General features: G+C 50.3%; 2 protein-coding genes across 3 annotated transcripts in view; both read right to left on the bottom strand.

The window, feature by feature from the left end:
* SFT2D2 (SFT2 domain containing 2) overlaps window positions 1–11119 on the bottom strand; it is a 19110-nt gene extending 7991 nt beyond the window's left edge. Inside the window, exons 1-6 of the mRNA XM_044266900.1 lie at window positions 11028–11119; window positions 6284–6370; window positions 6020–6105; window positions 2561–2642; window positions 1220–1255; window positions 1078–1136 (exon numbers count right to left, since the gene is read on the bottom strand). Of these exons, the coding sequence (XP_044122835.1) occupies window positions 1078–1136; window positions 1220–1255; window positions 2561–2642; window positions 6020–6105; window positions 6284–6370; window positions 11028–11090 (413 nt within the window). The 5' untranslated portion in view covers window positions 11091–11119. The remainder of the gene's footprint in view (window positions 1–1077; window positions 1137–1219; window positions 1256–2560; window positions 2643–6019; window positions 6106–6283; window positions 6371–11027) is intronic.
* Window positions 11120–27655: 16536 nt separating this feature from the next.
* Window positions 27656–55324, bottom strand: TIPRL (TOR signaling pathway regulator). Of its 2 annotated transcripts, none has more exons than XM_044266898.1 (7): window positions 55123–55324; window positions 50483–50662; window positions 49719–49818; window positions 41765–41896; window positions 32644–32739; window positions 30690–30752; window positions 27656–29195 (listed from the first exon to the last, which is right to left on the bottom strand). In XM_044266898.1, the coding sequence occupies exons 1-7, from the start codon at window positions 55224–55226 to the stop codon at window positions 29052–29054; spliced, it is 819 nt and encodes a 272-aa protein (XP_044122833.1). In that variant the 5' UTR covers window positions 55227–55324; the 3' UTR covers window positions 27656–29051. The 2 variants fall into 2 exon arrangements, with proteins under 2 accessions (XP_044122833.1, XP_044122834.1); XM_044266899.1 differs by having other exon boundaries at window positions 50483–50657; window positions 55123–55209.
* Between the last annotated feature and the right edge of the window lie 3923 nt (window positions 55325–59247).

The following is a 59247-nucleotide window of genomic DNA, read 5'->3' as shown; positions in this document are numbered from 1 at the left end:
AAAAAGGCATGTACATGTGGGTACCAACCCCGTCCCCCAGAAAGAAACAGCACATGAACATAAGCCACAAACCAGGCCCTCCGGCACCTACTGCCGAAACCTGCGTCTCACTAAAATCAGGCCATCATTCTCCTTCCGATCCCCATGGAGAGAGTCACTCCCTTGTGAACACAGTGAATCCCGAAAAGCATTTGGGAAGCGTATTTTGTCACAAGTCCCAAATGACCAAAGCGGCGAGGTGCTCGGCGACAGCCTCAAGCCCCACCCTGCCACGCGGGACCACAGCCGGTCCCTTGTGGCTTTGAGACCTGCAGCCTCCTCTCCTCGGCACCAGGGAAAGCATTTTTCCCTGAAGCGGACCAGCACGTCTCTGTGGAAACCGTTCAGGCCGGCCTCACGCGCTCCTAAACTCTGGAAGGACCGGAGCGACCTCTCTGAAGCCATCGGTTCCTCCGTCAGCACCGCTCCCTGCCGGACGCTGGGCCCGTCTGGAAGGACCGAGGTCTCCGGCGCCCCCTTCACCGTGCGTGGCTCGAGCCACCATCCCCTGGTTTTGCCCACAGCCTGCCGTGCACCTGCCAGGCCTGCCGCCCACAGCCACGTGGGTTTCCGTTTCATCAGTCGCCGTCCCTCGGCTCCGGCTGACAACTCCCTCTGCGCTTCGGCTGAGTCATCCGTCCCGCCCCAAGCGCAGCTCCCCGCTTCCTACCGCTCGCCTTTCTTCGACATCCATCTGACTCACAGCCTCTCTCTACCAGCCCCCGAAATACGCCACCATCCTCGCTCCTACCCGATGGAAGTGACCGAGTCACACTGAGAACATCTCACCATCGACCCGGAGCCCCGCGGAAGACAGTGCAGCAGGCGGGCAGCCCCAGCCCCCGAGACCGCGGACACCGGCTACAGGCACTCGGCTGAGGGCACCGACTTCTGCTCTGCCGTCTGATTTCACCTGCACCCTTGAGAATTCTTAACCGGAAAGCTCCTATGTTCTTCTGTCCTCCCAGCACACCACGTGGGCTTTTATCTCCCTCGGCCGCACCGTTCAGACGGCGACATGTGAGGAGATGCACTTACCACGTCAGGGCCAAGGACTGCAAAATGCAGAAGATGAGTGCGAGCCCCTTGCTGTGCCACTGAAAGGAGAGCAGACGGTTACCGCCGAGTGTGACAAGAGGCGTAAGCCAAAAGCTTCAAGGAAATCAAAATACACGCTTACCCAAAAGGCAGAACACAGGGTAAGGGCAAAGCACAACTAGAAGAGAGGAAAAACATTAATTAATACAGTGACAACATGGAGGAAAACACTGCGAAGGCCTCACCATGCTTGGCAAACTTCCCACACTCACCGCCCCACACCGACCAGACTCTGCTGACCGCAGCGACCAAAGGCATCCTTCCTCCCAAAGCGCCGACCACGGGAGCACCCGCGTTTGGCAGAAGAGTTAAAACCCCAGTCAAGTGAAAGCAGCCCACACAAACAGATGTAAAAAGAAATGGATCCTCTTTGCCTTTCCAATTTCCCCAAACTGTCTGCCCAGAAAATAAAATCACATCTCTGGTCCCTCCCTCACCCCTCCCCCTTGTCATTCAAACTCACTAACACAGCCGAACTCACAGTCCTGTATTTGAGCCCCTCGAAAACCCCTGCGTCTGGAGCAGGAAAGGCAAGCAGGACGAAGGGCAACATGAGATTCGGGCAGCCGGTTACCGGTTTACACGTCACCGAACACCCTGACCCCTTCCTTAGAAAGTTCTTCCTGTAAGACCCGCCCGGACCACCTACATCCAGGCTGGCCAAGAACAGTAGCCTCAGGCGGCCGGTCATGCCCATCCTCTCTGTCCCTCTACGCCTTAACTGCTCAGTAATCACGCCCCAAGTACTCTCTCCGCGGCCAGCACTGGGCCGATGCTCCACAAGGACTCGCGAGCACAGCTAACGCGGACGCGGCCTCACGGAACGCACCCGTCCCGACAAGCGACGAGGACGGAGAGGAAACTAACAAAGTCACTGATCCAAATGTTGCAGGAAAGGCGACTTTGGCAGAAGGCCAGCGAATGTGGTCTAGAACGATGCTAAGGGTCACGCAGAAGGCGGCAGCCCGGAGGAGGAAGGGGCAGGAGCGAGGGACAGGAGCAACGGGACAGGGGACGGGCTGCAGGCCGTCGGAGCAGGGAGCAGAGCGGAGGGGCCCCAAGGGCGGCAGCCCCAGAGGCAAGCAGCGGCGGTCAGGTGCCGAGGAAAGAGCGTGCCTGCTCCAGGAGCCCAGACGCCCGCTCCAGCGAGCGAAGCCCGTGTTCGGGGTCACTCCCCCGGACTCTGCCGGGCGCCGCGTCCCCCGTCACCAGGACGACCCATGTCCCCAACAGTGCACTGCTCCCAGCGGCCCGCTGCAGGTGCCGCACACGGCGGGCGTCACGGCCGGAGCAGGATTCGCCCTCCGATGCGGAGCTCACAGCCGTCGGGCAGTGAGTCAAGACAAAAGGGGAAAGAAAGGAGGAGGAAGACGAAAACCTAAGAAGTCCCGTGTCACAAGCGCGGCGCCCAGGCAGGCCTTACCAGCACCATGATCGTCGCGACCAAGCGCGTCGGCTCAAACATCCTCTTCAGCTGCTTCATCGGGCCCATGAGGAAGACGGTGCTGAGAGGCAAACACACAGAGGCCATTCAGAGCAGCCCAGGCCCGGCCCGGCCCAGGCCCAGCCCACCGCCTCCCCTCCGCCCGGCCGGGAGCAGCCACGGGGATCACGGCAGTAATGGCCGGGGACAGCGGGGAAGCGCCTGACACCCGCCAACTGCCAGCCTTTCCGGCGTTTTGCGTACTGTCCCGACCCAACCCTTCGATGGTCTGCGGGGCGGATGACAGGAATCGTCCTGCTTCCTGTGCAGGCGAAGAAACGGAAGCCCGAAGGGTCTGCTAGCTGGGGCCGGGGCCCGCTCCTCGGGTGTGAGTGCACAGGGCTTGGCTCCAGAACCACACCGGGAGCCCCCAGGCCTCCGACAGGTGCACCCCTGCCTCCTCAACTCCCACCCGTGGAAACCAACTGGCCAACCAGAGACTCGGATCATTTTAAAGAGAAACCACACCTGATGGGGTTAGGTTGCTGGTATTAAAAACGAGGGCACTTCCCGTTCTTTCATTCTCCCGGAATATTTCTACTGGTCATACCCTCTGTGAGTTGGTCAGTGTTTGCTACGTGACAGACAGGACATCTCTGCCCTCATTCCATCCCTCCGCAAGCCGGTGGGGTAGGGGTCGTTACGCTTGTTTATTTCATAGATGGGACAAGGAAGCTCAGGAAGCTGTCCTTATCCACAGCCACACAGCTAAGAACTTAGCCCGCACTCGAACCCACAGCTACGGGATCCAAGGCCCTGAAAGACATCCATCGTCCACTTTCAGTGTGGACTGGAACTGGAGAGGGGGCTGCGAGCGACACTAACCCACACAGACCCGAACCCCAAACCCCAGGGCGAGGTCTGTCATGTCTCCAGATTCCTACAGAAAGGCCCCGTGTGACATCACATGGGCAGGAGCCTGTAACGGCAAGTGTTTAAACATTAGCTACCGGGTGTTTGCTAAAAGCAGAAATTTTAATAATAAGCCGACTTCTCTTCAAAGTCCTGTTAAGTTTCAACCTGAATTCACCGCCACACTCCCAGGCAGTACTGAACGAGACGCAACAGCCACGCTGGCCTGAAACATTAAATACAAACACGAAGCTGTAGCACGTTAGAGGATGCTAAGGGGCTCAGCCGTTAAGCATCTGCCTTCGGCTCAGGTCCTGATCTCCGGGTCCTGGGATCCAGCCCCACGTCAGGCTGCCGGCTCATCAGGGAACTGCTTCCCCCTCTCCCTCAGCTGCTCCCCCTGCTTGTGCTCTCTCCCTCTCCCTCTGTCTCCCTGTCAAATAAATAAATAAATAAATAACCCATTATAGGTAAAGCCATAAACTCCTAGACACACCCTGGAAATAACCATTTGTTCCCCGTGTGACTTCCACAGGCAGGGCTATGAAGACCCGGTCCTAGTAGGGTCTGCTAAATTGTTCTTCTGGACTGACCAGCACACTCCTGTGTTTATGCTCTTTTTGCAGCCTCGACATGAAACCCGCATCGTCTGCCCAAAGCAAAACCCTCCAAAAGTTAGTATTCAAGAGGGCTGTAGAGGCGAGATGAGACTTCACTATCAGAAGCATTCATAAATCAAGTTCTTAGAAGGCAGCTGGAGCCATGCACTCAATCGTTCGGTTAGTGTTTCCAGCCAAAAACAGAGCTGGGTTTGGGGACAACAGGGACAGGCAAGGCAGAGGTACAGCCTGTCAAGTGGCTTAGACACCTGTAACAAGTCAGTGTAATAAAATGCTACCTGTGCTGTCCCGTAAACATATTTGGGACACACAGAGTCCCCTAGGAAAGAAGAGGTCACTGATTCTGGGTGGGGAGAGGTGAGGAGAAGTCTCACAGGAGCGGTGACTTTTGACCCAAGTCCTGACAAAGGAGCAAGAACTCCCCTAAAATGGGGGCGGGGGGCAGGGCACAAAGAGAGAGATACAGGGCAGGGCAGCATTCTAGACAAAGACGTTAGCCCCAGAACCACCACAAGGATGTTTGGGGAAATGCAAGAGGCTGCGGAGTGGACCTGGGTCAAGCCAGCTCGCTAAGCGCCTCTCCCGTAGGCTCGCATGAGGCAGGGCCAAACAGACTGTGCTGGGGACGCCGCATAAAGTGGCCTGGAGGGGCCTGAAGGGAGACAGAGAAGCCGCCCGGACTCCTGCAGTGGTTCAGACCGGAAGTGAGATGCGCCAGACCGAAGGGCGGCTCAGGTGGCGCCTGAGCCCTCCCCGGCTCCGGCTCCGGGTTCAGATGGCAGCCGCTGCCCTGCCCAGGCCCCTCCTCCTCCCTGCCCTACTCCGTCACCCGTTGGCATCTGCCCAGCCCACCCATGAGCTCCAGGGGCAGGAACCAAACCACACAGTCTGTGCGGGCTCAGAGCCCTGCCCAGGTGCAGTCAAGGCTCAGTCATTAAGCACGTGAGTCCCTCCCAGAAACAATAACCGTGGAGACAAAAAGGAAGGGGTCGGCACCAAGTCAGGGTGACCAACCACAGGGGCCGGGGCTTGGACACCCAACTCTGAGGCCATTGACTGAGACACAAGGGAAGGGGTAGGGAAAGGGAATCACAGAGCTCAGGTTCCAGGGGGCCCTACGGCAGAAGTCAGGCCGGGAGGACGGCTGCTGTCGGCACACAGCGGGGCTGAAGCATGAGCTGGCCTGGACCTGGGCTGTGTGTGCACCTGCAGCAAATCGGGCCACCCACTGCTGGCGTCACTCCCTTAGCCCCCCGTGCTCCTGAGCCTAGGGCCAGGTCTGAGATGGTCTTCCACTGGCAGAGCAAGAACACCCCTCCCCAGGAGCCTCTGGCCCCGTGAGCCCTTCTAAAATCCCCACTCAGCCTCTGGCAGCAGTAGGCCAGAATGCAGACAGAACTGTGTTGTCAAGCCTGAAGATACCATTCAACCATTGCGTGCCACGGTTCCCTCGTGTGTAAAACCATAACAGTAACTTCATCCCAGGAGATTTCACAAATAAACTAAGATAGGGGCGCCTGGGGAGCTCAGTCAGTTAAGCATCTGCCTTCAGCTCAGGTCCTGATCTCAGGGTCCTGGCATCGAGCCCCTCTGCGCCAGGCTCCCTGCTCAGTGAGAAGACTACCTCTGCCTCTCCCGCTGCCCCTCTCCCCCCAAGCTCTATCTCTCCCTCTCTTTCGCTCTTTCAAAAAAATGAAATCTTTAAGAAAAAAAAAAGATACTAAAATATTTTGAAGTGACAGAAAATAAATGTGATGTATATTTTGTGGATTTTTTTTGGATACAATGCATTTTAACAACCTTTGGTGTGAAACCAAATCCTTGAAACTATTAAAGCATCCTCCTTCACGTCCCTGAAGTACAACCCACACCTCTTTTCCCATCTAGTGACTGGCTAAGGTTAAATTAAAAAACAAAAAGCCGTTACCTCCCAATCGATGCGATGTTACCAAAGGTATAAAACACTGCGAAGAGGTACAGGCCCTTCCTGGGCACCCAGAGCAGGAGGGTCCCCTGGAAGATCAAGCACAGGGCATTTGCACGGGGAGGACCCCCTGCCAGGCCACAGCCAAGAGTGCACAGGGACCCCCAGACCCCTCCCCTCCCTCGTCAGCATCCCCCTGCTCCCGCTCTCATCCGTGCATCTCATGAGGGGCAGAAGGGAAGGACGGGGAGGGGAGGGACATCTTACCAACAGTGAGCAGACAATTCCTGCAGCAAAACACGCAATGAAGCCCTTTATTCTGGTGCCCCAGCTCAGTGACGACGCCTCAACGACCTAGAATTTTCAAACAACAGATCACACATGGATATGCATGTTTAAGCAGCAAGAACGAGGGAAGCACGTAATGAGACTGTGTGACTTTGTCCCACGGAAGGCAGAAACAGAGACCCCGACTCCCTCGCTGCTACAAGAGCCCTCCCGAGTCATGGCGCCCAGCTCCTTCTCCATCCACGAGTCTCCTCTCCGGCAGCAGATACGAGGTTCCCCAGCCTCTACAGGAACACCCCCGAGGTGGCAAGTCTCCGCCATTTCACACACAGCACAGCAAGGCAGCAGGCCCCAGAGTAGCCCAGGCCCTGACCGCAGCCCAGGCCGGACACGGACAACTGCAAAGGCGTGAGCAGCCCCAGGCAGGGGCCCAGGGAATGGGGAGCCACGTGGCGGCCGGTGCTCGGGCCACCAGGCATGGCCTCCCGCATCGATAAGCCAAAGTTCAGCAGGAGCTACTCCTCCCAGCATCTCTGAGACCCCAGGGGATGAAGGCTGTCATCGCGTCAGGGCCCTCAGCTGGATCTGAGGTGCTTTGTGCCGGCATCAGCCAAGTCACCCACGTGTGAGACGGATCCCAGGTAATTCACGACCGCCCGGCCCCGCTACCGTAATTAATCCCTCCCGGGCGTGCGCGGTCGCCAACAACAGCTCTGCTGACAGGGGAGCCTGCACGCAGCTCCCACAGCTGCTCCTCCAGGTCAAAGAGGCCAGCCCAGAGCTTACGCCAGAGACCTTCCTGGCCACGCCATGCCGGGGACGGCCCCTGCCACTGAGACCTGCCTCCGGCCTCCTGCCCAGTGCGCCTGCAGCAGGCTCGCCGCACGTGGCCAGCACGACCGCCATCGGCAGCGGGGGAAGCTGCTGGTAACATTTCCACCCCCTGATGAAGAAGGACGTTGCCAGAAGCTGTAAGGGCCACTGGACGGGCAAGTCCTTCAGCCTGGATGCCCCCAGCTCAGGGCGGGCTCTCGGTCCTGTCCCCATGCTTCCTGCCGAACCAGAGGCCGGGAGACAAGGACCAGCGGCTCTCCCAGCCATGGCCAGCCCTTGCCACAGAACAGCCTGACTTCCATCCACGAGAGACCCAGGACGAAGGGCTGTTGTCGAAACGGGTTTTCTTCCTACCCCATAAACGCACACAAATTGAGAGAGGGAGGGAGAGGGACTCTTAACCAGGCTGCAGACACAGGGGGCCTGATGTAGGGCTCGATCTCAGGACCCTGAGATCATGAGCTAAGCTGAAATCAAGACGCGGACACTGAATGACTGAGCCCCCAGGCGCCCCTGCTCCCCCATATTTAAGGGGGGGCTCCTGACACTGCCATCCCCCAGCAGACACCGCACCTGCGGAAACATGGGACACCACATGACACCGCGCAGAAAGGTGCCATCGGGGACGGGGACACCCAGTGGGAACAGGGTGTCTGTCAGGGCCGGACCGATGGGCCCCCGGCTTCCTTGCTGAGGAAAACCCGCACCCAAACGAGTCACAGACACTCAGCGGGCCAACCGCGACAGTGGCGCCACAACCAGCTCGGCCTTCTGACTCACTCGGGCAACCTCCCATCAGGAAGAAAATAAGAGCAGAAGACGCCACTCCTCCTACTCACGCAGGAAACAGAGAACCGGCTCGGTCAGGCAGAAAGAAAGAGGAGAGCTGCACGCGGAGAGAAGGACCCGCAGCACAACGGGACGGGTTCGCGGCTGGAGCACGACTTGGCGTCCACAGGGACGTCGCCAGACGTTCGACCTTTTTTTTTTAAGAGGATAACCCGTAAGGTCACATCACATGTCCAGCGTGAGCTGGCCTTGGCATTCAGAGACCTGAATACGGTCTGCGCAGGGCGGTGAGGCCCCGGTCCCCTTACAAATCGAACTCGCGCAAGAGAAAGCAGCTCTGCTTCCTTCCTTCGAAGCGAAAGTGACACGTTGGTTCTGCAAGTCCCTCAAGCTAAAATCTCCACCCAAATGTCACCCCAGGGGGCAAATGGGGGAGGTACAGACAACTTTTCATCACTCGTGTCTCCCCACTGCGTGTAACTGCACTTGGTTGACCTGCACGGTCCCAGCAAGAGGAAAGTACTGCTTCCCTTCTAACTAGGCTCAGCCAAAACTCAGCCTTTCCTTTTGCCAATTTATAAAAACAGACTCAGTCGATATAAAACACGTCTCTAGGGGCGCCTGGGTGGCTCAGTGGGTTAAGCCGCTGCCTTCGGCTCAGGTCATGGTCTCAGGGTCCTGGGATCGAGTCCCGCGTCGGGCTCTCTGCTCAGCAGGGAGCCTGCTTCCTCCTCTCTCTCTCTGCCTGCCTCTCTGCCTGCTTGTGATCTCTGTCAAATAAATAAATAAAATCTATTAAAAAAAACACACACCCAACTTCTTAATTCATGGCTGCTGGAAGCTGTGCTGGGGCACCTTCTGGAAATTAGAGGAGCTTACATAGAACCTGGATAGAACTGTCAGCAATCTGCTCACAAGCCGTCTGACTGGCAGTTAGGAACAAAGGTCCCTTTGACTCTGGGACATGGAGAGACGAAAGGTTCTTGCCAAAACGAGGTAAAGCTAAGAACTGTCTGAGGAAACAGGGCTGGTAACCAGAAGAAGGTGAGGAACAAATGCTGCTTCCTACCCCTCACTCCTTCCTTATCCCTGGACTCCGCTATGGAAAAAATGAAACCTATACTTTAGGACAGAAGCCCACTAAAACCAAAGGTTGAAGGCGTATTTATGAAGGGGAGGTATCAATTAAAAACCTCATCATGAGGCTATTGTTGGTGACTAGGCACAGCCAAGTGGTTTTTATGCCTAGTTTCATATGTAAGAGAAACAGAACTAGTCATGCTTTTATTGTTTACGTTAAACGAATAAAAATTTGAAAAGCTCACTTATGGTGACCTCTGACAACTTCCATAATTTAATTTGAAGAACCCATAAGGCCACAAAGTCCAAGTCACCACGGAAAACAGAAACTTCAGCACAGAATCTCCAGCTCTGCCAGCTTCGAAGCCAGGGGAGACGTGAGACGGTCAAGTCAATACCCATACTTTAAAGGAGGCTCGAATTAGTAAAAATTAAAAATTAAGCCAAGAACAATCCTCAAAGTGAATTCAGCTGCAGGATGTGTCCCAGGAGTCTGGGACTCAGGAAATGACATACGACGAAGTATGAAAACAGGAATGTCACACTCAGGAGAGGAGACGGAAAGCAGGACTTCACAATGAGAGAGAGGCACCTTGTCTTTCTTAAACTGGTTTAAGATGGGGCGGAGCTTACAACCCTTTCCAGCCCTTCCCTGTGTCCAATGAGGACACGCAACACCTTGGGTAAAAGCCAACTCAGTCTTCACATCTTCAGTCTGCTCTAATCACTCACTCTTAAGGGTCTGTTTCATGATTGTTTTCTAAATACAAAGTATCTGCCTCGCCTTGCTGTCAACACTGTAGCACTGGAGTCTCCAGGATGACCAAGTGTCTCGCTCTGGAGCCCAAGTGGCTGCTCACAGCAGGATGACCGTGCACAGGGCATAATGCTTTCAGAGAATGGGCAACTGTCCACTGCCCAGGATTTACTAGGCCCTGTGGGGATTGACCTGACAGTTCCTAACAGAAGCCAGAAATCAGAAACAAAAAATGCATGAAATTACTCCTGAGCCCCCACCCACTAATAAAGGCCTAACCCTAACCCTAACCCAACTAAAAAGAACCCACAGAGTGGCTCAGTGGGTTAGGCCTCTGCCTTCAGCTCAGGTCATGATCCCAGGGTCCTGGGATCGGCATTGGGCTCTCTGCTCAGCGAGGAGCCTGCTTCCCCCTCTCTCTCTGCCTGCCTCTTTCTCTGCTTGTGATCTCTGCCTGTCAAAGAAATAAATAAAATGTTTAAAAAAAAAAAACTTAAAAAAAAAATAAATTGATTAAAATCCCGCGTCAGTGTCGAGTGCGGGTCTTCGGGGTGAAGCTCTGGGGACCGCGCTCTGGGGCTGCGCGTCCCGGAGGGAAACGCAGACAAAACCCGGCACCCGCCGAAGCGCGGGAAAGCAGCAGCGGCAGCAAACCGGAGAGCGAGGCGGGCCGCTGCGTCGCCCCGCAGCCGGGGAAACTGAGGCACACACCGGAAGGTGAAGTGTCCTGTGTGGCCCGGGGAGGAAAACAGGCGCAAACGCGACGGAAACGCAGGAACCCGGAGACGCGCGCTGTGGCTCCGCAGCCCGGGCGGGAGCGAGACCCTGACCCTGACCCCGACCCTGACCCCGACCCTGACCCCGACTCCGACCCCGACCCTGACCCGCCCGCACGCGCAGCTTCCGGGGGTCCCGGGGCCCGGCGCGCGGACGGACGGGCTCGGGGAACCGGAGCGCCCCGCGGGGCGTCGGGGACACGCGCCTCGACGCCGACAGGGGCCCGCGGGCGGGAGAGGGACCCGACCCCGAGCCCCGACGCAGGGGCGGCCGCGGGCCCGTCGCCAGGGACCGGCTCCGTCCGCAGGTCTGGGGGCCCGGCCCGTCCGCGCGGACGCTCCCGCGGTCCTGCCCCGGCGCCGCCCGTCGAGGGGGCCCTGGGGCCGCGCGGGACGCGGGGACGCACGGGCCAGCCCGGGGTCCGCCCAGCCGCGGGGTCCGCCCGCCCCCGCCCCCGCCCCCCCCCACCGCCGCGGGCGCGCTCACCTCCGCCAGGCCGCCCCGGTCCTCGCAGTCCTGGCCGCTCAGCACCTTCTTCAGCTTGTCCATCGCGCCCGCCGCCCGCGCGCCGCCCCCGCCGCCTGCTGCGCCCGCGGAGCGCGGCTCTTCCGGGTGCGCCGCCACCGCCCCGCGCCCCGCCCGGACCCGCCCCCGGGGCCGCCCGCGCACGCGCCCCGCCGCTCCCGCCCGCCCGCTGTGGGGGTGGGAGGCGGGACGGCCGGGGCGCGGGGGCTGAGGTCCGCCCCGCCCCGGCCCGCCCCCGGCCCCGCCCCGCCGCGCTGCCCACTCCGGGCGCGGGAGTCCCCAGGTCGCGCCGGAGCGGCTTCTCCGCGGGTCGCCCCGGGTCCCCCCGGTGGCCGCAGGGAAAGTCACGCGTAACTTCGGCCTCGACCAGGCTCCGGGGACCCCGAGTGCAGCTTCCGGAGCTACGACCCGGCGGACACCGCGGACGGGCAGGGCTGCGGCGAGGAGAGCAGGACCGTGCGGGGCCGCCTGGACCGGACGGCGGCGCCGAGCCCCGCTGGAGACCCGGGACCCCCGCGACCCCCAGGGCAGCGCCGGCCCCTCGGACCGCGGCCCCCAGCGTCCGCCGCGAACGTCCGGACCGGCTCGGCTCCGACCGCACGTGCCCCGGGGGCCGCGGCCAGTTCCCACCGGAGACCCCCGCCCCGCCCCGCCGCCGCCCTGCACGAGCCCTCGGAGGGCGGAAGGAGGAGGAACGAGGTCCGGGGGACGGAGTCGGGCGTTCCGGGAGCTCGTCCCCCGCGCAGACGCCGGTCCGCGAGCCGAAGGGGTTTGCGCGGGGCCCGCGGGGGTCCGCCGCGGCCGCGACCCCGTCCCGCTCGGGTCTCCGGAACAAACGCTGCTCCTCCCGCGGCGAGGACCCCCGTGTCGCGCCCGCGTCCTGCGGCACCGAGACGGGGCGGGAAGCTCGTCCGCGGCGCGGTCGGGGAGACCTGGGGCGGGGCCCGCGGAACCGTCCGTCGCCAGCTGCGAGCACCGAACAAGCCCCTGACCTGCGGGTCCTGGGTCTTCGCATCCGTCGGGTGGACCCGCGCGAGGACCCCGGGAGGCTCCCGTGCGACGTGCGGGGCCGCGCCACGGCCGGTCCGCGGGCTGCTGCGGCTCGGCCCCTCCGCGCCGTCCACCCCGACGTGGCGCTCGCGCCTCCCTCGGCTCCCGCGGCGCCGTGACCCACGCTCAGGCCCGTCCCCGCCGCGGCCGAGCCCGCCCTGCCCGGTCGCCCCCTTGCTCCGCCGGCCCAGGTGGGCACCGGGGAAACGGCGCCCAGAAGTACGGTCCAGTGGGGGCGGATCGCGGGTCTGCCTCTGCGGTTGTGCGCGTGGGGACAGACCGAGGGGCCCCGAGGGCGACCCTGAAAACGGCCCCGCGGCCCCGTCAGAGAGGGAGGCCTGTCTCTGTCCGAGCGCGACACCGGCCTGCTGCCCGTCCACGGCCCTCCCGGGCCCCCACAGTGACGGAGCAGGCCGGGATTCTACGTAACCCCTGCAGCCGCGTGGGGCTCGGACTCGCAGCCCAGAGATGGACTCGCGCTCCCCGGACGGGGCAGTCGGGCGCCGGCCTCCTCACTGCCCAAGAGCTTTGGACGCGAACGGCCTTCCCGGCCTCTCGGCGCCGCTGAGGGCAGGACGTCAGAGCCGGCGGGGCGCACAGAAAGAGCACGGGGCCCTTCTGCTCCTTGAGCTCTGGCGCCGGCACGAGGACACCCCCTCTCCCAAGGAGCACCGTTTAGACCTCAGGGCTCTGCGTCTCCATGTCCCCTGGCCCCTGTCCGTGAAACAAAAGGCATGGGGACGTGTGGGGGATGTGCCTTGTGCCACCACCAGTGCGGACGCGCTGCTTCGGAGGGTCGTGGGGTGGGAACCGCGCAGGTGCCGCGGTGCAGGACAAACCCACCGGTCACATCCCTCCACTGGGACACCCGGACTGCCGTAGACCCTTGGGTAACAACGTGCCATTTCCCGGCACCAAGTCTCCCATTTTCCTGCTTCTCTAACATAAAATTCCAGAGGGACCCCCCAAAATTAGTGCGGTAAATGCGACCGTTCTCATGGAGGCGAAGGGTTATTTCTCATCAGTAAACCATTCCGCTCGCTCTCTCGTGTGGCCAGATGTAAGTCTAGGTGTGAAAACACGAAGCATGATCCTAAGTCAAAGACACGGAACACGACTCCAAAACAGCTTTTCATGATCATATTTAACAAAATTTTATTACATTTTCAAAAAGTCAAGTAAAAATTTTAACTGCAAATACCTGAAAGTTAATATTCACATGTTCCTTATAGATTATATTTCTTTCCTTTAACTTTTGTAGATGATTTTGAATATTTTACAAAAATAGCTCTTGAGGGTGCCTGGGTGGCTCACTGGGTTAAGCTGCTGCCTTCGGCTCAGGTCATGATCTCAGGGTCCTGGGATCGAGTCCCGCATCAGGCTCTCTGCTCACCAGGGAGCCTGCTTCCTCCTCTCTCTCTCTGCCTGCCTCTCTGCCTACTTGTGATCTCTGTCAAATAAATAAATAAAATCTTTTAAAAAAAATAGCTCTTGAGGGGCACCTGGGGGCTCAGGTCATGACCCGAGGGTCCTGGGATGGAGCCCCACATCCGGCCCCTGTTAAACTGCTACTCCGTCTGCTACTCCTCCCCCTCACTCCCCTGCGACTCATTCTCTCACTCTCTCGCAAATAAATTAAAGTCTTTTAAAAAAGAAAATAGCTCTTGAAAACATAAAAAGTAACTTTTATTTTGGAATTGAATTTATATTACTATAATATATTCTAATTTTGTAATAATAATTGAATTTAGTTATTATTTTAAGAAATGTAGCCTTTTTATTTTTTTCAAATATTTAATTTATTTATTTGTCAGAGAGAGAGAGACTGAGCAAGCAGGGGACTGGCGGGCAGAGGGAGAAGCAGGTCCTCACTGAGCACGGAGCCTGATGAGTGACTCAACCCCAGGAAGGACCTGAGCCGAAAGCAGACGCTTAACCAACTAAGCCACCAAGGAGATCCAGATTTAATCAACTTTGATATTTTGCCAATATTTAGTCATATAAAAGCTGTAACTTTACACCTAATTGTCAAAGTGGGAAGATCAGATATAATTTATTAAACAAATGTTTGGCTTGATTTACAGCTTTTAATTCAACATACAAAAATACAGGGATTTTTAAGGGGTGCCTGAGTGGCTCAGTGGGTTAAACCACTGCCTTCCGCACAGATCATGATCCCAGGGTCCTGGGATCAAGTCCTGCATCAGGCTCTCTCTGCTCGGCAGGGAGCCTGCTTCCCCCTCTCTCTGCCTACTTGTGACCTCTCTGTCAAATAAATAAGTAAAATATTTTTTTAAAAAATACAGGGCTTTTCTGCAATAAAAAGGAATGGAGTAATGGCACATACTACAATATGGATGAGCCTTGAAAACTCTATGTTAAGTGAAAGCAGCCACACGTAAAAGATGGCGTATCGTATGATTTCATCTGTATGAAATGTCCACAAGGGGCAAATCCAGAGACAAAAAGTAGATGAGGTTTCCACAGGTTGGGGGCAGAGAAGCCTGGAAGTGATGGCTAATGGTAGAGGGTTTCTTTTGGGGCGATGAAATGTTCTAAAATCCATGGTGATGGTTGCTCTACTGTCAAAATACTGAAAAACATTGAATTGTATGCTTTGAATGAATGAATTTTGTGGTATATAAATTATATTGCAAAAGCTGCTTTAAAAACGCTTAGCACAATGTCGAATGCATATTTCCCAACCCATGAGTGTTATTTATTATATAATGTGACAGGAGTCCACTCTGATCTTGCCAAAGCGTGTCTAATTTTGAACCCAGAATATCAGACTCAATTTATCTACAGATACATCAGCCAAATACAAGATGACCCACTGTGACATTGTTTATGATACCAAAAGATTGGAAACAACCCCAAAGTCTACTGGCTGGGAGGAATGGTTACCCAAATGATGGTACATCCATTCACGAGAATACAAAGCAATCATTAGAAAGAGAAGAAGGAGGAAGCTCTTTGTTTATTGAGATGAAGCTATCTCCAAGACACAGTGCTAGGAGAGGAAAAAAACCAGAGCCAAACAGATAGGCAGACGACAGATATGTGAGCGACAGAACATGTGTCGACAGACCTAGACTTACTTGTAGATGCGTAAAATAGATCTGAGAGGATAGAAAGACAAAAACAAGAATAAACAAAACTAGTGAAATTGCTGTTTACCTCCGGGGAGGGAAGCTAGGTGGCCGTGGAGCAGAGAACTTTTCACTATTATCTACTGAATTCTCAGTTATAAACCTTGTGAATGTACCTGCTCTTCAAAGTAAGTATAGACACAAAAGGTTACATATTATATGATTCCTTTTATATGAAATATCTAGAATAGATAAATCCGGGGAAACAGCCGACTGATGGGTCTAGGGCAGGGGAGACTGGCGAGACCCCGGTCAAGGAGATGAAAGTATTTTTGGAATGGGACGCCTGGGTGCCTCCGTCGTTAAGACTCTGTGTTAGGCTCTGGTCACGATCCCAGGGTTCTGAGATCAAGTACTGAGTCAGGCTCCCTGCTCAGTCGGGAGTCGCCTTCTCCCTCTTCCTCTGCCCACTGCTCTGCCTGTTTGCGCTCACACACGCTCTCTCTGTGTCAAAGAAATACATAAAGTCTTTTAAAAAAGAGGAAAGTATTTTGTAACAAGGTAGAGATGGCGTAGTACAATATTGTGAATGTAATAAATGCAACTGAACTGTCCGCTGTGAAATGGCTAACTTTGTGTTATGTAAATTTCACCTCAGTAAATTATTTTTTGAAGGAAAATGAGGGTGAGGAAAAGTAAAAGAGGAAGAAGACAGGAAAGGAAGGAAAGAGAAGGAGGGGAAGGGAAGGAGCCGAGGGTCCCTCGCAGAGCGACCGTGGCTGGGAAGATGGCCTGGGGGGCTTTGAACCAACAGCTTTGTGGGCTGAAGCCTGTGCGAAGTAAGGGATCCAGGGAGGAGACCGTTGTCACGGCGATGGAGAAGGAGGGGTGAGAAGACCAGGCACTGGCTTGGGCCCCCAAGCAGATGGGCACACGCTTCCTCCAGCCCGGTCCCCTGACTCACTCACTCAAGCATCGTCATTGGCACAAAACTGCTAAACTCATAGGTGCTGATTGACCGGAAACACTGTGCTTTAAAATGAAAAATGCAGGGGCGCCTGGGTGGCTCATTAAGTGAGTGCCTCCCGCTCAGGTCATGATCCCAGGGTGTTGGGTTCAAGCCCCACGATCCCGCTGAGCTGGGAGCCTGCCGCTCCCGCTGCCCGTGTGTGCGGGCACGCGCTCTCTCTTTCTGTCAAATATATAAATAAAATCTTTTAAAGATGATTTTTTGAAAAAATAAAAATAAAATGAAAAATGTATTGTTCCTGCTAAATGCGTATGAAGTTCCAAGCCTCACGTCGCTGGCAGACTCTGAAACTCGCCTGTAGGTGATTTCCGCTTTTGAATGCAGCTAAAACATCCCACTGAGAACCCGGAATTCTGGGAGGGCCACAGCATGGGGTGTGGCTTGTCTTTCGGGCCAGGGGACGCAACGGGCCATGGCTCAGTGTCGGAGTCCTCTGTGCTCCGGAGTGCGTGCGAACCCGCGTGCTTTCTGCAGCACTGCCCGTGCCCCACTGCCCTGGCCGGTGCCACACTTCGCTCCCTCCTCCCCTCCGTCCGGAAGCGTGGGCCCCGCTGGGATTATCCGGCATTCACAGGTGAGGAGTCTGAGGCTTGGCATCCTGCCATCGGACTCCTGAGTCCCTCCTTGAACCTGCCCCCAGGTGCCACCCTGGCTAGACACAGTCCCTTGGGGGCCTTCATGAATAGCCGTCTGCCGCGTTGTTGTCTTGTTAAGATCTGCCGCAATGTGGGAAACGGAGAAGTGATGAGGGAAACCTGTACCGGAAGACAGAAGCCTACAGGGTATGAGTGGGCCCTGACCTGCCTCTGGGGTGACCTCCTAGGGTCTAGGGCGAGCCCTTGAGGCGCCAGTCTGGGGTTTATAGGACTCGCGGTGGCCAAGAGGCATGCAGGTCTCCTCGGGGATGGCGGACGGGCGGGCATCGGCTTGGTCTCTCCTCTGCAGGGAAACCCACCCTTTGTCTCTGCGCCAGCGAAACAGGGAGGAGCACCCAGGGTGGGCGAGAGCCCCTGACTGAGGGTCAGATGACCTCGTGCTATGTCTGGTGCAATTTGTTGGCAAAAAGATGACTATGCGGATGGTTAACCGTCTGGAGGTTTCCCCGGGCGATGTTCAGATAGCCTTCAGTATTTGCTAAACTAAAACTTCAAAGTTTTGCTTCGATGATAAATGGAATTGAAGTCATTGGACATCTAGGTCTTTTCCAAATAGGATAAAGTATAAGTCCTTAATTACTGGACATAGGTTTGTGCTTTTGACTTCTTCCTGCAAAGAACTAAGGATATTTAAATCTGTAGGTAAACATGTTTTGTGCTTAACCGACTCACAGTTTTGCCATCTAAAGAATTCTGGTGTAACAGTTCACAACTGCTTACTCCACAGGCTTCACTGGAGATGAAGGGTTCCAAAGAGTGTAAAATTCTGCCAACTGTAACTAAGACTGGTGGGAATAAGGAAAACAACTCAATGTGTGGAAAAGTAGGAGATGTATAAGAAAGGTAAGAAATGGGAATGCATTTTTGTTGAAGGTTTAAAAAAGGTAATTTTGTCCTAAATGAGATGGTTGTTTGGGAAAAAAATGAGTGGGGATAAAATCTGAATGCAAAGAAAAAGTTGTAGAAGGTTTATGGAGGGAAAACTTTGGAACGGAATTTTAGATGCGGTCGGGAGGGACCAAGGTTGAAATGAATGGATTTTCAAGTACATTGGTATAAGATTGGAAGTCTGCTTTCTCTCTGTTCAAAAGACAAAACTATTCTCCAATTGTTGGTCACCTCTTGATAAGAAAATACAAATAGTTGTTTTCTCTCTGCTTGCCTAGAAAAACCAGTTTCTCTGTCTTGCCTTTATCGGGTCTTTAACATCCCTAATCCTGTTTAGGGAAGTGCTTTAAAACGTTCTAAGGTTTTAACAAACTTCCCCAAGATTTAAATCATGAACAAAGTCTTGCTGACGGATGAGGCTTGCTTGTTGGGTCTGTAACCTTCTGGTTCTGGCTATTGAAGTGTATGTATCACGGAGTAACTGAGTTTCCTTGTCAGTCATGTCATAGTGAGCTCTCCTACCAGATCGTTAACTGTGTCCATTCTGAGGGGTTTTATCATTTATAATTGTTCTTACTGTCTTGCAAAATAAGTTTCATCTTCAAGGAGGTTCATGTAAAGGACCGTTAGGACAATACAGGTATTCAATATCTTTAAGATCAGAACCGAAATGAGTAAGAACTTTCAGAACTAAGTAAAAGCTGCATTCCAGCGGAACGTGAATCAGTAACATGGGACTAAAGGAGCTAAAAGATCGCAGTGTTGTGACTCTTGTTTAATCATTGCTGGTTCTCTCATGTTTGCCCTTTCAGACTAAGGGAACTTTTTCTTAAGATATCTGTGACTGGGGCACCTGGGTGGCTCAGTGGGTTAAAGCCTCTGCCTTCGGCTCAGGTCATGATCCCAGGGTCCTGGGATGGAGCCCCGCATCGGGCTCTCTGCTCAGCAGAAGCCTGCTTCCTCCTCTCTCTCTGCCTGCCTCTCTGCCTGCTTGTGATCTCTGTCTGTCAAATATATTTAAAAAAAAAAAAAAGATATCTGTGACTTACGGAAATGTAAAAATACTCATTTATAAACAAATCAAAGCATTCAACTTTTCTATGTGAACCTTCTGAAACTCAGAAGGTCTCAGTAAGTATTCTTTCTTCCATGGCAATCAGTCATTTGCGTAAGTTCAATAGGAATCTGTTCTCCTTGTAAAAGGGTTAGGGTTAGGGTTAGTAAAAACACTACTGTCTTTCCGTCCTTGTCCCCTTCTCTTCCCCCAACACACAATCACCTAACTCTTACCGCTACCGTAACATGACAATAGGTTCTGGTTGTTCATCTGCTGTTTCATCCGCTTATGCAAAGGTCCCTGCAGGGCACGACTCTGCCTTATTTCTCTTTGCATCTCCAGCACCAAGCACGGTGCCTGGGACACACAGCAGGTGCTCAATAACCTATTCCGGTCGCTGCCCAGGTGGCTTGCTGTTAGCCGTTCTCCTGACTTGCCCCTGCGCCATGCAGAAGCAAACAGGCCCTCCAGGGTGTGTGTGGCGCACCCCTGCACAGCTTTTCTGCACATCTGTCTCGCCAAGGTGGACAAGCAGGTGGCTTTGGATGAAGTTTTACACATGCCTTGTGAAATTGCATCCTTCTTCAGCGAGATCTAAAAATGGTTTACGGAGTCCAGAAGGCGTCTGTATTCGGAGAGCAAGAAACACGGAGGGCCCATGAGCATTGATGCGTGAAATCAACATAGAAATAACGGCAGCGGAGACACACATTCTTGGATTTCAAAGAAAAAGACCCTGGGAGATACCAAGATTGAACGTCTTAAGAGGGAGGGAGGGCAGGAGAGGCAAGTGCTCAGATCGGTGAGCCCTCGAGCCTAGAAAATGGACAGTCTAAGGTGCTGCTGGTGAACCCCAGATGGTTCGGGCACCAGGGTCCCACCTGAGGCGGGCACGGCCCCATCACGACTATGAGAGCCTGGGGCCATGCGAATCTAGAACTTTGTTCTGGTCTTTTGCTTCCCCAACAGCCTCCTCCGCTGTAGCCTGCCCCCGGCAAGACTAGACGTCAGGCCTCTGTGTGGTCTCAGCTTTGACCCGGGACCCGGGACCCAGTGGGGGAGGACCCCTGAGGGCTGGGCCACCCAGTGGGGATTCGTCTGGGCAGCCAGGTTTCCTCTCTCTTTCCAGTGAGTGTTCTTGCCTTGTCCTGAGCCTTCCGCGGAAGTTCATACACACAGCAGAAAGGGCCTTGATCGACCAGCCAGAGGTTCTTACTCTGTTTTGGCGTCACAGACCTTTCGAGCATGTGATTGCCACAGAGCTGCGCTCCACATGCCCACATGCGGAAAAGTTACCTAAAATCTGAAAGGGCTGATGAAGACCAGGAGTTCAGCCATTGACCGTGATCCCCTGAGAACCCCAGGCGTAAGGAAAGACAGACACCTGCTAGCTGTCCTTCTTTTTTCTTTATTTATAGGAGAGACAGCACAAGCCACGCCAGGAGCAGAGGGGGAAGCCGACTCGGCTGAGCAGGGAGCCCAGTGCAGGGCTTGACCCTAGGAGTGCAGGATTATGACCTGAGCCTCAGAGCCACCCAGGGGTCTGCCTGTCCCCCGCCCCCAGCTGTCTGCTTCTCCAAACGCTATATCGCTTTGTGTATTCACGTGGTTTTCTCAGCGCTGTGAGAGTTTAGGTCATTTTTCCAAAGGCCCTGGGGAGAAGCATGGTCACGGAAAGGTCGGAATGGCTACGGAGGAGTCATGGAATGGCTTCATGTCTAATTACCGGTCTTCGGGAATTCCGCCCACCCTGCAGGCCCTCCGTCGAGCACAGTCCGGCTCGCTGGTGAAGGGAGAGGTATGTGGACAGGAACCAAGGAAACCACCATGTTCAGGAGTGCCCAGAACTGGGGACAATAGGAACAAGACGCTCTGGTCATCGCTGCGGGGCAATACGTTTTGCGATACATAAACGTGGAGGCTGTGATGTGGGCTGTGCCCTGACGCCTACCTCACACCCCCTGACCTACCCGAGTGCGCCTGTGCCTGCTGCGGACATCCCGAGGCACCTTCCTGCGTGCGTGCACGTGTGTGTATTGGGGGTGAGAAGGGAATACACGGGACGGGGCTATACATGGCCCAGCCGCCCCTCCTCCTGCAGGAGCGTCAGAGGCAGGTGCACACCGTCCCAGGGGCCTCCGGCAACGGCAGGCCCGGGCGATCCCAGCAGGGCCGTGCACCGCACCCCACCTTTCTGCCTCTTCTCCTTTGTCTCTTCCCCACTTTCTGACTTGTTCCTCCTGAGATCACCCTCCAAACTGCCTGCCTCCTGGGGCTGGTCTCGGGCCGAGCTCGGCTTCGGGGGCCCCCAGATGCGGCCGGGGTGGGACGTGCTGTGACGGGCTCGAGCTGTGTCCGTGCCGGGTCCGGGGTCCCGCCCGCCGGAGGCCTGTCACCATAAGCAGGTCCGGCCTTCAGAGCCAGCCAGGCGCTCCCTGTGCCGGGGCCGGAATACATCACAACTAGGAAAACCCGCTCCCCCGAAGGTGCCCCCTGGAGGTGCCCCCGACAGGCAGCGGGGACGGTGCAGTTAGCAGGCGACTCCAGGGCAGAAACAAGGGCGGCGTCTCGCTCACGTGACGGTGTCACCCCAGCGGCCCCAAGTGCGTTCCCGGGAGCGAGGCAGAAGGCGCGTGTGTCCTGGGAGCCCCGCGGGAAGCTCGTGGTTACCGGGAACAGCTCTTCCCGGAGGCCCCGGGGGAACCGGCTGACCCCCGGCCCCCGGCCGCGGCGCGGGAGCTGTCCGTCTCCTTGGGGCTCCCTGACGCCCCCTGAAGCAGCCTCTGATCCCCGCACCGTCCCCGTGGCCCAGCCGCCGGCCCAGGCCTGTTCCAACGCCATGTGCTTCCTGGGCCCACGTGGCTCCTGCCGTCTCCACTCGCGGCGGAGAGAGACTCTGTCGTCTCAGCCGGAAGCATCGACGCGGGCGGAGGCCACGGCCGGCTCTGCCCTCGGCTCGGGTCACGACCCCAGCGACCCGGCGTGAGCCCCACATCGGGCTCCCTGCTCGTGGGAGGCCGTCCCTGTCCCTCTGCCGGCCGCACCCCTGCTGGTGCTCTCTCTGTCGTATAAATAAGTAAAATCTTAAAGAAGTACAAAGTATTCCACACAGGTGACAACTCCTTCTTCATGTACTTTTTAAAGCTTGATCTATTTGAGAGAGGGGCGAGGGGGGCGGAGACCTCAAGCAGACCCCTGCGGAGCACAGACCCTGCCCCGCCCGGCTCCGACGCGGGGCTCGAACCCCCGACCCTGAGATCAGCCCCTGAGCGGAAGCCAAGCGTCGGACCCCACACCCGCTGACCGGGCCACAGGCGCCCTCAACTCTCCTGGCTTCCACTCCGGCCGGCGGGTCTGTCCCCGCTCCGCTCAGGGCTCCTGTCCGCGCTTCGCGTCCTTGAGAAACGCTCCCACCACGCTGCGGCCTTCAGCGACGTGGGACCAGCTTCCTGCTGGGCTCGGACGTGTCCTGCCCGCGGCGGCAGCCCGGGACCGACACCGCACAGGCCCGGCCCGGCCCGCCGACGGCCCGACCCGCGCTCACAGGTCACCGCGACCCGGCTCGGCCGTGCCGACTGCTCCCTACGCGGGGAGGCAAAGCCCGGACAGCCTCCCGGGTCCCCGTCTGCTCCGTTCCTCACAGCGAGCGCCTCGGGACGCCCGGTCGACTCCAGCCTTCGAAGCCTCCCGAGCCCAGTGTTCCCCGCGGCCGCCGCAGCCCCGTCCCCGGCCGCCGTGAGGCCGGCTTCGGGAGCCGACCGAGCCCACACCGCGAAGTCAGACCGTCCCGACCCTCCCCTCCCCGAGACTCGCCGCATCAGAGTCCGTCTTCCTTGAACGAGGACTGGGCGGCCTCGGCCGGTCGTAGCGGGCCCCGGTCTGGTCCCTTCGGCCCCGACTCGTGCTCACCCGCGTCTGTGCTCGCGGCCCTCGGTCCCGCCTTGACCCTGCCCGCCCCGCTCCTCTGCACGAAAAGCCCTTCCCGGCCCGGGCGAACCCTGCGGTGAGACCGTTTCCGTCCCTCGGCTGCGGCTCGGGGACACGTCCTGACAAAGGTGTATGGTTGTGCAGCCACCTCCGGCTAAAACTGCGGCGCTTCCACCCCTCCCGGATCGCCCTCCTGGCCCTCGCTGCTCCGCCACCTGCCCTGCTCTCACCGACCCGACTGCTGCCTACCAGTGTCGCCCTTTCCCGAGCGCCGCCCTCACGGGTGATGCTTTGTCGGCTCCACCGGGTCACGGGTGGCCCCGCCGTGCTCAGACGTCATCCTGGGGTGTCTGTGGCTGTGCTTCTGGAGGAAATTCACCTTGAACGGGACGCCCTGGAAAGCCGATTGCCCTCCTTCCTGCAGGTGGGTCTCCCCCGGCCGACCGAAGACCTAACCAGAACGAGGTCTGAGCGGGAATCAGCAACTCGGCCTGCGGAGCTGGAGCCAAGGTCTTTCCCAACGGCTGCAGTTAAACTGAAAGCGGTAGCTCTTCTGGATCTGATTTTTTCTTTTTAAAGATTTTATTTATTCATTTGACAGACGGAGATCACAAGTAGGCAGAGAGGCAGGCAGAGAGAGAGAAGGAAGCACAGTCCCTGCTGAACAGAGAGCCCGATGCGGGACTCGATCCCAGAACTCTGGGACCATGACCTGAGCCGAAGGCAGAGGCCCTAACCCACTGAGCCACCCAGGTGCCCCTGATTTTTCTTTTAAATGAGATTTGACTACATACAATTTTGACACATTAGATTCTTTTTTTTTTTTTTTTTTTTAAGATTTCATTTATTTATTTGACAGAGACAATGAGCGAGGGAACACAAGCAGGGGGAGTGGGAGAGGGAGAAGCAGCCTTCCCGCTGAGCAGAGAGCCTGATGCGGGACTGGATTCCAGGACCCTGGGATCATGACCCAAGCCGAAGGCAGATGCTTACTGAGCCCCAGGCGCGCCACGAGCTCTCACCCTGGAAGCCGCACCGTGGGCTGTCCTGGGTCCCCAGCGGGCTGACTGCAGATCGTGGGACTTCTCCGGACCCGCCCGTAGCTACACGCACACACTTCCGTGGAGGACGTACACACACTGGGTCTGTCTCTCTGAAGACGCTAACACAGCGACGTCATGAGGTCACACGGCGTGTGTCCTGTCACGTCTCCCGTCTGTCACTTCGCGTAGTGGTCTGGGGACGCGTCCCGTCCGTGGGTAGTGCCGTTCTGCGGCCGTGACGAAGACGGACCGCGGTCTCTCTCCGGACACTTGCCCCGCCTCCGGTTTTCGGCCGTTAGGACAACTGCAGTTGTTGGGAAAATGTGCACGGAGGCCTTTGTGTGGACGTACGTTTTACCTGGGAGTAGGGCTGCGGAGCTGAAAGGGAAGTGAAAGTTTGCCTTTGTACGAAACTGCCAGACTGGGGGCCTGGCGCTCAGTCAGCGTCTGCCCCCGGCTCAGATCACGACCGGGGGATCCCGGCGCTCAGTCAGCGTCTGCCCCCGGCTCAGATCACGACCGGGGGATCCCGGGATGAGTCTCGGGTCGGCTCCCTACTCAGCGGGGAGTCCGCGTCTCCCTCTTCTAACCCTCCCCCCCATCTGCTCCTGCTCTCTCGCACGTGTGCCCACGCTCTCTCTCAAATCAGTAAATTCTTTAAAAAGAGAGAAACTGCCAAACTGTTTTCCAAAGTGGTTGAACGATTTCCCATTCCCACCAGCAACAGATGAGATTCACACCCTTATGATACTGGTCTCATCCGTTTTAAGTTTTAGCTATTATAAAAGGTGCAGTGGTATCTCATTGAAGCTATTTGCATTTGCCTAAAAGTTGATGGCTTTGAGCATCTGTTCACATGCTTATTTACCAGCCACAACTTCTACCCATTTTTAAATTGGGTTATGTTTTATTTTTGTGCTGCACGAGTTCTTTATGTATTCTAGATGAAAGTCCTATGTCACACGTATGTCTTGGAAATATTTTCTCACAGTTTGTAGCTTATCTGTTGATATTCTTTGAGTGTCTTTCAAAAAGTAGTTTTTTTTATCTTAATAAAGACCATTTTATCAATTTTTTTCTTATATTTAAGACTTTAAAAATTTTTTTTAAACAATTTATTTATTTGAGAGAGAGACACACAGCGAGAGAGGGAACACAAGCAGGGGAGTGGGGGAGGGGGAAGCAGGCCTCCCGCCGAGCAGGGGGGCTCGATCCCAGGACCCTGAGACCATGACCTGAGCTGAAGGCAGAGGCTTAACCCACTGAGCCACCCAGGCACTCCCTCTGATTCATTTTGACGTAATTTTTGCACATGGTGTGAGAGAACATTCAAGATTCACTTTTTTGCATGTGGACGTCGAAATGTTCTAGGACTATTTGTTGAAAAGACTGTTCTCCACTGAATTATCTTTGTGTTTTGTTCAAAATCAGTCCAACATACAGTGTAGATCAGGTTTTTTTTAAAATTTATTCTTAATAATCTCTATACCCAGTGTAGGGCTTGAATTCACAACCCCAAGGTCAAGAGCTGCATGCTCTACCGAATGAGCCTGCCAAGTGCCCCGGTGTGGGTCAGTCTGAGTCACTGTCCTGTTCACGGGATCCTAATGTCAATCCTAACACGGTTGCCACAGTCTTGGTTACTGTAGCTTTAGACGAAGTCTTGAAATCAGGTAATTTGAATCCTCCAATTTTGTTCTTTTACAAAATTGTTTTGGCTATCTAGATTCTGTGGATTTCCATACATTTTAGAATCAGCTGATAAATTTCTAATGAAAAGCCTGCTAGGATTTTGAATGGGATTCCGCTGACTAAAGATCAATCTGGGGAGAACTGGCATATTAACGTCCTGAGTCTTTCATTCTACAAACATGGTATTTGTCTCCATTAACTCATTTACCTTCCTAATTTCTCTCAAGGGAAGTTATTTGGGATTTCCCAGATATCTTTCTGTTACTGGCTTGTACTAGTTTAATTTTCAGGGTCAGAGGACAAACTTCATATGCCGTCAAGTGTTTTCTATTTATCGAAGTTTGCTTTATGGCCTAGAATAGTCTCCACCCTGGAGAATGTTCTGTGTACACTTAAAGACCGTACTGCTGTGTGAATTTCATGCTCACCCCACAATGGCAGCAGATCGTCTCGTTATCCGCGTGGGATCCTGGGCCCAGATTTTCCTGCCGCTCCTCCAAGGTTGAAGGCACTGGCACTCCTCCAGCAGTAATGGTTCTTTGCCTGTGTTCAAAAGCAGAACATTTCCTACTCCCCAGAGGCAAACGGATTGTCTTTATTCCTTCCCTAGAAATAAAAGGTTTTGACCCTGGTGGGGGTGATGATTTGGCACACCTCCCTCAGCAGCCTGAAGCGTTAGCATCCTTCAAGACAAGGGTCTGGGGCAGTGGGCAGGGTCTCCTAGCCACCTGTCCCTCAGCAGTAGCCAATTACCTCCTGCAAGCCTGAACCACTGACAGGGACTTTCGGGTCCCCTGCCCTGCCTTGGGGTTTCTCTTTCTTTCCTTCTTTAAGATTTTATTTATTTGTCAGAGAGAGAGAGAGAAAACACAAGCCGGCAGAGTGGCAGGTAGAGGCAGGTAAAAGCAGGTAGAGGCAGGCTTCCTGCTGAGCAAAGAGCACCATGCAGGACTTGATCCCAGGACCCTGGGACCAGGACCTGAGCCGAAGGCAGTGGCTTAACCAACTGAGCCACCCAGGCGTCCCTGCCTCAGGGTTTATGAGCCCTCCCTGTTGTAGGCCACTGGGAAAGTGGTGTGTGTGTGTGTGTGTGTGTGTGTGTGTGCGCGCGCGCGTTAAGTCCCCTTATTAGACCATCTCAGCTATCCCAAATTCTTAAATTCCCTTAGGAATTCCGCATTCTAGAGTGTGGTTGGCTGCCTGTATGGTGGCCACTTGTGTCTTTCTAAGATGAAACGTGCGTGTGTCCCATCTCCTGTTGGAGGGCTTATCACCCCGACCTCAGGTGACACGCTCAAGAAAATGTGCAACTTTATAGGTTCTCGAGCTTTTTTCCTTGTGAAGTTAGGAGTGACAGTCTCTGCGGCTTTCTACACCCTGTTCAGAAGACTCTGACTACCTCTACTAATGGTGATTTCGTTACCTTCTGAAGCTGGTTATTATTGCCATTATACTTACTAAAATTTGTAATTATTTTTACTTTGTCTCCATTAAATTTGAACTCTTGTAAAGACACATACGGCTCATTATTATAACCCCTTCTGCCTAGTGCCGTATTGGACACATGGCACTTAAAAATACATGGAAAGATTAATGGCAGGTATCTCTATTTTCAAAAACACTAACTCATCCTACAGCCAACACTGGGGGACTAAACTAGCCACCGAAGTACCGGGCAGGGAGGGCCGAGGGAGAGGAGGAACAGAAGCCGAACTGGGGAATACATTCCGGACCGTCTGTTGTTCCAGGGGAGCAGGTCTGTGGGTCGGTCGTCAGGCTCACCCACTCCACAGCACTGACCAGAGCACATGCCATCCCCCCAGTGCCCACCGCCCAGCCGCCCCATCCTACCCCTCCTCTCCTCCAGGAACCCTGTTTGTCTCCTGAGATGAAGAGTCTCTTACGGTTTGTCGCCCTCCCTGCTTCCATCTTGTTTCATTTTCCCTCCGTTCCCCTGTGATCCTCTGTCTTTGTTTCTCAGATTCCTCACAGCAGTGACATATGGTAATTTATTCGGGACTGTGTGCCTGCAGAATCCGGCTACAGTGTGACCAAGTTCCAAACAAAGCACAAATGAAAAAAGGATACCAAACCATTTTTTTAAATTAAACTTCAGGGGAAACAGAAATAAATGAAATAGCAAATCACAGATCAGTAATTCCTTATTGTTTATTCTTTTCTTACAAAAAGACGCTGGGAACAAATAAATATGAAATGGCGTATGTCTTACTTAGCAACGGGCAAATAGAGGCTTTCTGGGTCTTCTCCACAGGAATACACTCAAGGAGCTTCCAGAAGCACACTCATCCTATCAACTTCCCACCCTCTATAAAAAAGATCAACTCTTTTAATTTCCCACAATTTTTAGCAATGGATTCTGGAAATAAGTCACCTAAACCTGACTCAGAGACTAAGACAACCGATTCAAGTTAGGAATATATATGATGTTGCCCAAAAACTTCAACTAATGAATATTCTTACAAGTTTTTCTTTTCTTATATATCCTGTATGAATAAAGAGTCTATTCTGTTCAAACCCGCATGGCAAATAAAATACAACAGAAGGCTGAGCACAATATATACACTTTTCTGTCCTACGAGAAAAGATTAAATACAGGTATATTTAATAGACAGTGAACATGCCACGTATTTTCTTAAAGCCAACAAAATCCTGATTTCCTATACCTTGCAGGTGACGCAGCAGAAGGCAAACAAATACCAAAATCACCGTGACAAAATCTGGCTGATAAAATTAGATACACAACAGTACAAATTCAATTCAATGGATTTATTCATTCCGAGGTTGCATGGAAAATGAAGTTAAAAAACGTCAGTAAAGTAGAACCGCACATAGGAAAAAGCACCTAAAGACGAAGGAAGGGCAGCTGACAGCTCCCTGCGGCCGGCGAGCCACGCTCAGGTGTGTCCACGGATAGAGCACCGTCAGTCTGCCCAAACCCTAGGCTGCTATTCAGTTCTGTGTCTGAAATCTTCTCAAAGACTCCAAAAGCCATTTAAATTTAAAGTGGAAATATATATATATATATATTTGTGTGTGTGTGGGTAAAGATCATTTACAACATCAGTTTCCTAAAAGGCAACTCACAGCTCTCCAGAAGTGCGCACAAACCAAAAAGCCCAAAGGAAAGAGCTAGCACACCAACAAGCATGATCAGGAAGCCACAAGGTGCTGTGATTCTGTGACTGACACTGACCTTCGGGGTCGGAGACAGTGTCTCACGACGGACGCAGATTATGCCCACTGCATGTGAGGCACACACACACCACTAGTGAGATCACACTCTAACAGTTAGAAATCCAAACTTAACTCCAGAAGATATAAATCTGGAATATGAATCTGAAGACAGACAGTACACAAAGCCGTTGAGTGGAACCTGCCTGCAACAATCCTTTGTGGTTTTTTTTTTTCCTTTAAGGCTACAGAAAATCTGCACATAAACAAGGCAAGTAATTCTCAGAATAAAAATACCCCCTCCAAATAGCTAAGGTCCCCAGTCAGATTCCACGGTGAGTGTATGCTGTATCACATTCTATTCCGCAGGTGCACTTTCTTGTGAGTCTGCAGGGTTAGGATCCATTCTTTCTGGAAATAGTAGCTTCTCGCAAACTGCCTCCTTGATCGGTAAATACTGTGATATTTCATTAGGTTCCGTGAAGAGGGAAGGTGAAACATGCTGGAAATACAGAAATCATGTTAGCACAGATTCACTGACCACACCGGTACTTTTAAGAAATGCTTTGGTTCAAGTACTCACAAAGCACACCAATTTTATTTTATTTTTTTAAACAATTTATCTGGGGGGAGGTGGGGGGGGAGAGGGGAGAGGGAGAGTCTGAAGCGGGCTCCATGCCAAGCACAGAGGCTGACACAGGGCTCGACCTCTCGATCCGAGATCATGACCTGAGCCGAATCCAAGCGTCAGACACGTAACTAACTGCACCACACAGGTGCCCCAACACACCCGTTTAGAAGGAGCTGTAATACCTGTTCGTAATATACGTATACGAGGAGCATCATTAGGTGATTCTGAGGACAACGGGTATCTCTTGTTACTGAATCATGCAGCCGTCTGAACGGAGGATTTCCTCAAAGCTTACAGGGATAGGTTATTTACAATGCTCCCACACATGTATTAAGGATTCAATACATCTTGGGGTGCCTGAGTAGCTCAGTCGGTGAAATGTCTGCTCCTTTTTTTTTTATCTATTTGCCAGAGTGAGAGAGCAGAAGCAGGGGGAGCAGCAGAGGGAAAGGGAGAAGCAGGCTCCCCACTGAGCAAGAAGCCTAATGTGGGACTCGATCCCACGACCCTGGGATCATGACCTGAGCTGAAGGCAGAGGCTTTAACACACTGAGCCACCCAGGCGCCCCTAAGCGTCTGATTCCTGATCTCAGCTCAGGTCTTGATCTCAAGGTCATGAGTTCAAACCCCATCCTGGGCTCCATGTTTAGTGTGAAGCCTACTTAAAAAGATTTCTTTTTTTACTGCATCTTAATCTCATCCCCCTTTACTAATGTTTTTGCACCTTAAAGCACCAGCCTTTAGACAGAGCCAGGATGTGGCCTACGATGGACTCTAAGTGACTTTTCCTACCCACGTATACTCTACATCCACACAGAAGTGAGCCTGAGCGGTATCAATCTCTCTAAATCACAGCCGTATTTGCAAAAAAGGTATGACTTTTGAAGCAACCTATTACAGAATCCTACAGATTTGCAGAAGCCCTTTACAAGTCCCAGGAGAGCAAAAAATAAAGAAAATTAGGCCAAAACAAGGTATGGCACAAATTTATCACATTTTAAGGAGAAAAAAAGAGACTGGGTAGAAAGAAATTAGAGGGTGACAAGGTGCTAAGTGGAGAGAACATGGCACCGGAGCCACTCGGAGCCACCAGCAAACAGCGGTGTGACCTGCGGTAAGTCACAGCTCTGGCTCTGTTTCCCAGAGTAAAAAGTGGAAAGTAGACTAGAAGACGGCTCTGGTACGTACAAAAGCTCTGACTGGTTTTGTATCTGAGGTGAGCTCAGGAACCTTATGTTCCAGTAGGATTTATCTTTTAGAGGCTTATTAGGTGACTTGATAGATTTAGGGATTCAGATTTGGGTGGAAACATGCAAAATGAACATTGAAAGTCAACTTCTAAAAACTGGTATTAAAATACTGTACCATTAAATTAGCAATTTTGCTTTCTCGTGATGTATATTCTCGTAACATGTAGGTCTTGTCCGCCTATGTTGAAAAAATAAAAAAAGGTTGCAATAAATCTATTTCTATTGTTACAAAGTCCTTTCTCTCAAACAGCACTGCCTAGGACAACAGAACTGCTTACAAAGCAGCAGGAAGTCTGACAAGAATTCTCATGCTGCCATGAGACAATTAATTTTCACCAAGATTTCTTAATTACTAATACCAATCTCTATAAATCACAGTGATATCATATGTAAACAGACTTAAGAATTACCATGTAACAGAAATACAAGCAGAAGTTTAACTTTAAAAACAATACGTATATTTGCAAATGATATGTGCAAGAGATTTTAACATTCACGTTTGAAACTACATCTTTTCCTTAAGCTTTATCATCACCGATCTACATAACCTGGCTACTCTCACGTGTAAAGAAAAAAAGGTTAAATTTTATTCTCTCCCATTTCCGCAAAATTCTTGAAATTGCTTATTTAATAAATCACATTTTTAGACTTCGACTTTTCCCATTTCCAACTTTTTAAAGCTAGGTTTTAGAAAAAAATTTATTACAATTTGTTTTTTGGTGAAACATTATTCAATAAAAGAAAATTCACACAAGATTAAACTCCCTTAAAGTTTTAATCTTTTCTATTAATAAATGTAAATTTTATCTTTAATCAATAAAACATTACTGCTCACTAAAATCAGATAATACAGAAGTAGAGAGCAACCACAGCTTCTACAGATAATACTATCTTTTAACATTCAGAAATCTCCACACCACTTACGTATGTTCACTTGCTTTTTAAAATACAAATCTGAGATGCGTATCTTTACACATCAATTAAATGTCAACTCTCTGCCACTCATTTTTAGTGGCAGTCCACTTTCAGCCATATGGACGTAAATTAAATAGTTTAAGTCGCGCCCATGCGGTAAACAGTAAGCTCCCGCCTCCTTTCGCTGCCACAAACGTCCATATACATATGCGTATATATTACAATTATAAACACCCGTTATACACACACACACACACACACACTTCTAAGGCAGAAAAATACAGCCTATCTTTAGTACTTTGCCACCACTTTTAAAAAAGAAAAAAACCATAGTTTTTTGAGGGAAGAAACCCTACCCCCCCGCCCCCGAGCGCATGACTTGGGCACCAACCCCGTCTTACTGGGCTTAAATTCCACTTCCGCCACCTGTTCACCGTAGAACCTGGGCGAGTGACCACCTGGTGTCTTTGCTGCCGCTGCCTCAGCTGTGACCAGGGACAGTGACCGCTCTTCTTCCACAGGGTGCCGGTGAGAGTCCGTCACCACCACTGCCCTACTGACTCTGGTGCTCTCTTCTCTAATCCACCCTCTACACGATCACAAACCAGAGGCTACCGACCCATTGCCAAAGGGCAGGCTGCTGTAAGCTACCGGAGGAACTTCCGTGACTCGATTTTTTAGACACTGTTTGGAAAAGCCTGTATGTCGGCAGTTCCTTCAGAGGGAGTACCGAGCTTCCAAACTTCAGCGTGACTATCACAATGATTATGTAATACCAACTCCAGGAGGTCGTGTGACTGGCATTTTTAATAAAGACATTATATAAGCGCTAATAGGATGAACAAAGGTAAGAATTAAGGGACAGTTCTCTTAAACACAGATGAAGTACGTGTGAGGTTTTTTCAGAAGCATCAGACATGCCCCACTGGGGAGTGTCCTTTAGAAAACATTTTTAGCTACCAGAACTTTCAGAAAAGATGTGCTGTTTCGTTTCCTGTGCCATCAACAGTGCATGTAGAACACCCTATCTTAAAGGTCAGAAGGACTGTCATAAAATATAAAGCAGTGTTTCACTTCAAATTCCCAACCAGACAATGAAACAACAGGTACAAGCCCAACATCAACCAGTATATTCATGAAATAAGAACACATACCTCATGGTAAAGTCTTGTGTCATTCATTCTGATAAGCACCCCATCAATTCTCAGGAAAAATCGCAATAGCAGGAAAAAGCTAGAAGGCATCACTCTCTGAAAAAAATAGAAATATTTTAATGAAAATTAAATATGTTATTACTTTGCTAAAAGAAAATAATTTTTTTTTGAAAATGAAAATTCTAAAGGCATGAGAGGAAGACTGAATTAGCAGTATACAGAAATCTCTAAACTAGACGTTCTTTGTCATAGTTTCAAGGCTCAATATATTAGAATATAAACATCCTGGCTTCAGTTTCCTACAATAAAAAAATATTTTTTGGTCAAAAGATATTGAGGTTAAAGATTTAAAAAATACGTTATTATGAAAATGACAATGGCTGATTTAAGGACACCTGGGTGGCTCAGTGGGTTAAAGCCTCTGCCTTCAGCTCAGGTCATGATCCCAGGCTCCTGGGATTGAGTCCCGCATCGGGCTCTCTGCTCAGCGGGGAGCCTGTTTCCCTCTCTCTCTCTGCCTGCCTCTCTGCCTACTTGTGATCTCTCTCTGTCAAATAAATAAATAAAATCTTAAAAATAAACAAACAATGGTCGCTTTAAAAATTTGCAGTAAATGTCAACCCCAGTAATACCAAAATTAAAGAATAACCTATTTCTTTGTTGTTACCTGTGTCTTATTCACTTTACATTAATAGAGACCTTAAATAGAATGGTCTAATTCAGTGCAACCAATTAAGTACTATCTCATACAGCCAAAGACTGATTTATCAGACCATTATAACATGTTCTTTTTTTTTTTTTTTTAAGATTTTTTATTTATTTATTTGACAGAGAGAGATCACAAGTAGGCAGAGGCAGGCAGAGAGAGAGAGAGGAGGAAGCAGGCTCCCTGCTGAGCAGAGAGCCCGATGCGGGGCTCGATCCCAGGACCCTGAGATCATGACCCGAGCCGAAGGCAGCGGCTCAACCCACCGAGCCACCCAGGCGCCCTCATTATAACATGTTCTTAACAACTTTCCTCTGTGTCATATCTACACATTTCTGTTTTCCAAGTGTAAACCACTGAAGAAAGCCAGGAAGTCAGTGATAGTCGAATGAGGCTGGTCCTGTGGTAGGGAAGGAGGGGCTGAATAGTGTGTGGGGTCTTTACATCTTTAAAAAGAATATTTTGGGGCACCTGGGTGGCTCCGTCGGTTAAGCGTCCAACTCCTGATCTTGGCTCAGGTCATGATCTCAGGGCTGAGAGATCAAGCCCCGCGTCAGGTTCCACACTGGGCATGGAGCCTGCTTAAGATTCTCTCTCTCCATCCCGCCTCCGCCCCTCCCCAACATCTCTCTCCCTCTTTAAAAAAAAAAAGAAGAAGAAGAAGAAGAAGAGTATGTTTGGGGGAACCAGGGTGGCTTCATCAGTAGAGCGTGCAATTCTTGATTTCAGGGTCATGAGCTCAAACCCCATGCTGGGGGTAGAGATTACTTAAAAAATAAATAAATAAAGACTGTTTCTTTTTTATTTATTTATTTTTTTAATTTTTTTTTTTTAAAGATTTTATTTATTTATTTGAGAGACAGATCAGAAGTAGGCAGAGAAGCAGGCAGAGGGAGAGGAGGAAGCAGGCTCCCCGCTGAGCAGAGAGCCCGATGCGGGGCTCGATCCCAGGACTCTCGGATCATGACCTGAGCCGAGGGCAGCGGCTTAACCCACTGAGCCACCCAGGCGCCCCACGACTGTTTCTTTTTTAAAAAGTGCTTGACCATTTACTAAATAAAACTTATCTACTAAAGTCCAGTTCTTCTTATAGTAGGCCTTGGATTTATATAAATAAAACACAATCCCAGGGGCACCAGGATGCTCAATCATTAAGCGTCTGCCTTGGGCTCAGGTCATGGTTCCTGGGTCTGGGAATAGAGCCCTGCATCAGGCTCCCTGCTCCTCGGGGAGCCTGCTTCTCCCTCTCCAGCTCTCCTGTGCTTGTGTTCCCTCTCTTGTCATCTCTCTCTGTCACACAGATAAATAAAATCTTTAAAAAAAAGAAAAAAAAAAAGAAAAGACAGAATCCTAATGGTCAGGAAGTTTATCAAAGAGGGAAACAGAGAAGCACGATGCGGGGGGTGGCCAGACTCAGAAGCACGCAGAGGGAGAGGTGCCTACGTCTGCTGGAGAGAGTCAGAGAAGGCCGCGGGAAGCTGACCATGGGAAGAAGAGCCGGGTGGGAAGGAGAGTTTCAAACAGAGGTGAGAGCACGTATAAGAAGGTCGGAGGCAGGCACCAGCACAGTATCTTCAGGGCGCTGCCCGTAACTCCGCAGGAGCACAGAGCAGCGTGAACAGGAGTGAAGAAGTAACAGGACGGCGCGTTACTAACAGTGGCTTTACTGCTGAGACAGTCACCAGCCACAGGCCAAGCTCTCCTTCCTTAGGACCCCCAAGATTTATTTATTTATTTATTTGGGCAGGGAGGAGGGATCATCTCAAGCAGACCCCCCACTGAGTGCAGAGCTCGATTCGGGCCTCCTCGCAGGACCCTGAGAGCATAACCTGAGCTACAACCCTGAGTCGGACACTTAACCTGCTGAGCCACCCCGGTGCCCCTGCCTTAGCACGTCTACACACCCTGTTGCCGGACGTGATGCTTACTTACCTCTGGATCTCAGTGTCGATGTCGCTTCTACAGAGAAGCTTTCCTAGCATTCCAGAACCACAGGTTTCTCTGGGTATCTCCTCCCCACTCCCTTACAGACCGACAGATTTAGAACTACCTCCGTGTACTTGCCTACAGCCCCCGCCCCTCCACGGGACCGCAGGCCCCACAGCAGCGAGAACAAACAGCGAACAGTGCTGGGTTCACCTTCGCGTCCCTGCCGCCGAGACACGGCAGCCGGCACCGGGCGAGAGAGGCTGGAGCTGCCTTTGCGGAGAAAACGCTCCCGGCCGCGCCGCACTCGGGCGGGATTATCCGCACCAGACCTCGCAGCAAGACACAGAACGAAGAACTTGGAGGAAGACCTGACCTGTGCCATCTGGCTCCGTCACAACTGGCTGGGAGTCGCACTGCCGCTGGACAGAGTGCTACGTGTAATTACTGGAGAGACTGATGGGCAACACTGTTTCCGATCTCCTAGTTAGTTGTTAACAGTCACACTGGCACAACACAGCGAGCCGTCACTGCGGCACGGCAGAGGGGGACCAGGAGTTAGAAGACCCTAGTTCTAGTCCCAAGGGCACAATTCGACCGCATGTATTCGGAGGCAGCAGCTCTCTTGTAGGAGAAGCTGGGGAACTCCTGGGTGTTTTCCTCACAATGATGAGCAACCGCAGCCTCTGGCAGCTGAGGCCCGGGGATGCTCGAGACCCCGCAGCTGGACAGTCCGACACGAGAAGTCCGGTCCTGCAGCCAGGAAACCTCCGAATTATCTTAACTGGCACTCACATGGGTTAAAACAAAACAAAACAACAATTTATATTGATCTGACCTGAAAACCTAATTGCATTTTACACATAAATGCAAGATTCACTCAAGGAATGCACTGACCTTGTAACTGAGGTTAAGACTACACCTTGCTTCACTCGGAACATTATTTAAGGGCTGTTCACCAATTCTGAAAAATTATACCAGCAATGGCAGTCCTGTGTCGTCTGAGTCCCTTGCTGGTACCTGGCGCCTCCGCCAGCCGAGGCCTCTAGCTGTGGCGTGCAGTGAGTCAGTACTCGGACGGAGGCACAGGACTACTTCATGGTGTCGTTCAGTGCACTTACAGACCGAAACACACATTTTATTTTAAATCAATTTCCTCTTATTTCTCTTTTATTTTATAGTTAGGACATTATGTTGGCTTATTGGAAAGAAGGTGAGTTATTTTAATCTATGAATTCCATTTCAGGAAAGTAAAAGGGAGGGGCGCTTAAAGTATTTGGTAAAACAAAACAAAACCAAAAAACTAATGGAGCAATGTGTGTAATTCGGTTGAGACCCACTAATTCAGAGCAAGTCACTAACCCACCCAAGGTCTCCTTCTTCATCTGTAATCATGGGGTGTAAAGAAACAATCCCTTGGGCCTGTCCCTGTGAAATACCGCATTGCAGCAGGACCGCATTTCAACAAAAGCTACGTCCGCGCTGGCACTGCCTCTGTCCCTTGAGAGGAAAGATGGGTCCCTACCTGGTGTACTTGCACCTTTGAGTAAAGCACGAAGCAAAAGGCAGACAACATTCACTCCTGAGGACTCAGAATGGAACTAACCACTAGCTGTAAAAACCATTACAGAACATAAGGGCATTATCGGTATTTGGGAGATAGGGAATTTGCTTCCTTTGAAAGCTAAAAACTTCCACATTAGCATGAAAATAGCTTTCCTTTTCATCTTTGACAGACAAGTCATATCAGCTATAAATCCTACCAAGCACAGTATATTAGAATACAAAATCCTAACCTAAAAACAAGCTTTGCTCTAAGAACCTGATTTAGAAAACAAATCAGGGATGCCTGGGTGGCTCAGTCACCATCCCAGGGTCCTTGCTCAGTGAGGAGCCTGCTTCTCCCTCTCCCTCTGCAGCTCCCCCTGCTTGTGCTCTCTCTCTGACAAATAAATAAAATCTTTAAAAAAAATTAATTTGTGAAACATCCTGTAGATATAGGTAATGCCACAAACACAAAATTATCAAAACTCCGAAAAACTCCCTAAAGCAAATCCAGAAATCCCAGAGCTCATGGTGCACAGAGCTCTGAATCTACTCTTTCTCCCTGGGGATCTGGGCACAGGAAATTTTCTTTTTTAATTAAAACTGTCTAGATTTAGAATTAAAGATTAAGATGGTTAAAAACATTTCAAAACCTGAAACAAATACATTAAAAACAATCTAAAAGGCTCTACCTAACAATCTCCAGAATGTAAAGGAAGTTACTTTGCTTATATAAGCAACTTCCACATTTCGCTATCATTTCTTTAAAAGTGTTTTGTAATTATTAAGGAAACCAAAAAAACAAACATTCATAAGCAACTAGATTTACAATTCTAAAACAGTAAGTTTTTAGCGGTTTTCTGGCCAAGTTTAAAACACCAAATAAAGGCAATGAACATTACTACCCTTACCCCAGATGATTCCAAGAATGTTTGGAAAGTGAAAGATCATCTATACAGCTGTCCCCTGAACAACACAGGTCTGAACTGTGCAAGTCCACATACGCCGATTTCTTCTGATCAATTTTCCCTTCTCTATTTTCTCTTCGCTACGATGTTCTTGGTAACATTTTCTTTTCTCTAGCTTACTATATGGTAAGAGAATAGGACATATAACATGCAAAATAAGTGTAACCGGCTGTTCATGTTATCGGTAAGACTTCTGGTGAACAACAGGCCACTGGTGGTTAAGTTTTGGGGGAGTGAAAAGTTGTCCAAAGATTTTCAACTTTTTTTTTAAAGATTTTATTTATTTGAGAGAGTGTGTGCATACACAAGTAGGGGGAGTGGCAGTGGGAGAGCAGGGAGCCTGCCCTGGGGCTCCACCCCAGGACCCCAGGATCAAGGCAGCCGCTTAACCAATGGAGCCGCCCACGTGCCCTAAGGATTTTCAGCTTCTAAGGGAGGGTCACTGGTACCCCTAATTCCTACCCTGTTCAAGGGTCACCTGTTTATTTCATAGCTCCAATCAAACTCCTAGCCATGGGGAAAGATAGAAGGCAGCCCTTAAAATTTTATACTTATTTTTGAAGGTCCTCAGAGAGCTCTGTTAAACTAAAAATAATCTGAGATGGTTCATATTTTATCTGAAAGCAAGTGGGAAAAATGCAAAGTCAGAAAACGCTCTAAGTAAAAAGGCCAATGAGTGGCCTCAAGTGAGCTTGCGTGGGAAGCACCCTGCACGGGCTCCGGAGATGGTCCTGCTGCTTCATCTTCAGGCAAGGGCGGGCGGCATGACAGCCTGAAGCTACTGGCAGCTGTCACAAAACCAGCTCGCAAATACCTCACCGTCACGGTGGTCCACCACATGGTGGTCCTCCCTCCCGGGTCTGGCTGGAGAAACTTACACACCTACAACTCAGATCTGGACCACGTGACCCATTCCCTCCATGGCCACGTGCCTACCCAACTTTCCAGTCCACACACGTACCGCAAGTACACTATGGACAGCCAGGCAGGAAACAGTCCTTGTCCCCTGTGTTAAGAGATAATTAAATCTCTCATGTGCCTAGGTAATTCTGATAAAACTCCAGGTTGGGGCATCACTGGACTTGAGGTAGGCTCACCTCCACCGCATCCCCCTCTCCTCCTGTCACCGCAGTGGCAGCATCTCTCCTGCCGAAGGCTCCCCTTCCTCTCCTGAGCAAAGGCAGAGTCAGACTGATCCACTGTGTGACTGCAAGCTTCTTAGTATTTCTGACCCTCCATTTCTGCTCACTGTCTAGAATCTTCCCAAGGATAAGGAGACAATACAGACACGTATCTAACAGTGTCTGTGAAGTAATAGAAAATACGCATCTTGGTCTCTGTTTCTGGTTCCTGACAGAGGGCTTCAGAAACCCTTGTAAACTCCTAAGTGATAAGAGCACTTAGGAACATCTTTTGTTCTAATGAAGCAAACCTCGGTGAGCACCCAGGTCGGGGATGATCCCCAGAAGACCAGGCCATGATTAGAAGATGGGTTTTCAGTTCCAACTCCCATTTTCCAGAGGAAAGAGTGCATCTAGAAACGGAGTTCATAACTGACCACGCCCTTGTGAGAAGCCTTCGTAAGATCCTACCATACTCCCCATATTTAAAAAAAACAAAAGCACACACACTTTTGTCAACTCATGTCCTCTCATCGGCACATCTCTGTTTCTTCTCATCCAGGAAGCTTTCTGGAAGTCGGGTCTACTCCTTGTCTCCACCTCCGCGTCCTTCACTTACCCCCTCTCCGTGTAACTTAACAATGCGCTCGCCAAGGTGACTAACAGTATCTTACTTGCTAAAAGCTATAACCAATGTTTTTCGTCTAGGGGACACCAACGCAGTCCAGGATCCCCTTGCAGCCCAATGCTGGCTCTCACGTCTTCCTCAGCTCCCCATGCACCACGTTCCTGGTTTCTCACCTACACTTGTGTTTACCAGGCTAATCTTTGCTTCTACAGAAGGAACTTCATTTGGGGGCGCCTGGGGGACTCACTGGTTGGGCATTGGACTCTTGATTTCCACTAAGGTCATGATCTCTGGGGTGTGCGACGGAGCGCAGCGTGGAGCCCTGCCTCTGGGCCCTCACTCGCTACAGAGTCTGCTGCTGCTTCTCCCTCTGCTCCCCGCGCCCCGCTTGTGTGCACTCTCTCTCAAATAAATAAAATCTTTAAAAAAATTCAATTACATGAGATAAGGGGAGATAAGGGGCGCCTGGGTGGTGAAGTCAGTTCATCGAGGGGCTCACTCTTGGCTTTAGCTCAGCAAGTGATCTCAGGGTGGTAAGATCAACCCTGTGTGGGGCTAGGAGAGCTCAGCACGGAGTCTTCTTGAGAGTCTGTCTCTCCCTCTGCCCTTCCCCTACCTGTGCCTGTGTTTTCTCTCAAATAAATCTTTTAAAAAAAATAAAAATAGGGGCGCCTGGGCGGCTCAGTCAGTTAAGCATCTGCCTTTGGGCTCAGGTCATGATCCCAGGGTCCTGGGATCAAGTCCCACGCCAGGCTCCTTGCTCAGCGGGGAGCCCCTTTGCCTGCCATTCTGCTTGTGCTCTGGTTCTCTCTCACTCTCTCTCTGCAAAATAAATACATAAAATCTTTAAAAATAATAAAAAATTTAAAAATAAAAATAAGTTACACGAGATAAAAGGAAAGAACATTTTAAGACGATGTTGCTCCTCAGCTTGAGACTTAATTACTGTTTCCTCTGGTGCACACAGAACACATTTGTGCCCCTCCTCTCCAGCTCCTCCACAGACAAAAACACAGGCGCCCCCACACAGATAAATCAAGGTACTTGGATACTAACACATACCCAGATAGGCAAACCCTAAGGAACCTTCCACATAGTCAGTGAGTCGTAGCCGGTGGGTGGGCGAGCAGACAGGTGCGTGACTGGAGAAGCTGGAAAGTGAACGAACCTAAATGGTGAACTGAACTGGAGGAGGGTTACAGGTGAACAAGGGAGTAAGGTGCTAATGGAACAATTCTCTAATGGAGAATAATGATATGTATTAGATGGTACAAAGAAAACCGTCCCTGGTTGCATGACCGTAGCTAAACCAAACTTTTGGGCCTTGTCTATAAAACACAGAAACTAGACTAAGTGATTCTCTACACATTCATTACAATTCCAAAATTCTGTGAAAGTAGAGAAAAACTTGACTCTGAAAGTCAAGTTTTGATTTATTGTTTTCATTCCTTGTCACGTCCCTCACAATACCCGCAACCATTATGCTCCAAGCGCAATTTCGGAAGCTGGGGCCCCGTGTTTGACAGACCTGGAGAGTGCTGTAACTGAGGGCTTAAAAGAAAGGACTTATAGAGGGTCTGGCAGAGGAATATTTAACTCTGCCCGGGGCAGCCTTTTTGTGCCATACAGAGGAGACAACACTTTAGCTGGGTCTTATGGGATAAGGCATGTAATACAAAGTTTCAGTTGAAAATTTTCTATAAAGTGTTAGAAACCCATTTATGACCAACAGTAAACGCGTATGAGCAACTGCTAGTGAGCATGTATTATTCTTTTTAAACGTGTCCCACCAATACATTGTAAGTGGAAGTAGCTTGTTCGCCAGACAGAAAAGAACACAAAAGGAGTAAGGAGTTCACGTGTGTCGTTGTTGTTTTCCTTTTCTGTGCTTGAGATGGAGGTACAGTCTGTAGATCCTTTTCAGGAGCATTTTTAATTCAAAAGTAAAAATTAAGCCATAATTTTAATTCAAATTAAACAGTAAGCAAACAAACTACAAAGTAGCCAGGCACCTCTTTTAAAAGAAAATGTTCGGCTAAACTAAAGTTCAGGAATATACTAAGAGTTTGTGAATTTATAATGGATACGAAGATGTACTCTAGACCCAAGTGATACTTGACGCGACGCCATGTTAAGACCAGGAGTCTCCTAAGCGAGTCTTGTATTTCTGACCAACGGTTAGAATGGAAGAAGGATGTTAATTTTAAACAAAAATCACGGTACTCACAATTTTCACACTCAGGCTTGAAACTCCATGATCATGAAGTTCATCCTCAAATAGGAGAACTTCTTCAAAAAATTTAATCTGTTCTCTGGCTTTCAGTTTCTCTGTATCTATATGATCTGTTGTAGGTACAACCTGAAAGAAAAAATTCAAGAAGGAACACATAAAAATTTAAAGAATTAGAGCCACAGGAAAACTGTTCTCCTATCAGCCTTGTCTTCATAGCCAGAGCACACAGGTCTACTTTTGGGTGTTGCCAGTAGACATGAAAGATGAGATATGTTCCTTGTCCTTGAAAAACTTAAGATACTACAGGTAGCTGATACTATAACTTCAGAAAACGAGGGAGTCAAAATTCATCATCATTCATAAAAGTCTAATTCAAATCAAGTGTTCTGTTATAATTATCGGAAAACTAATCATCTGAAAATTAGTGTGAACTACTACCATAGACGTCCAAAGCAGTTTTGTGCTGTGAAAGTCCACCTTTCATACACTGGTTTGGAGCTTTAAAAATCCCCATTAGAATCCTGTTATATATTTTAGGTTCCCAGCCTAGCTTCCCCAAACCTACTAACAAAATAGTGTTTTAAATAATGAAGTAGTAGGGGCGCCTGGGTGGCTCAGTGGGTTAAGCCTCTGCCTTCGGCTCAGGTCGTGTTCTCAGGGTCCTGGGATCGAGCCCTGCATCAGGGTCTCTGCTCAGCGGGGAGCCTGCTTCCCCCCCACCTCTGCCTGCCTCTCTGCCTACTTGTGATCTCTGTCAAATACATAAATAAATATATAATCTTAAATAATGACGTAAATAAGAACTTTCACAGATAATGAGCATTCTGAAGGGCTTTAGAGGACGCTGGCCATCCCTTCGCCGCATTATTTTGTAGCTCGCAGACACACATTCACAGCCCAACAAGAGAATCAACAATGTTAACGCGGCAAGTCCTAGCAGTAGCTCAACTAAGTCTAAGTGTCTCCTACAGCCACAGGGCAGGATCTGAGACCCATTCTTGACCGCACCCAGTTCCACTACAGGTTCAGCTCTCCTGTCCCTTGACAGCGCAGTACCATGAACACGACAGCCCTCGTCGAACCGCAGCTGTTCAGTAAGTGCCTGATCCCTCACTTTCCTCAGCAGCCGTGACGGGGTAATTTGACTCACGGGTAGACTCGGGAAGTGGAGCGCAGTCTGGCAACTGGACCGGGATTAGAACATGACGACGGATGCAGGAGACTGCAGGGATGAGGGCGGGGGAGCAGTTTCAAGGAGTTTTATGGGATGTGGGGGAAGGGTATGGAACAAGCAGTAGCAGCGTGCACTGGAGCCCCGAGAGGAGAAAGCGTGTCCTCCACGGTCACTCAGAGAGAGTGCCCCCCCCCCCCGCAGTCTCCTCCAAAGTGCGTCTGCAGCAGGCCCGAGGCCACACACCAGGCGCCAACTGGGAGTGGGAAGGGAGGGGAGGGGCGGCGACGGGGCAGCACATAACCAGCCCCTTGTGTGACCTGCACGTTCGTTTTCCATTTAAGACAGAAGCTGGTGCTTCTAGGACTGCCTGAGAGCAGAAAACTTCAGTCGGTGTAAACACAACTTCTAAATTCCTCACTTTTCATTTAGCTTTAGTTTGAAGGTACACATTTGTAAGATCCTCCTTATAAAAACATCTGATTTCCAAAAAATTAATCAGTCATTAAATCAATTTCCTATCAGTAAATGACTACTTCACTGTTTCGTATATACCTTCACAAGGGACCGATCAAAATGAATCTATCAGTTTTTTTTTTTTTTAAAGATTTTATTTATTTATTTGACAGAGAGAGATCACAAGTAGGCAGAGAGGCAGGCAGAGAGAGAGAGAGAGACAGAGAGGAAAGCAGGCTCTCCGCTCAGCGGAGAGCCTGATGCGGGACTCGATCCCAGGACCCTGGGATCATGACCTGAGCCGAAGGCAGAGGCTTAACCCACTGAGCCACCCAGGTGCCCCGAATCTATCAGTTTTGCCATTTACTTGTGCTTATAAAATATCTGAAAGAAAATGACAGAAAATAATGGATAAAACATTAAGGAATATACTAAGATATACTCATATATGGGGATATTCATTATATTGAATTTATCTATACTATCTTTTTCATTTGCCAGGAAAACTATGTTTAAAACATATTTTCTCTTTCTCTGTTCTTTTCCTCAACTCTACTTATGTTCTCCCTAAACTCAGGTGTCTGAAAAGAAAGGGGGGAAAAAACCCCAAAACCAACAGATCGGTTGAAAACAGATCAAACACTTCTAACTTCTAGTATTGTCAGAATAAGGAACTCCGACAAATCCTCTTGCTGAAGACAACTTAAAAGCTGGATGAAAAAACAAAAACTTAAAAACATCAAATGGCCGAGACGCCGAAGAACTACTGGACCGAGACCTGAAAGAGGACGGAAGCCCAGACAGGGCCAGCGAGGCTGCAGTCGGCTGGCTGGGCCTGGCGGCCTCTGGAATGGCCCGTCCGGGGGAGAGGCTGGGCTCTGCCAGTTGCTGGCTCCATCACAGCTCAGCGCTCACCGTGCAGAACGCCCTGTGCCCTCCCTAGTTGGGGATGGTGCGCTAATGCTGCCCGGGTTTCACAGCTTCTTAGATCATATGGGCCTGGAAACCGCAAACACTGGCCCCAAAACAGAGGTTAGCAAACTAAGACCCCTAGGCCAGCTGTGGCCAAATGTCACCCCATCACTTATTTTTTCCATGAATTGTGAGCTAAGAATCATTTTTACGTTTTTTAAATCATTGGAAAAAGCAGTTCAGTTAAAAAAAAAAAGAGTATTTCATGACACAAGAAACTCAAATTCATTATATGAACATATATATGAATTCATATGATTTCACTAGATGAAACCCAAATTTCCACGCCCCTAAGTAAAATCTTACTGCAGCAAAGCCATGACCATTCACTCACTCTCTGGCTGCTTCAACTACAACAGCACAGCCGAGCAGCTGCAACGTGAAGGCTACAACCCCCGAAGCCTAAAACCCGCTCCACAGAATGTCTGTAGAACTAAGTCCTTGACCACGAATACCCTCAGTGCCTCTCAGAAACAACAAAAGTCCTCTCTGGAGAAAACCATCATCACCCTGCGATTTCGACAAAAATACGGAGACACTTAGGAGCCTAGACCCCATGAGCCAGAACCAACAGAAATAACAAGACAATAAAAGACCCTAGGGAGGAGCGCCTGGGTGGCTCAGGGGGTTAAAGCCTCTGCCTTCGGCTCAGGTCACGATCCCAGGGTCCTGGGATCGAGTCCCGCATCAGGCTCTCCGCTGAGCGGAGAGCCTGCTTTCCTCTCTGTCTGATCCTGGGATCAAGCCCCGAATCGAGCTCTCTGCTCAGCGGGGAGCCTGCTTCTTCCTCTCTCTCTGCCTGCCTCTCTGCCTACTTGTGATCTCTGTCAAGTAAATAAATAAAATCTTAAAAAAAAATACATATTTATCTTTATATATAAATATATATAAGAAAAAATATTTTCTTTTTGTTTCTATAGTACAAACCATTAGGAACATATTGTGAAATTACTGCTATACAGTGACTTTTTTTAAAAATGAAGATATAACTTCCATACTATAAAATTCAATCTTTGAAAGTGTACAATTCAGTGGTTTTTTAGTCTTCTCACAAGACCGTGCAGTCCTCGCCGCTATCTGACTCCGGAACATTGCATCATCCCCCAGAAAATCCCCAAACCGATTAGCAGTAACTCTTCATTCTCCACTCCATACCCTGGAAACCACCACTCTAACTTCTGTTTTTCTAGATTCGTCTCTTTGCAAATCATGCTGGCGCACCCGCGGGTGTTTTGTGTCTGGCGTCCTTCCCTCAGCCTGCTTCCAAGGCTCACCCGGCCGCAGCGCGCGACCAGCACTTTGTTCCTTGCTCAAGGCCAAATAACATCCCACTGTCCAGACACAGCAGTTCTGCATATCCACGGGTGATTATTTAGGTGTTTTCCACATGTTAGCTATTCTGAGTGACGCTGCCGTGAATAGCTGTGGACAGGTTTTTGCCTGGGTACAGGCTTTCCAACTCTCTCGAGTGTCTGTAATTCCTGTGTTATATGGTAACTCTATGTTTAACATTTTCTTTTAATTGCAGCCAAAAGTAACATATAACATGAAATCTACCATCTTAGCCATTTTTAAGCATACGGTTCAGTAGTGTTAACTGTATTCACACTATTGTCAACGAGATCTCTAGAATGTCTTCACCTTGCCAAACTGGCCACTAGAATTGTGAACCCGCGTCCCTGTGATAAACAACGCTATCAGCTGGGGTACAGTATGTGCGGCTCCCCCTGCCTTTACACGGAACAAAATCCATTCATTTCCAACGTTTAAGTCTGTACACTTCTCCCTAAAAATGTACTTTGGAAAGCCCGAGATACTGAAGATGATATATAAATGGCCACTCAGACTGAGAAGATGTTCAACGTCACGAATCGTTAGAGAAATGCAAACTAAACCCCTCCGGCATCGCTGACGGGAATGTAAAGTGGGGCGGCCACTGTAGAAAACAGTGTGGAGGTTCTTCAAAAGATTAAAAACAGAACTGCTGTGCCATCTAGCAATTCCACTTCTGGGTGTACATCCAAGACGCTCGGAGCAGAACCTCCTAGAGGTGTCTGCACACCTCGGTTCAGAACAGCACCGTTCGCCGCAGCCAAGGACAAGCAACCTCCACGCTCACTGACAAATGCGGGGAAGCAAAGCACGGCCTCCGTCTACGGAAATACTCCTGCGCCGTATAAAGGACGGGAAGGCTGACACGCGCTACGCTGCTGAACCCTGAGGACGCTATGCTAAGTGAAATAAGCCAGTCACGAAAAGACAAATACTGTAAGATGCCACTTATCTGAAGTATCGAGAGGTCAGACTCAAAGAAACAGAAAACAGAATGGCGGTCACCAGGGACTGGGGAGGAGGAAATGAGGAGCTACGTTTAACAGGTACAGAGTTTTAGTTTTTCAAGATGAGAAAGTTTTGAAAATTGGCTGCGCGACAACATGAATAAATTTGAATTACCGTACAGAGAAATTGTTAAGATGATAAACTTGGTTATGTTTTTTACCACGGTAAAAAAAAAAAAAGAAAGAGGAAAAAAGCTCAAAGTATCAAATCACACTGAATAAGCTGACAAATGTTCCAACAAGCTTTAAAAAAGAATGGTTTTTTAGGGGCGCCTGGGTGGCTCAGTCGGTGAAGCACCTGCCTCTCGGTGTCAGCTCAGGTCGTGATCGCAGCGTCGGGCGCCAGGCTCCAGACTCAGCGAGGAGTCCGCTTAAGGATTCTCTCTCTCCCTCCTCCTCTCTCCCTCCTCTGGCTCACACTCTCTCTTCCTCTCACTCTTTCTCAAACAAATGAATACATCTTTTAAAAAAATACTCTCTCAAATGCAGGGACATTATCCACGTTTTATTCCTAAAGGGCAGTACAGCTACAAGAGGCAGTCTTCCGCTTCCTCTCTCCGGCCGAGTCCACTGATTTATCCAACAAGAATGAAGAAGACGACCGCATGCTGCCAGGCACACACGAGGCCGCTGACCTTGCAACATCTTACACTGTAATCTCAGAGGTGTTCTGAGAGTGACCCGGCTAACAATCAGCAAGGGCACAACTCTACGGCTGGCCCTCGTCTCTTGCACTATGCTACAACTCAAAAAATAATCTGTAAAACAGCCCCAAAAGAGTGAGAAAACACTATGTACACATGTGCGCGCACACACACACACACACACACCAGCAGCCCCCAGCAATTAAACGGCAAGAATATAAGGGCAAAAGGAAAGGCTTCATTCTAACACCTCATTCTCTGACATTCTTCCCATTTACATAGATTAGATTCTCCTCCACAGGCATATACTTCCTATACACACCAGGGCTTTTGTTTTCAGAAAGGGTGGAAGAATTGAAATTTAAAATCCCAGGTAATATTATAGGGCAAAAAATTCTTAACAAAGTCAAATGTAAAAAATGTTCCAATGGTGTGATCTTCCATATACAACAAACATGCTTAACAATAAGCTACAGCTTCGGTGTTAACAATTAGCTACAGCTTCAGTATTACGTTATTAAGAGACACGTACTTCAAGAGACACGTACTTCAAGAGCTTAAACCCATTTCTTCACCCACAAAACGAGGATAAGAGGGCCGATGATACAAGGTTATTCTGAGGATTAAGCAACAAAGTTCTAACAATGTTGCCTAAAAAATGGTTATTCAATTTTTTAAGGCAATAAAGGAACGTATTCGTCAACTTTTAAGGCATCATTCCTGCAAAGAGTTAAAATGAGTTCCCATTTCCTCACTCCTGGCAATGAAATATCAAATGAACTTTGTTCTTTACAAAGGTTTTCACTCAGGAGAAGAAAGGAGAACTTGAATCTATGCAGTATCAAGGGACTGAAATAACCTTGCTGCCCATTAGACTATACAGGAGGGATCTCATTCTGTTTTCGGCTGCATCCACAGCTCCCAGAATTAGTGTGTAGCTTAGAGGAAGAGCTCAGGATAGAATGAGTGAGTGAGTGAGTGAATGAATGCACAAATGTCCTCTCAAAGAATGCATATTTGTCTTGGAAGCAGCAGTTAAATAGTTAAAGCTTGGATTACAGGAGTGTAGGAAACGAAGAGAGCGGAGTGCCTGCTAGGAACTTCTGTCTTCCCAAGACTCCAAAAACTTCTGCAGAGACAAGGTGCCCATATACAGCTCTGGCTCCTTAACACTCCTGCCTAAGCGCCAACATACGATCTGGTCTCCAATAATCACTTTATTTCCACTAAAGGAACTTTCTTCTCTGTAACTGAATGTGGTAGAGACTTGCAACCTAAGCCAAATTTTCTTCATTTCAAATTGCAGGATGTCAAAACGCAGCTAAGTTCCCCACATGAGACCTACAGATTCTACTTCCCAGCGTCAGGCACCCTTAAGTGACTCTGCATCTCTTCTCAATGTTTACATGGCTGCATTATTAACATGGAGCTGGAGGGGTTCCTGAGCGCGTTCCCACAGATAAGCTCGTGTCAAAACTCTGCTATTGAGGCTACTGTCTCTGTTGACCCAGTTTACTAATAAAATTGAGACTCAGGGTAAGTACCTGCCTAGAGTCATAACCAGGCTCAGGGACAGTGCAGCAAGACGAACAGCTAAGCTGTCTGAGCACAAGTCCTATCTGTCCACCAGTCTGTTCAGCTGTGAAACTGCAAGCTACTAACTAGCAGGTTTTGTCTACATCACCCAATTCAATACACCAAGGGCAGATGCATTTTTTTTTAAGATTTTTAAAAAATTTTATCTATTTTGACAAATAGAGATCACAAGTAGGCAGAGAGGCAGGAAGAGACAGGGGGAAGCAGGGCCTCGATCCAGGACCCCATGATCACGACCTGAACCAGGGGCAGAGGCTTTAACCCACTGAGCCACCCAGGCACCCCCAGACACACATTTTAATTTGAGAGTGATAATGATAACATTAAGGCAGTTTGCCATTGCTACTAAACATATTTTTGGAATAAAAATTTTTCCCCTATGGCCTTCTTCTTTTCTGTTTATAATCAGTAAGCAAAATCTCTTCACATTAGGTTCTGAAGCTTCCCTCGATAGAAAGTAAGTGGGATGAAAGCAGCAGCAAAAATAAGCCACAGGGGGCGCCTGGGTGGCTCAGTGGGTTAAGCCGCTGCCTTCAGCTCAGGTCATGATCTCAGGGTCCTGGGATCGAGTCCCGCATGGGGCTCTCTGCTCAGCAGGGAGCCTGCTTCCCTCTCTCTCTCTCTGCCTGCCTCTCAGTCTACTTGTGATTTCTGTCAAATAAATAAATAAAATCTTTAAAAAAAAAAAAAATAAGCCACAGTTGGGGAGTTCGAATGCGGACACTGTCCAAGACAATGACTTGATCATAAAAGCAGAAAATAAGACTTACCTTTAACTTAAGAGACTCTCCAAGTAGTGTTCCCTTGTAGTCTGTGGTGTAGGTCCAATCGTAGGGTTTAAGAACGTCTTGGGAGTGCTCACCCTCCGTCCTCGGAATCAAAGAAAGAAGGATCAGATTCAATGACGCAGAATACAGATCATCTGCACTCACGTATCATACCAAATTACATTCTGAGAGTGATACAAACATTCTAATCAATACATATTCTTGTCATAATTCACCAAAACAAGATCTTTCTTGCTTTTTCTGCATATTTATTGTTATTAAACTTGTCATATGCTGATATAGTCTCTCCAATTAGTCTGTACACTGCCAGAGGACATGGTTTAAAGACCTGTACTTCTCTTTATCCTCCAAGGTACCTGGTACATAATTGGCACAAAGTAAATAACTGCTAATTTGATTATCAGAGAAAATACATTTTTCTCTATTTCAATGCCCCCTACATTTACAATGCAAATCACAAGTAACTATTTTTCTTCAAAAACAAGAACAATAAAGTACACGGTGTACTAAGGACACCCCAGGTTCAAAAATGTAACCTTACTAGCTCAGCTCCACTGTAATTCAACTGAACTCACCAAGTATTCAAGATCTCCACTTTACGGGTGAGACAAATGAATCCTAGAATGACCCAACTATCAAGTATGATAACAATACTTGCCTTTCACTCTAATAAAAGACACACATCATGAAGGAAGTTTCTTTCCACTGTTCTCTCTCATGTAACCCACACCCTGCCAGATCCTCACCTGCTCTCCTGCCACTCTTCAGCACAGGCTACTTTAAGCATCCCTTGGTAGTTGTTCACACATCGTAATGCGTCTGTAGCATTGAACTCAATCCCGAAGCCGGAGCCGTGCTGGATTCTCAGGACGTTGTCTCCAAACATCATCTCAGGCAGAGAGGGCATGTGCAATTCGTCGGCTAACCTACGCACAACCAAAAGTCAGACAACAGCTGCAATACGCTTATGATTACAAAGTGGGCAACAGAGGCAAAAGCTTCCATGTGCTCTGAGTGACGTTCTAAGGGATCACAAGGAAAGCAGAGGCCTTCAGTGCAAGTGTTCTACAACAGCAACTTCAGCAGATCAGAAGGCTTTCGTGTCCATTTTCTTTCCTAAGACTTCCGGATTTGTGAACAGCCATGCAGCTATTATAAAACTAAATAAAATAAGAATAATAAAAAATCCCTGCATGAAAAAATTAAACAAGGGAAAAAAATACTGATTCTTATTAGAAACATTTATTTCATTCCTGGTTCACAAAGATCCACCCCTATCAAGAATAAATATGGGTCCTGATTCTACTATGACTGCCTAGGAGATGATCTAATGTACCCCAGTCGCATGTTTCCATAAGGTTCATGTTTCTGGTAGACTTTTTGTTCTTATACAACAATTATATTAATTATAGTTATGAAGAGAAGATAGCACTTAAAGAGCCTGTTTCTTGTAGGCTGTAGAAAAACAACCTTTCCAATAAAATTCTCAACTTATCACAAGTTTTAAAAGGTGGTAATGAAGAAGGCAAAAGCAGCAACACTAATGAGGGAAAGCGGCACTTGCTTACATGGCTTTCTGGAAGGACTGTGTCAATTTACATCCCCCGAGGCACCAATGAAGCAAAAAATAACAAGAATTTAATCAAATTGATATCCTGACTCAAAATATCAGTTTTGGAAATCTATAATAAATAATCCCCAATGCAGAAACGAGCTATACAAATTAATACTCATAACCATCTTCTTTATAATAAAAAAGAAATACTCAGAAAATCCAATCATAAAGAAATAAACGGTTATGTATACTATAGTATATCCATGCAATGAAATATTATAGAATCATCCAAAATGTTTAAAGAGAAAATATAATAAAATAGGAAAAATGGTTATGATACAAAAGTAAGAAAAACTGGACACGTTTATTGTATCTGTGTGTATGTATGTATGCACATCAGTGATCTAACATTTTAAGTTGCACACCTTTAGTATGATACCTAATAATGTTAATTTTTCATCACAAATTTAAGTAAAATTTATTCTTAGTTATTAGGAAACAAAAAATACTAAGTACTAGAGAAATTAACACTCCTTTGTTCATTGTAATGCTACTGACAATAGCCAAGATGTGGAAACAACCTAAGTGTCCATCCAGACCACAGAGGGGTGGATAAAGAAAATAGGGTTTATACATGCAACAGAATACAATGCAACCTAAAAAAAAAAAAGGAAGGAAAGTCTGCAATATGGAATGACATGGATGAACCTTGCGGCCATTATGCTAAGGAAAAAAGCCAGTCGCAGAAAGACAAATACTACATGATCCTACTTTTATGAGGCGTCTACGATAGTGAAATTCGGCAGTGTCTCGGTGACTTAGTCAGTTAAATGTCGGACTCCTGATTTTGGCTCAGGTCATGATCTCAGGGTTGTGAGATCAAGCCCCAAGCCAGGTTCAGCACTCAGCACAGAGTCTGCCCGAGATTCTCCCCCTGACCCCCGCCTCTGCCCCTGAAATAGAGATGGACACGCTCCAGAGACCTGCTGTACGACACTGGACCTGCAGTTAACAGGAACACACCGGAGGCGCCTGGGTGGCTCAGTGGGTTAAGCCGCTGCCTTCGGCTCAGGTCATGATCTCAGGGTCCTGGGATCGAGTCCCGCATCGGGCTCTCTGCTCAGCAGGGAGCCTGCTTCCCTCTCTCTCTCTCTGCCTGCCTCTCCATCTACTTGTGATTTCTCTCTGTCAAATAAATAAATAAAATCTTTAACAAAACAAAAAACAGGAACACACCGCACACGTAAACATCTGTTAGGAGAGGAACTACAAAAGACCCTGAACAGCCAAAGCAATCTTGAGAAAAAAGACCAAAGCTAGAAGTAAAATGCTCCCTGATTTCAACCTATACTACAAAGCTATAGTAACCAACACAGGATGGTGTTGGCACCAAACATACACACTGATCAGTGAAACAGAACGGAGAGCCCAGAAATAAGCCCACACGTATGCAGCGCCTGAGCAGCTCAGGGGGTTAAGCTTGTGACTCTTGATTTCGGCTCCCGTCATCGTCTCAGCGTTGTTGAGCCTTAGCCTCGCAGGAGGCTCTGCAATCAGAGCGGGGCCTGCTTGAGATTCTCCCTCTCCCCCGGCTCGCATGTTCATTCGTAGGATCTTCCTCTTGCTCTCTCTCAAATAAGTAAATATTTAAACCCACACCTACAAGGTTATTAATCTTCAACAAAGGAGGCAAAAACATAAAATTAGAAAAAACCGTCTCTTCAATAAGTGGTGCTGGGGGAAACTGGAAAATCGAAAAAATGAAACAACCACTTTGTTACACTGTACACAAGAATAAATTCAAAATAGATTAAAGATGTAAATGTAAGACCAGAAACTATAAAACTACCAGAAGAAACATGAGGCAATAAGCTCCCTGACATTGGTCTTGGCAATACATGGTGGCTCTGTCTTCTCAACCAAAGGCACAAAATAAAAAATAAATAAATGGCACTATACAACACTGAAAGCTTTTGCTGATGAAGGAAACCAGCAGCAGAATGAAAAAGCAATCTACTAAACAGGAGAAGATATCTGCAAGTGATACACCTGATAAGGGATTAATATCCAAAATACATAAAGAACCCACACAATCAATATACATGAGAAATGGGCAGAGCAGCTGAAAGACATGTCTCCGAAGACGACGCAGAGACACATGAAAAGATGTTCAGCATCACTAATCATCAGGGAAATGCAACTCAAAACGACAATGAGATACCACCTCATACCTGTGAGAATGGCTATCATGACAAAGAAAAATAACAGGCAATGGCCATGACGCAGAGAAAAGGGAACCCTCCCTACCGTGTTGGTGGGAATGCAAACTGGTGCAGCCACTATGGAAAAGAATAAGGTTCCCCCCCAAATTAAGAACAGAACTACCACACAGTCCAGCAATTCTATTTGAACCAAATAAAAACACTAATTTGAAGAAACCTATGTAAGCGCATGTTCACTACAGCATTATTTACAACAGCCAACATATGACCGCAACCCAGGCATCCAGCGAGGACGAACGGACAAAGACAAATACAGACAGACCAGCACACTACTTCCAAGGAAAACACTACAAACTTCTGATGGAAGAAAAACTGTTAAGAATATAGATCTCATGTTAAGTATCCCCACTGCAATGAAACAAATTTATAAAGAAAATATTAAATACTTAAAAGATTTAGTGAGATGAAGACGGAATGTACTGGAATAAATTTTAATAAAAAAATCCAATTACACAGATCTTAACTACTCTACTGAAGAATGCATATAAAATAATACAAGACGTGATTCTCTCAATTTGCCCCAATATAGCTGGAGAAACCTGGCGGCCCTACAAAATATTCCAGTTGTAGAAGTAAAATACTTACTACCTTACACTACCCACCACCCCTTCATGCCCCTCTCCCCTGGCCACTTTCCTTGGCCCGCGTCTTAGAACACCAGCGTGGCCTCGGCTACCGCCCCGCACCCTTCTCCCCTCCGGGACGACTGCGGCAGGAGCTCAGCTGGTCCCCGCGGCTGCAGGTGTCAACCCGAAGCGGATGACCTCAAACCCGCACCCGGGCGCAGTCAGGCTTCCCGAGTGCCCAGGGAAACGCCTGCTACGTCCCCGCCTGCGGCCCCGCACAACTCAGAGCTGGACAGTCTGACCTGCGGCTCTCCCCGGCCGCTGCCGCCATCTGGGCCGCGTCCCGCTTCCCAGCGGCTCAACCACGAAGCTTCCCGGGCCGCGGCCGGAGCCAGAAACCCCGTCGTCCGCACGGACCGCTCCTCCCGTCAACCGCCGGCAGGGCCAGGTGCGCCCTTCCAGCGGGTCCCCGCAGCCCCGCAGCCCGCAGCCCCGCCGTCACCGTCGGAGAAGTCCCGCAGCGCGCGCACCCGACAGCGTCGCTCCCCGCACGGAGTCGCACGGAAACGGCTCCTCGAAGCAGCGCAGGGTCGCAGCGCCCCCGCGGCCCGGCTTTCCACGCGCCCGGCGCCCCGCGGTCCCGCATCACAAACGCCTCCCGGCCGCGGCCCAGCGCCCGAACCTGCCCGGACGCCGCGCCTCCGTCTCGGGGGCTCCAGGGCACGACAGGGCCCCGTCCGTCCGCCCGTCCGTCCGTGGACGCGCTCCCTGGAGGCGGCGGCCCTTCGGTCTCCCGCGACTCGGGCGCCCGGCGCGGCCCCGACCCGCCAACCCCCGCCGCGCGCTCCCCCGGCGCCGGCGTCCGGCATCGCGCGTCGGTCCGAGGCGCCCGCGGGTCGCTCTGCTCGGAGCCGGCCGGACCCCGGCGGGGCACAGGCGCCTCCCGCGTCTCGGCCCCCCGCCCGCCGCCGCCCGAGCCTCACCGCTCCACGTCCGCCGACTTCATGATGTGCGTCTTGGCGGCCGTCAGCGTCCAGGGCCCGAAGGAGAAGTCCTGGTGGCTGCTCTGGAAGCCGTGGATCATCATGGCCGACGCGGCGCCGCGCGGGCCTCACGGAGCGCGCTGGGACAGGGCGGCAGCGGCGGCGTCCGACCCCGGGTCCTCCGCCTGCGTCCGGCCCAGCCCCTTCGGCTTCCGAGCCGTTACCATGCCCGGCCCCGCCCCGCCCCTGCGGCCGACCCGGACGCCCGCCCTCCCTGCCGCCGCCTCCGCTCCTGCCACTTCCGCTTCCGGGACCCGCTGCCCGCGTTGCGTGACCCCCGTCTTACATCACGATGCTCCGGAAGCAGGAAACGGGAGCTAGGCTGAGGGGCGGGGCCCGGTCGGGAGGTGTGGCCAGGGGCGGGGCGTCCCGCCCGCTAAACTCGCAGGATGACGTCGTCCGGGAGTGTTTCAGCGGACGCCGGGACGGGGCCGGGTCTTCACGGACGCCGCAGAGCGGGGTCACCGCCGTGCGTGTTGGCAAACCGGGGTGGGAGGGAATGTCCCGCGTTTTCCTTTCGAGGCCGAACCCAGGAATCCCGTAGCCCTTAGGGGCGGCGGCGCGCGGCTCGCGAGGGGACGTCGGCGTCGGGGGAGCTGAGACACCCCCGTCGCGGGCCCCGGTGCGGGGCCGCCGCGCGGGAGAAACCCGCCCCCCAGGGCTGGCCGGGCGGCCCCGGACGAACCTCGGAACGAGGCGGCTTGACCTCAGGACCCCCCGGTCGGCTGTCTGTCCGGCCTCGCTGCGGACGCTGCTCTGCCCACCCGCGTGCGCGCCGCCTCCTGGAAGCCCTCAGCTCTCTGTGCTCTCCGACGCCCGTTAACCGCGCTCGGACCGGCCTCGCCGCGCCTTCCACGGGCGCGTCTCCCACAGGCCTTTCCCGGCCCTGGAGCTGGGCTCGCCTCGTGCTCCGAGCCGGCGGGCGAAGGTCCGCGTCGGCGCCCGCGGAGCACGTGCGGGTCCGAGCCCCCGTCGGCGCCCGGAGCGCGCGCCTGCTGCCGGCCGGGCCCGCGGGTGTAGCGGAGGCCGACGAGGAGGTGCGGGGACGCGGCTGCGGGACACGAGGCGGGACCTCTTGCCCCGAAGTGTAGCTCATCGGCCAGTGTCGTCTGAACCGACAGCCCTGGGCCGCTGGCTGACTTCATCAGTCATTCACAGTTTAGTCTAAACGATGCCGTCGCGCCGTGTCCTGTGCGAGGACCCACGGACCAGACCCGAGGCGGTGCTTTCCCTCCTGCGCTTTCAAAACGCTCGTCTCCTTCCCGGACCGCACTGGGCCGGCGATGAAGCCTTCCTGTTGGAAGGAGATTTTTATTTAAATTTAAAATCAAACAATTAAGCCCTTTATCTCTATGGTTTCCAAGTCAGCACCTTATTAGAAACTTTAGAACTAAAATTCCCGGGGCGCCCGGGTGGCTCAGTGGGTGAAGCCTCTGCCTTCGGCTCAGGTCATGATCCCCGGGCCGTGGGATCGAGCCCTGCATCGAGCCCCGCATCTGCTCGGCAGGGAGCCTGCTTCCCTCTTTCTCTGCCTCCCTCCTGCCTGCTTGTGATCTGTCAAATAAATAAATAAAATCTTTAAAAACGAAACAAAACCTAAAATTCTTTGAGGGCACAAAGAAATAAATCTTTAAAGGGACAATTTAAAACACTCCCATCAGACGGAGATATTTAGGCATTAACTCGGTATTGTCTGTGCCCCTTCAGGTACTATCACGCAACAACGATCTGCTTTATAACATTGGTTCTTGGAAAGGAATATCTCGGACTTGATTTTTCAACAGATTGGACAAAGGATATTTGAGACACCCAATCAGACCGTCTACAGTACAAGTCTGTCAGGACTCAGTTCTGAGGGGCACTTGGGTGGCTCAGTCCGTTAAGCTTCTGCCCTTGGCTCAGTCATGATCCCAGGGTCCTGGGATCAAGTCCTGCATCAGGCTCCCTGCTCAGTGGGGAGCTGCTTCTCCCTCTCCCTCTGCCTGCCACTCCCCTGCTTGTGCATGCACCCTCTCTTTCTCTCTCTAATAATTAATTTTTTTAGATTAAAAAAAATCAATTCTGAGAACAACTGGTTATTATTAAAATGTGCTCATTTGCTCATTACACAGGCTTTAGGGGGCGTGAACTGTGGTTCCAGAATCTGTCTTAGATATAGGGGCACAGCAGGGAATAAAACAGGCAAGATCAGATCCCTCTCAGCTCAGAGCTCACACTATAATGAAGACAGGTAAAAAACAAACAAAACTTATGATTTCAGACAGAGATAAATTCTGTGCAGAACATTAAGCAACTTAGGTGGAAAGGGTTACGTGTGTGTATGAGTGAACGTGTGTTTGGGGATAGAGAGCACACCGGTATAGACGATGTGACCAGAAGAGCCCATTACCGGGAGCGTCTAGGAGATGAGTCCAGAAATGTAGGCGTGGGGCAAATCGAGAGGGAACTTGATGATCCATGCTAAAGAACTTGGAACTTTTTCCAATGAGGGATTAGAGGCCACTGCCTCAGTGAGACAGCAGGACGGCCTAAGCTTGTGTCTTCAAAGTGAGACACACATCTGTATCACCACACTGCAAAACGCACTGGTTGGACAGAAGAAAATATTAATTCTATTTCTGTTTTTCCATCTTTTTTAGTTCTATTTTTGTGCATTTTTTTAAAGATTTTTTTTTATTTATTTCACAGACAGAGATCACTAGTAGGCAGAGAGGCAGGCAGAGAGAGAGAGAGGGAAGCAGGCTCCCCGCCCAGCAGAGAGCCCAATGTGGGGCTCAATCCCAGGACCCTGAGATCATGACCCGAGCTGAAGGCAGAGGCTGTAACCCACTGAGCCACCCAGGCGCCCCTTTGTGCATGTTTCTTAATGTACATAGTTTATTACATATTCATATGCATTTTATTTGCAAGCATATATTGGGATGCATACTTGATTTGTTAACAGATATTAATGGCAGGTGATCCAATGACTGTGGACCGTCGGCTTAGTTGAAGGCAGTAGTAGAGGAGCAAGAGAAGAGGACAGATACGGCAGACGACTAGGTGACTAACTGAATGTAAGGCGAGAAACATCCCATCTGTGGCCTAGAGATCACAGCACCATAATCAGGGCACCTGTCAACTGACCTGTTGAAAGACGGGACCACCGAGAGAAAAGACATGGTCATACAGAAAGAGGGAAGAAGAATTTTCTGAGGAAGAGCCTCTGGCAACAGAGTCTGACTCCCTCCATTCCCCCACATGGGAAATCCTGTACGATGCTAGGCACTGAGTGCTAGAATCCGTGCAGCGTGGGGTCATTTCTGAAAGAGTGATCGTGGCCATTAAAGAAATGCTGTTCAAATCTGTGTACTGCATCTGTTGTAATTTGAGAGTCCTTCCTTTCTGCACTGCAGAATAGCATACGAAAGACTGATCTTAAAACTGCAAAGAGGAGAGTCTGGTGGCTTAGTCGGTTAAGTGTCCAACTCCCTCCCCATCTCAGCTCAGGTCTTGATCTTGGGTCATGAGTTCAAGCCCTGTACTGGACTCTACATTGGGCATGGAGCCTACTTAAAAAACTGCAAAGGATTTGGCCAAATTGCCCATCCGCAAGGCTCCCCAGTTTTCCCCTCATTCAAGAGGTTCAGGGTCTGTGCGCTGATTTAGATCTGGGAATTAGGGAGGTGCTGTGGCTTTCATGGTGATACAATCCAAGTTGTGTTTTCATTTTTATTGTGTTGTTATACTCAGTTGTGTTGGCAGTATAGAACAGGTAGAACCTTATTGTAATGTTTGTCTATTTCCAGCCTAGGGTCTCAGCATCCATCACCCCGACCCAAGGCCTCTGTGGGCCCATCCTAACGCTCACTCCATCCTTGCTGCCTGCTGAGTTATCGTACTCACGCTGCCTCTGCTCTGTTAAGCACTCCTACTTGCCTTTTGCATCTTGGACATCCCTCCATCCCATGGAAATCGCAGAGTCTATGCTAATGGAACGTCTCCCATCTCCATCCCTGCACTGCAGAAATCAGCCAACGAAACACGTTTCCAGGACGGTAGTGCACCTGCCATCAGTGTATTTCT

This window comes from Neovison vison, chromosome 10 (assembly GCF_020171115.1).
Source record: "Neovison vison isolate M4711 chromosome 10, ASM_NN_V1, whole genome shotgun sequence".
Classification (NCBI taxonomy): Eukaryota; Metazoa; Chordata; class Mammalia; order Carnivora; family Mustelidae; genus Neogale; species Neogale vison.
This window is presented reverse-complemented; position numbering and strand designations above follow the sequence as displayed.

What these genes read in the sequence shown, in the direction of transcription:
- TIPRL (XM_044266898.1), bottom strand. Translation starts at nt 55,226, where the DNA reads ATGATGATCCACGGCTTCCAGAGCAGCCACCAGGACTTCTCCTTCGGG. An exon ending in AAGTCGGCGGACGTGGAGCG is followed by an intron (nt 50,663 to 55,122) that starts GTGAGGCTCGGG and finishes GGTTGTGCGTAG; the next exon opens with GTTAGCCGACGAATTGCACA. An exon ending in ACACAAGACTTTACCATGAG is followed by an intron (nt 30,753 to 32,643) that starts GTATGTGTTCTT and finishes TTTTCAACATAG; the next exon opens with GCGGACAAGACCTACATGTT.